We start from the raw sequence: 72,089 nt of genomic DNA on the forward strand, positions 1-72,089 counted from the left end.
GCATAAGTAATTAACCTAAGTGTGTTGATATATTATTCTAGGAGACTTGGACAGAATTACCGAGTTGTGCCATACGGTAAGCGCACAAATCTCCACACAAGGATGGGGTGCTATTATTAATAACTGCAGTCGTAATTGATATTTCTACATTATTAATTCAACTAGCATGCATTACTTATGGGATGTTCCTATTTCTGTTCTATGTCCTGTCGATGACAAGTTAGCTGTGGGTGGGGGTTGACACCAGAGCTGTTAAAATGCTACTCATAACGCCTTTTTCTGGTGTAAACTTGTGAAAGATGACACCAGTTGTCAAGGGCCAGGTAAGTATGGGGTAATTCATCCATTCATTGAAAAGTGCTAAAAATTTAAACATGTGAACAATGCTTATCAGATGTCTTGTTTTTTATTTTCTAGATGCACTTGATGATATGTGAAGTCTGAACAGATCACTGCCACACCCGTTCACACTGAGATTGACGTTTATGCCAAGCTAAATAAAATATTAGAATCTATTATTCCGATTAATGATGATGGATAGCTGAAATCCCTATGTTGCTATACCAACACATTATTTCCACATAAATACTAGAAACAATAGTAATAGTGATAGTGATATTTTAACCACAGCAGCGTGCAAACAGTTTACAAACTTAGCAGTTCTGGAAATGCTTTCACCCTTGCCCCAAAAGCCAATGATCATGCCACTTTGGACGTAAGATAAATTGCTCCATTTTCATGTTATGACAAAGACGGCACTGTTTTCTGCTTGCCCCTGACCTGATTTACATACATTCCACTACTGCAGCTGCCACCTGCCATCTGTTAAAGCAAGTAATTTCAGCATTATTGAGGTAAGTGCATTCTGCATAGAAGGAATCACAGAATTTGCTGCAATACAACTAAAATGGCGTAGAGAAAACATAGCAATTATCGGTGTGTACAGGCCACCTGGGGCATTTTTCAAAAATACATATAGACTGTACATTGTCTGGATTAAATGGCCATGTAAATACTATAACAACAGTGGATATAAATATAGACTTATTAACCAATGATGCCAACACCAAAAAGCTACACCTCCTACTCAATGAATTCAATCTCACCCCACTTATCCATGAGCCAACTAGAGGGATTGGCAACAGCAAAATATGTCTGGATAGTATAATAGCAAACATGACCCATCTTTCCTACAGTACATCTGTTCTAAAACTAGCCATCTCTGATCACCATGCAGTACAGCTTCAATTGGAGTCAAATAAGATCCCCTTCGTCACTAAAAAGAAACTATATGTAAGCAAAAAAATTATGTATTATGATAACATCAATACACCAAACTGCATGTTAGCACACATACCATGGTTTGAGAATGATAGCTTTTCCTGAGATAGCTTTACTACTGACTTCTGTTACTGTTTCAATGCCACATGCCCAGTTGTAGCCAAAAAATTTAAACAAACTAAAAATATAAACAAAATTATGTGGATAAATAATAAAAAATATGACCCAGCCAGGAAGGGAACCCAGGCCATTGGGATTGACATTCTGTCGTGCTGACCACTCAGCTACCGATGTCGGACTGGATAAATAATGATGCCATTGAAGCAAGGGAAAAATTAAAATTATTTCATAGTGCAATGTTGAATGATAGACAAAATCTCAAGCTAAAGGAGGCCTGCAAAACTTATCAAGAATACTATAAAGACTTATTAATACAGACCAGGAGCAACTACATTGCAAACAAGCTTTAGGCTTCGCACAATGTTACTACTGGTGTCTGGGGAGTAATAAAGTTTTAGAATAAATCCTGTATGGACTTTATTACTGACCATAATGGGATGGTAGTAAAATACCAACTTGAAATTGCTAATATATTCAATGAGTATTTTTCTTCAGTAGGGGAAGCTGCCAATGAGAAACATAATAACCTGCAGCATAATTTTAAAGGCAGTCCATCTGAGCATAGCATATATCCAGCCCCTGCAAAGAAATAATTATCATCATTAGCTCTCTAAAATCTTCGAGTTCCACAGGGCAGGATGGCCTCAGTATAGATGTATTGAAAGTGTGCAGACAAAATGTCTGTGTACATCTGTCTGTAGCAGTTAATTATATAACAGAATCAGGCACCTTCCCAGACAGACTAAAAATAGCTCAGATAACACTAATCTTTAAAAAAGGAGAAAGACTCAAAATTCAAAACTACAGACCAACCTCAATACTTCCTCTCTTTTCCAAAATAGTTGAAAAAGTCATATACAGCAGTACTATAAACTTTCTCCAGATGCACAACCTAATGTTTGAAAATCAAAATTAATTCTTCAACTGTAAATCAACTAGCACAGCAGCTGCTCAGTTAATTGAAGAGATAATAAGTGGCATCGAGCACAAGCAACATGTTGCAGGTATATATCTCGACCTTAAGAAACCTTTTGATTGTGTGAACACCACAGTCCTATTAGAAAAGCTATGGAACATTGGCATCAGAGGAATTGCTCATGACCTAATAAAATCTTACATGAGTAGCCATAAACAGTTTGTACTGCTTAAAACAAAGTGGTGATCACAAATCCACAATCACAGATATAAAATATGGAGTGCCCCATGGCTCAGTACTGGGTCCTCTTCGGTTTTTGATTTATGCAAATGACATAAGATACTGCACTCAAAGTTCCAAAATAGTTCTGTATGCGTATGATGCATCCATTGTGTGCAAAAAGAAATCGTTTAACAAACTATAGATCCACTGTAATAACTTGACAAAATTGTTCAATGCTTTAATTAAGTCACTTAAATGTAAGCAGTAGTAAAACATCTCATGAAGTTTAACAACAGTAGTTTTAATGATGAAATAAAACTATACATAGGCAATGAATTAGTAAAAAAAGAATTTAGAGTAACATTCCTCTTTTTAACAATTCAAAGCAGACTAAAATGGGATACAAATGTTGACACTCCAGCATGTAAGTTGTCTAAGAACATATTTGTAATTAGTATGATTAGCAAGATCAGCAAAGACACTGTTGTCCTAAAAACTGCATGCCATGCTCTATTTTCCTCTCACCTGAATTACAGAACAGAAATTTGAGGAGCAACAACCAAAGCAAATCTAAATAAGCTATTGCTACTTTAAAAAAAAGAGGTGATAAGAATAATCTGTGGAGCAAAATATAAGGAATCATGCCATGGCTTGTTTCCAAAAACTGGTGTACTAACCGTAGTAAACATGTGCATTCTAAAAGCCATATTACTTGGTAAAAGACTGCAGCCCAACATTTGTTTCGATTTGTATCAGTACAATACCAGAAATAAAGAAACATTTTACATCAGGAGCCATAGAAAGCACTCTATGAAAAAGATCCACAATACACACATTTAAAGTTAGCCAATGCACTGCTCTGTAAAGTTATGACCCTACCCACAATGAAGCTTAAATTTCAGCTAAAGAAATTCCTGTTACAAAATCCATTTTACACATTAGAAGAATACCATATTTACATGTAGAATAAGAAGTAAACCATTTTATTTGTTATTTAATCATTTTGTTAATTGATGATGTATTCACAAGCACATATTATTGTCCTATGTATCAAGAATTGTAACCTGTTTTCACACATATGCAATGAATAATTTGATATTGAATAAAGTATTATTATTGGCTATTGCACTTTGACATCGAACATAGGTTGTGATCACATTAACGTGACTGGATCATATGGTTGATGTCTGCGTATGTCTCTTATGCACACAGTATTTATCAATGTCATTTCTTCCTTTTTAGGAGTATCAGACATGACAAGAGGCAGGCTTACACCACCACCACCACCACCACCACCGCAACCACCACTACTACAGATAAAAAACAACCACAACAACAAGAACATGGCTAGATCCTTTTATGATGCAATTGTCACTGTTACTGCACAAGGGTCCATCAATGTCACATTTGCCTCATCCTTGTCCTCCATTATCCTGGTACAGACTATTAAAATTGGCATGTTTGCTATGGTCTGGGCCACCACAACCACACTTCCTGCACCGTGGATTATCTCACCATTTTCCTGGTCCATCACGACACTGCTTAGGACCATCTTGACATTGGCATCCTGGACCTAGCAGCAGACCCCCCAGCTTGTCCTGTTAATGATCACCAGGTAAATCACATGGCCACATCTGACTACTCTGTGGTTGCTGGTGCTTTTGAAGACCAAACCTCGCAAGCTTAGATAGAAAGCTCTAAAGCAGGTGACCGAGACCCTGTCACTTTCCTTAACTTGTTCCTTCCTGCCTTACTCACAGCATCCTGCCATTAAGTGTAACACATTTCTATGCTGTGGAATCTCCCCCCACCCCCACCCTAAAAAAAATGTAGCAGTGACATTCAGAGGAAAAATGGTGTAATATCACAGGGTGACTCAGATGCAGATTGGTTCAGAACGTTTACCATAAGTGTTATCATATTGGGCCATTTTCTGAAATGCAGGGTAAACTCCAGGACCTACCAAAAACTGAGAGGCAGAATCCAAACTATTCATTTCATGTTTACAGCCTGGTCAAAGCCCAAAGAGGAGGAGTAGTACACAGTGCAGAACAAAACAGAGAAAGAGTAAATCATAAAGTAGCTGAACTCCGCTGTTTTTCCATAGCAGTCATTCAACACCCTAAACATCTAGATTTGTTGCTGTCCTCTGAGGGTAAGATGCAGCACTATGTCTCGAGCAAAAGAATGTCCCACCTTCTGTACCCCCAGCATCATGGAGCATGAGATTTTTGTTGTTGTCTAAAATTGTTTACTTTTGGGTGAGAATTTGGCAAAGCATCTAATTGATTGCTTTAGCAGGAAACTGGTACATATGGAGATGCCTACTGAGCCAAACAAGTTCTTAAAGCTTAAGAATGCTCATCACGAGGAGCATTGCCCCCCCCCCCCTTGTCGTTTGTGCAGTTTTCAAGTGCCTCTTTGCTCCTGTAGCATGCCGTAAAGATGACAGCACTCCCTCCCATATCACTGTAACGAAGTTAGATTGAATCACAAGTTGCGCACACTTCAGTATATATTTTTTCATTTGGTTCACTACCAATAGTGTAACTGTTGAAGAAATGTTTACAATATGTTGATTTGAGGTATTGTAATTTGTCCAGCACTGTCTCAATATTTCCATGTGGTGAAACAAAAGCTTGTTAGTTAATGTTTGATTTGAAACACATCATCTCCTAAGTTAAATAATACTGATAGCAGAAAAAAGCAGTGTGCGTTATCAGACAAACTAAAAGCAAAGTATCAATGCTTTGTATTTGGATGAAACATAAGTCAAGGTAAATGTGCAGTGCGTAATAGACACATTAAAATGGGATATAAGGGTGCTATGGATTTGGAAAGACATCTAAGAGCAGAAAAAAATAAAAGGATGGTATGAACCAGCTCCAACCCCCAGCTCACTGCTCAGTTTTATGAGTGAAAAACATGCACCTATAGTTAGAAATGTTCAAGCCATAGAAGTCACTCTGTCATACCATATGATTTTCCATCATTCATACAAATTGATGAATTGTATAATCAAATTTAGAAAGGAACGGAAGAAAATTTGTATTAGTCTGTGCACAGGCAAGTCTCTTGACACAATTTGTATATCAACATTGTGTTACTATGGCTTGCTTTTATTTACTGTGGGTCAAGAGGTGCCAAGGTTTCCTCAAAACTTTGGCTGCACATACTGATGTGTGCCACATTAATACATACCAAATCAGACAGTTGCCAGCACCATCTCACACCTCAACACATTTCCCCCTTTTTTTCTCTGTACATCTACAGATGCTTGCACTTCTGTTCCAGATCAAGGCATTATCTAAACTCCCTTAGAGCAGTATGACAATTATATGGGCCACATTGTAGTAACAGTAATAAGACTTTTCTTTTTTTAAGCAGATGCATTAAAAAATTGACTTCAATGTCTTTTCTTCCATACAGTTTACAGCAATTTCTTAAATAATAAATATTAACACAATAATACTTTTTACCTTTATGACCTCTGGCCACAGCACATCATAAAGTGCTTTTCATGTGTCTGGAGTTATACTAGAAAACGGTAATGTGGAAACTCCTGTGGCAAATTTTAAACTTTTCAGGGAGCCAAAGACCTGCTGAAAAACCTGAGAGCAGCTGCAAGACATTTCTCAGTACAAACTCTCTTCCTCTCAAGTGTACCACTTCAGCTGATTTTGTTCTTGACAATGTCTACCAATGTTTACAGTATCCATTCTTAAATAGGTTCGACAGGCTTCTGGGTAATTGTCCCGCAGCTCTTAAAGTAGTACGATTGGAGCAGTATCTGTGCTGCTTCTTATTTATGTCCATGTCTATAACTGCAATACCTCCTGTTCCAGTGATAACAACAGGCATTCGATTCACTTTAGGACTAATCATGGCTGCAATTAAGGTACTCAACACACAGGATTTTAGAACCGACGAAACACCGCACGCCAAAACTGCCCATATATATCTGTACACAAATTTCACTATTTACACACAGACACTTGTGCACAGCACTCCTGAATGCTGGCTTGCTTGCCCAAGAACACGTCCCTTAATCTCTATCCACACACCTCAGCATCTTGATTTTGTGTGCATGCAGATCTGCCCCATTCTGTTGCACGGTTAAAACTGTACATTTTAGGGCACCTAACATGAAGCAAATGATCAATAAGGGTGCAATGCTTTATGGTTTCAGTATGTACTTAAGAAAAAGGGTAATATATTTGCATTTGGAGTCAATTATCAATTGTGTTCTGGTGAATAAAATATCTTTCTTGCTTTTCTTATGTGTGGTAATGGAAATACCTCTAACTATTGACCACAGTCTTCCGCTATTGAATGTCTCTTGCTGCACTGCAATGGTTTCTGATAAATTTTGCGATGATACCAATCCATGAAAAATGAACTCAAAGCAGTGAAATTTACCATTCATTGCTAAATTACTAAGATTCACTGACCTCATACCAAATTTGAAATGTTGTGATTGCAGTTGGGTTTAATGACTGGTTCATGCATATTGTTCCTTATACTATTTGTATTGTTTACCATACCACTGACAACACTAACTAAAATGCAACACACTACCTTCAACTTGTCAGCAACTTCATTAAGATCATCAAACCACAAATGAGCAAAGTTGATATTTTCCTCTAACTGCCATCCATCATTTTATAGAATCCTTCCCACTTTTAATCATTTTGAATTTGCAAGTAGAGTTTCTCAAAACCAAGTTTTCCTGTTGCTTGCTTGAACGCCACTGCCCAGATACTTTTATCACATAGTATATTTATTGTAGCTGTAATAACATTAATGAACTACAAACCTGTAATTAGAGGCTCCACCTAATGTCAATTATATAAAAAATGTATCTTGTACATAATGAAATTAGCCTTTCAAAAATTATCACTGGCATTTTAGACAACAGTTATATGAAGTAGAACTTGTTACAATTTTAGAAGGAATTACAGAAGTTTTACCAACACCACCATCACTGAAATAATTTCAACGAAACTTCGATTTCCATGAACAAATTTGCCCAAAGAAGTTAGTGAATTTATGGACACTTCAGAATTCCTTGCAGACAGACAGTGCCAGACAGGGACTTGAACCCTGGACCTTTGACTTTTGCAAGCAACTTACATCAGTTACAGAATAGGATTTACTGTTTAGTGTTTACTGATTACATTCTCAAGTAGTCTCAGAAAAAAATAGGACAAAACAGGAGGTTAGGATAAGGAAGTTCACAAACAAATTAAAGAAGAAAGTTTTGTTCAGGACACAATCACTTTAGTGTCATTTCACAATACAAACTTTACAAGTCTCAACCAGTATTATCCATCACATTGCTACCCAAAACCATCTTACATTTATAAGATTTATCACAAGAGTAATGTATAACATTCTCATCAATTCACACCAATTCTAACTTTTGCAATCAAAGTCTTTCTTATTAAATCAGTTTAAGTCAGTTCACCAGAACTGCATTGACTTATATGACAATAACTAAAAGTCTTTTACAATTATGATGTTCATTACAAATACGTCAAAGCAGTGTGGGTTATTTATTTGGAAGACTAACAGGGAAACACACAAACACACTGAATAAGGGAATTTGTTTATTGTATTCCTAAATGGCATGTAATGACTCAGTCGCACAGTCAATTTGATACTGGTAACACTGAAGTAATTAAACCAAAGACACACTCACTTAGGACTGGTGGTGGAGGTGGGGTGGCAATAAACAGTGTGACATAGTTCATCAACAATGTCTGCAAAGTAAGTGAACCAGATGATTTTTGCCACTCCTATCACTAAATTGTTGTTTTGGAAATAATTCAAACTCATATTTTATATACTTACACAGTATTCTAATAACATCAATTTCATGAACAGTTCCCACACACTGCAATCCTCTTTTCAGAGCTCTATCCTTGGCCTACCCAAATACTCACGCCCTCATCTATATTATGTCAAATTACAATGTTTTTTTCAGGTCACAGTTCCTGCATTTTGATGTAGCATGTGTTCTTTTTTTACAGTCATGTAATGGTGATCCACAACCTTTTGTTACAATTTAATTTGTTACTTAAATTCTTGTGCTACAGTCATTCAGGCAAGTATACACCGAAGGAAACAAAATATTTTCACTGACTTCTTTGTGGGGAATATTCTAATGTTTTAATATAATGAAATGTTACTGCTCTTCCTATTTTAAGAGTTCTCTTTAAATCCTAGGTGATGCGCACACACACACACACACACACACACACACACACACACACACACACACACACACACACACACACTCTTCAAAAAAACTAATTTTTTGAAAGAAATACCATCTATACCACACAAAATACAGGAAAGGATATACAAAGTAAGTGCAAATACACTATTTGATACAGAAAGTCTGATTCTGAAAATATAACAGAGCTACACAGTTTTCTCCTACTTACGTAATTACAATTACATTACATCTGCAAAATATAAAACAAGCACCCAGTGTGCAGGGAACTTTTTCGTTATTAGTCTGTATACTATAAATAATTAACAAAATAAACAGATAATTTGGTGAAATATTAATTTACATCCCCACCATTATCAATATGCTTGAACATGTCAAATACAAGAATTCAAGTGATTTTTCTTTTTTTAAAAAAAATAATTCCTTATAGTATGCCAAACAAACCTTACACTGTTTACAGTTTTAAGTGTGTGTGTCACCAAAGAGGAAAGGAAGTTACAAGAGATCACCAAGTTATATATCATTACATTAGGTTGTTTTGCTACATTCATCACTAAGTAATCAAATCTTGAAAGGTAATCAAATATATTAGACACTTATCCAATGAAATTATAATGGAATTTTACACATTGCACATGCAATACTGAAACATGTTTGTTTAAAAACGTTTCCTGGCAATCGATTATGAATGCTTGTGTCAACTTAAGAGCTAGACAGCAGCACAATATGAGCTGCAACATTTTTAACACCACAAAAAACCTACAACCAGAGACAAGAATGTATCCATCCAACCACCACAGTACTAACAGGTGGTGGTACACAATCAAGCTGCGTGTGCTATTAAATGTAGCATGGAAGAAGAATGCATTACCATTATTTTCACAAGCCACTGTGTTACTCTGAATAATATATCTCCAAGTGCAGTCATAACAGCTTTACTCTCAATATTTGTTGGTAAATTTTAGTATTTTCCACTACACATATTGTAATTAATGCCATTCACTATGGTGCTTGACTTAAGTGACCACACAACAATATTGGTTGTTTTTATTATGTCAACTTTTGCTTTCGTATTTTCATTCCCTAATAAGATTCTCAAAGAAGTAGCAGTACCAAAACCACACCAGAAAATTTAAATGGCAGTAACAAAACTCTGATAATGCTTTACTCTGGTGTGTGAGAATGTTTTGGGTGTACAAATGATTCTTCGTGCAAAATCATCTGCTGTCATTGACTTTGAATCAGTCCCATTTTCAAAAGAAATGATTTACTATGAATGCAATAGTAATTAAGAAACTATTTGTACACCTGTGAGTATTACACATGATCATTAAACGGTTTGTGACTACACCAATATATCGAGTCAGCAAAGTAACCAAATAACACACTGACAGTCACATATACATGGAAAGATTTCACGTTTTGTTTAAAAAAACAACTGTGTACCCTTGCAAAGACCAAGTTCACTCATTATTAAGGGACATACAATACAAGATTACCTCTCTCTCTCTCTCTCTCTCTCTCTCTCTCTCTCTGTCACTCACTCACACACACACACACACACACACACACACACACACACACACACACACTTTTTTTAATCTTTCTTTATTTTTTTAACAAAAACTTATAAATGCTATAACATCAACAAAGTTATGTAACCTGTCCAATGTAACTAAATTAATGCTATGTGATTTTATTATGAATGTGATTCAGAGGGGTTTATCTTTTGTGCAGTTCTTAAACCACTCTATTGCTATTCCACCCAGACTTTTTTCAGATAACTAAGAAGCATTATGCTGTGACAATTATGTCATTATTTTAACCTAAAACAATTCATTCACAAACAGTTTTTGTGAAAACTCTGATGACACATTAGGAAATCTGAGAACTTAACACACACTGATATGACCAGATTTTGAAGCAAATGTAACATTCAATCTTTTCTTTGTCACAATTATGTCATTGTCAAGTCCAACTTTTTCACAGCAAATTTGACACTAATTACTTTTATCAATTTCTGAGATGAATGAATATGTCAAACCTTTATTAATTTACTGCGCAGACAGATTTATAAAAGATGGTGTCACAGGAAAAAAAAACCTTGCAGGTATTCCTAATGCTATTACCAAGAGCCTTGGTAATGTGTGCCAAAAACATAAAAAACATTATAATCCTTAGGTAAATAACTTTCAAGAGATCTATCTTAAGTTTGGGTTACAGGGGAAGTAAAGGAGATACTGAAAGATAGGGATATCCCTTCCACAAGAAGGAAGTGCCCAATAATTACAATCAGAGATAGGACACAATTCTTCCTGCATTTCAATCACAGTTGAGAACATTTGAGTAATGTTAAAGTGGTGTGATAAATTCAAACTTTGATATTTGTGGCATCTTTATCATCTGCTTTTATTGATGGCGATCTTCATGTCACTATTGACATACAGAGCAGAGAAGTGTCAACAGGCTATTGTTTCAGGTTATACATGTGTACATTGTGTCACCAATTGTCTCTTGCAGTGCAGTTACAGCCCCAAAAACAATAAATAATCAGGAACACTGATGTCTATGACACTTAAAACAATAAGAAACCTCCAAATAGTTCTGCATTACGATGTGACATTGAATTCCATACAGAATATAGTGGGAAATAGTCTGGTACAGCTACAACAAAAGAAAACACTTATCATGCATTTAACTATGTTTCTGATGATGCACAACAGCTACTCAACTAACAGCAGACACTGCTGTGATGGAACAACTTCATCCTGTATGTATGGTGAAAATGGTCTTAGAATAATAGTGTACTCATGCTGCCCATGTCACTCTGTTCTTTCACAAATATTTCAAAATACTGGTATATGATTGTTACAGCAAGGAGGATACCAGTACCAGAACCAATAGCACCCAAGAAGTCAGCTAGAACAGAAAGTGCTCCTATGCACAGACCACCGAAGGCTGCAGCAGTTGGTATGTAACGGTTCAACTCTCTAATCATGGAGTTGTCACGATGTCCACGCATTACCATTTGTTGCTCTTTAAGTTGCTTTGCCACCTGCAAGATAGGAAATATTCTTAGTTCAAGTACATGTTTAAGTAGGTAAGAGAGAACATTTCAGGGGAAAGCGCGAAAAGGGACACAAATGAAACTGTGCAATGGTATATAGCCAGTGGGATTGCTATGGTACTATTTCCAATTTTTCTTGAACGATTATCTCTCAACACCACTGCAATATCTCTAAAAGCATGTAGCAAACACAGAGAAATTTTCAGGGGAAACACTTGGTTCAAGTATGTACGGCCTGAACACACAAATTATGGAAAGGCAATGAATTACTGACAAAATTATTATGCCAGCCACCATAGTTCTCGTTTTTTAGTTCATCTCTCTAAGGATACTGTATAGCGTGTCTGGAAAGTTGGTACAGGTGTCGTGAACCGTGAGGTAGTATAAACTCCACAGTGCTTTACATGGCATGGCTGTACTGGAGGAGGCAGGTCACTGCCTTCCTCCTATCTTTGAACTGACCGACTTAACCCTTTAACGCTCACAATACCCTATGTTCTGCGGTTGACGAATGGTGGCTAAATATTTGAACACTTCCACTACTGTCGAATATCTCAGCACATACCCATTAGATTTGAACTTTATCTACAATACTGCACCTGAACATTCTGTGGTCGAATATGTAGCCACTTTTGTTGGGGACAGTCGTCTAGTTAGTGCTGCCACCTATAGGAAATGTGGCCTTTCATTACAAATGATCTTCAGTATTATTAAATACACCACCGAAAATCTAACATAGAAAGGAATATAGTGACAAACAATAAACTACCCAAACATGGAGGAAAAAAAGGAAGAAGAAGGAGGAGGGAGAGGGGGGGAGAGGGGAGAGAGAGAGAGAGAGAGAGAGAGAGAGAGAGAGAGAGAGAGAGAGAGGAATGAATAAAATACATTCCATGACACACTTCTTGTACTACTTCACTATCTTGCCCGCAACTTACAAACAAAAAAACTATGAGGGCTGCCCACAAAGACTTATTAGCATATATGTATATATAACAATGAAAAGAAACACACACTGTACATTGCCAACAGTTACGGATTACAGACATTTCTGTACTGACTTTGGCACGAGTCAAACATACAGATTCGAATAGTTATTGTTAGGACAGGTTAGTCACCAATGGTGGCAGCGTATTTACTGTTGTCTGAAATTCGGTAATATCTAGCGATTTTATCATCGATTCTGAATATGAATTTATCTGGGTGCAGTTAAGCATCAAACATCAGTCAAAAATGGTAATCAGATGCTTTTATAGACTGCATGGGCTGAGGGCTGTAGTGGTAGAATATTTTACAGAGAACTGACTTCCCTGATCATGCCTTTGTAATACTTCAACTTGATAGGTATAGAGAGGGAGACTCATGACATCAGAACTGCTGCCAGAGACAGTCATTTGTGTGACATTATTCTGAATGTTTTTATTCTAAAATTACTTTGAGCAGATAATTAGAAAATAAACTTGAGGAACAAACTTCTTAGAACTCCTACCTACAGACAGACCTGAACCTATTGAATCAGTTAACACTGAAGAAGGTATCAGTGACCGTAAGGCTGTGATGCCCAATTGTGACTACACGTATTACAAGGAATGTTAAGAAAGGTGTGAAAGACACAGTGATTTAAAAACTATGTTACAATACTGGTACCTAAACAGAGCTCAAGAAGTCAAAACTTAGTATAGAAATGAAACCTGAAGAAAGCAGAAATGAGACTAAGGAGATCTATTACAGAAGCATTTTTACTTTGAAATTAAAGTATTGTCAACCAATCTAACTAGAAACCCTACGATGCTTGATCTTACATGAAATCAGTAAGCAAGTCAAAATCATCTATTCACACCCACAGACCATAGAGGCACTGAGACAGACTATAGCCAAGATAAGGCCAAAATATTTAAGTCGCAAGGAGAGGACACCTACTCGTCATTGCTGAATTTGTCCAAATTCATGGTACATGTAGGGCATGGTGAGACAAAGTGCCCCAAGTGGAAACTCCAGATGGCCAAGTGTTAAGGAAATATAAGGAATTTTGATACGGATCTATCGATTTGCATACACGATGTTCCCATGTACGCATTAACTACAATCTCTTTTTAAATGTTTGCAATCCTGCATTTCATCCTGTACCTATACTTCTCGTGCTTATATAGATTAATAAAATAACCTATATGATGTTGCAGTTATTTGTGATGTCAGTAGTGTACACATTGCCAAGGAGCACAAAAATATTTGCCACCTGGTAGAGTCGAACCTGCAACCCTTTCAATGTAAAATCCGATGTCTTACCACTGAGCCAAACACCGCTTCCTAAAAACACTTTCAGAGGGACAATTGATATGGTGAACATTGCGATAGATCTGTATCAAAATTCCTTTTATTTCCTAAATGTTTCGCCATCTGGAGTTTCCAGTTTGGGCCACGTTCTTGTCTCACCACACCCTACCATGTACAATGAATTTGGATGAATTCGGCGATGACAAGTTGGTATCCTCTCCTTGTCAGTCTTTCAAAATTGTTTCACCCTTCTCTGAATTATCGCATGAATAGCAAAATGGCAGATACTGAGATAACTGATCTTGGAATAGGAAAGCATCTGCAATTGCTTAATAGAGGAGAGGCATCAGATAAGATACCTGTAGGATCCTACAAAGATTATGTGAAAGAACTTGCTGCCCTTCTAGCAGCAGTTTATTGTAGTTTGCAGGAGTAAGGTACCTAACAACTGGAAAAATATCTAAGGTCATTCCCGATTTCAAGAAGGGTCATATAGCATATATGCACATAATTGCAAGTCTATATTGTTGACGTCGATCTGTTGTACAATTATGGACAGTGTTTTACGCTCAAGAACTATGACATTTTTGGAGACTTAAAATCTCCTCTACTAAAATCAACATGGATTCTGCAAACATAAATCTTGCTGAACTCAGCTCACTCTGTTCCTCGATGAGACCCATATTGCTGTAGATAATGACTCTTAAGTTCATGCAGTGTTCCTCGACTTCAGGAAGGGATTTGACAACGTCCCCAACTGCTTTCTAGTGAGGGGGAAAAGAAAAAGGAAAAAGAAAAAAGGAAAAAAGGAAAAACCATGAGCCCACTGAGTATCAGATCAGTTTTGTGACTGGATTCAGGACTTCCTTGCAAACAGAGCTCAATGTGTCACTCTTAACAGAATAAAATCTACAAATAAAGATAATTTCTGGAGTACCCCAGGGAAGAGTGATTGTACCATTACTGTTTACAATGTAGATAAGCAATCTAGTAGACAGTGTCAGAAACTCAGACTATTCACAGTTCATGTGGTTATCCATAAGAAAGAAGAAACACCAGAAGAGAGTATTTGCAAAATGACCTAAGGAAAATTGATGAATGGTGCCATCTCTGGCAGCTGACCCTGAATGAAAATGAATAATATATTGCACATCCATAGGGAAAGAAATCCACTGTTGTACAACTACACTATTGATGACAAACTGCTGCAAATCGTATATACCATAAAATATCTAGGAGCAACTATCCAGAGTGACCGTAAGTGGAATGATCTCACAAAACAAATAGTAAAAAATCTGACGCCAAACTGAGATTAACAGGAAGCATCTTGCGTAAATGTAACTTAACCACAGAAGAAGTGGCTTACAAGGCATTTTTTCAACTGATTCTCTAGCATTTTTCATTAACCTTTGACCCTCACTAGGCTGGAATGATGGAAGATAGAGAAGATCCACTGAAGAGTGGCACATTTCGTCATGTAATCATTTACTCAGTACAGGGATGTTGAACTAATTCCATTGACAGAAGCTGCAAGAGAGGCATTGGGCTTCATGGAGAGGTTTACTACTGTAATTTCAAAAGTGTACTTTTTGGGATGAGTCTGACTACACGATGTCCTACCACACACATTGTGTGAAATGGCAATGATGAACATTACAGTATTAGAGATAATACAGAGGTTTACTGACAACCATTCTTCCCACACACCATTTGCAAGTGGAACAGGAAAGGCGAGGGATCAGTCAGTGGTACCAGAAACACCCTTCATAACACACCAACAAGTGTCTTGCGGAGTACTGATACGGATGTAGTTGTACCGATTCCAAACAATACCAAGTACCATTTGCGAGCTACTGTGTCAGTTTATGATAACATCATGAGGCAATACATTTTGTTGAACGTGTTTGAAAATTACAGTGAAAGTCCACTTTTACACTTTTCAAGGGACTTAAAAAGTGTCATAAAATGTGAGAAACAATATTTTAAGCTGTAAAAGTTACGTGTATGATACCCCTTGCATTTTCGTACTTTGTGTACGATACATGTACATAATAAGCATCAAAATACTTGTCACAGACTGATCTTTATCTAATAAAGGTTTATTCCCTAATAAAAACTGCTGACTTAATGGGAACTGTTAACTATCTGGGAAGTAGAAATGTTTGCCTCTATTTCACACATCATAATTGACATTTCTGGAAGCCTGAAGCTGTCATTAATTATTTAAATAACGAAACACTGCATCAGTTATGTAGTTTTTCATGCCAGCACGAGTGTTTCGAAAAAATTTTCTTGTTGCCAAGAACTAATTTTTACGCATTGTTTGTCGTGTTTGCATATGTGCAGTGCTGCGGCTCTTGCATTGTAGTCATCTTTGAGCTTATCAGGTACTCTGCCTCCTGAGTTTTGTAGAAACCCCGCTCACACTGTGTGTGATCACAAAAAACACACACATAAATACTCCATTTGACAATTAGAATAAATTCTTGAAACACATTTTGCTGAGCATGAAAAAATACCGAATTGGCACTGTGTTTAAACCAAAAACATTTGAGTGACACGAAGTGAGAAGTTGTTAACTAGCACTACAACAAAAAACACTAAACATGGTTCGACAAAGGTGTCAAGACGATCACAACAATCACTGAACTGTGCATGTGCAGTACAGACAATTTGGAAATGTTTCTGATTGGTCACGATACCTTCAGTCACACAAATCAGTTACTCCTGTCAGCCACCACAGTGAGTAGAGCTTGGCTATAGCAAGAGATACAGTGTGAATTGTTCCAATTATTACCCGTTTACCAGTTCAAATCCGCTATTCGAAGAACCCTCTACCAGGCACTTAAATATGATTTGCAGAGTATCCATGTAGAGTGCTCTGGTGTCAAGAAACTTTGCCACATAATGTTTGTAAACACTACTTGATAGCCAACACCATGCGAGCGTCACTATGTCAGTTTTTCTCCACGAACATTTTTTACATAAAGCATAAATCACAAAAAATCATAAATTGCAAAATCGGGTGCAAATTAACATTGTGGACATAGGAAATTTTACGGGAGTAATAAAAAATGTCAAACACAGGGAAAACGTTAATTACGGAAACGTAAAAGCATGGTTATAATGTACATGATTTACAATGCACAATGATGGCCCAGTCTGTCATCTCACATGAACTACTGTGAAGATCCAAGGGTGGTAGATGTCAAAGTGACAAATGTGAATTGTATGCAATCCTTTTAGAGGTGCTCAACATGATATTTCACACAGCTGTGATGAAAATTAGGATCCAAGAAACCTTATGCCTTGGGCTCCCTAAACACTAACAGAGGAATATGAGAAATGCATACGCTGCACATGTTGTATTCTTGTCTGCTATGCACAAGAAAGATATTTTTCTTGGTCCTGTCATGATGAAACTCAAAACCACAAGCTTTAAACTATTACCAAACACATCTGGCACAAAATAAATTTTAAAAGTTTATTTTGATATCACGGCTTCAGGATCAAAACACTAATCTTTTTCATCTCACACCTTCTGGCGTCACCATCTTTTCTCCTGTAAATTCTGAAACATTACATTTGAAAATGTCCACTAACTGAAATCTCCTGCTTTAAAACAATCAACTTCACATGGTGAATGTCACCAATGTCTTTTCGCCAGCTTTCAATGGCTAGAATTGGAACGTATGCCACACAACCCAGGCTATGGACCCAGGGAGTTCATTTTTCTGTATGTACAGAAGATTCTTTAAAAAATAAGAAACACTATTGGGATGCTTATGGAATTAAAAATTAATCTGAAATATGACAGTGTCCTGGCTGAACAAGTGATTATCAACAACAACTATGGAGAAGAACTAAGTACACATTTAGCAATAATTTGCCATAAAAATTACATCAGATAATACTGCTAAAATTACAAAGGGTGAGGAAGACAGCAGAATTTAGATTCAGAAGGTGTAAATCTCAACCCACTTCAAATAAAAATAATATTCCTAACTTTCTGAATTATATGTTCCTTTTACAGGAAGGAAAGAGGGATTGGCTCAGAGGTTGGAGGAAGGGGAGGAAGAGCCAGGCACGCAGACCCTACATTAAGAGGGTCTCCCATTTTGAGGAGAGGTAGGGATGCCTCGAAACAACAATTCATTTTTATCTTCTTTCTCACCAAGTAATTAAAAATATATGGTCACTGTTGAGACAAAATTATGGTTACGAAATAATATTACTACATACATCATATTAAGCTTTAATAAACTTACATCTTTTGCTGATGAGCCAGACACATCAATCCACGTCTTCGAAAAGAATGCACATGATCCAAGCATGAAAATAATGTACAGCAGTGCATGTACAGGATCTTCCAGGATATGCATTATGTTTTCTGGTGGTGATAAGTAATAGCAGAGGCCACCAACTGGATATGCACGAGCTGGGCCACCACCGCCGACATCAGCCCAAACACCAAGAAGGTTCACAAAGAAGTTCCCAGTGAACTTTACAGCCAACATCTGTAAAATCAAATGCATTACACTGTGGCAAGCAATACAGCAGTTCATGGCTTTTACACAACTATCACAGAAAACCAAACTGGAACCCTTAAAAAATGTGTAAAGCCCAATCCTACAAGAAAAAAGCAAAATGCTTCCTAATTATCTCCCAAAAAGTAGTTGCAATAAATTTTTATATGTAACCATTAAGAGGTAATTTTTGTAACACTGAAAATAAAATAAACTACCACTACCAACCTTTCACAAATAATTAGTGTCAATATTTTGCACCAATGATTGTGCTGTATTTGCACTTTTCTCTGGAACCAGAATTTTTACATTTTTCTTGAAATCTGAGGGTATTTCAGCTGTTTCTCATTTGAGGTGGAATAGTTTTGTCATAGGTGGCTCTCCCAAGCACCTAAATAATTCCGAGAGAATGTTACGTACTCCAGGTGTCTTGCTTTGCCCTTCAATGCTCTGCCAAGTTATTCTCACAATATTGGATCTCGAATCCCTTCCTTGCCAACTACAGGGTGATTATAACTGAAGTTAAACTTCCAAAATGCTGTAGAAATAACACCACTGGTCAGAATGATGTCAAATTGAAACGGATTATCATCACAGGAGTAGGAAAACGTATGGCAGAAGAAAAAAGTATTATGAAAACTGATCAACTGTATGTGTCAGAATATGTAAATGATAACACCCACCACGCACACGACCCATTGAAGTTGGTATAAACACGCTGGGTACATGGCTTTTCCTCCTTTCGCGTATGCGACGTTCGCCATCACTGTCTCAATGCAGGATCGTGCTGTGCTTGTAAAGCTGTCTACAAGAATGGCGACTGTACACACATAATCTGCTGAAGTTCCGGACACTTAAGTGTTCGAAAAAAGGTGTTGGTCTGATGGCTGCCTTGAGTCTGAAGAAAATGATTCGGAAATTCGAAAAGACGAGTTCTTTTGGTGTGCAACCTGGTAGATGAAGTAAAGGAATTGTTTCAAAGTCAGTGGAAGCAGTGACCACAGCAATGCAGGAGACGAGTGGTTATGTACAAACGTGTAGTGCACAGAGAATTGCCCAAACATTGGACAGAACGAGCACAGTGCGTAAAATCCTATGAAACATCCTTCTTTGCTATTCATTCAAAATTACCCATGTGCACGAGTTGTTGCCTGTTGACCTGCCAGAAAGAGACGTTTTCTTTAGAATTTCTTGCTCGCATGGAAGTGGACAATGATTGGTTGTGGAAGACTTTGTTGACAAAGCCTACTTCCATTTCATCTCACAGGATATGTCAATACACAGAATTGTGAAATACGGGCAATGGAAAACTGACACACAAATCAACCAGTAGCACTTCATCCTGGAAAGGTCACTGTGTGGTGCGGGTTTACGGCATCAATTATCATACGGGCATATTTTTTCAAAGAGAGACGTGCTTCTGGTCCTGTTACCTGTACTGTCACTGGTAAGCACTATGAGTATCTTTTGCGCAACTACGTCATTCCAGCTCTCTAACAGCGTGGATGTGTGGATGGGATCATTTTTATGCAAGATGGCACACCTCCACATATTGCAAATCCAGTTAAGCTGCAGTTGAAGTGCTATTTCGGAAATGCTAAAATTATCGGCTGCCATTTTCCTACAGTCTGGCCATCCCTATCACCTGATCTTAATATGTGTGACTTCTGGCTGTGGGGCTATCTGAAAGGTGTTGTGTTCAGTGTTCCAATTGCAAACTTAGCTGCATTGAAGGCAAGCATTGCGCAACACATTCTGAACATGACACCGGAAACACTCCGATCATTTGTGGAACATGCTGTGTCTTGATTTCAATCTGTTGCAGAAAGCAGTGGACAGTATATTGAACATGTTTTGCGCCAGTCACACGGTAATTAATAATCCAATCTGATTTTGATTGATGCTTTTTATGCAGTTTGTGGCCTCAGGACAATTAAAAACTGATTTTACCATCCGATGTGATATGACCTTGCTGTGGTGGATGGGCTTGGATAACAAACAGCATCACACCTGTACACCCATGCAGTAGTACAGTTTGTTTAACGTCAAACATATGGCTTAGGCATTGTTGTATGATTCATTTGACATTTGTAGTCTAATACTATTAAATTGTGATGCTTACAGCACCATCTATTGCTACATTTTGTAACTATTTATTTTTCTCCTGCCATACGTTTTACCCCATCTCCGATAATATTCCATTGCAATTTGACGTCATTGCGACCAATGGTGTTATTTCTACAGTGGTTGGAAGATGAACTTTAATTATAATCACACTGTACTACTTCTAGCTCCATAATATTGTCTACAAGGTCATTTCTTTTATGGCCCTTCTATATATTTGTTCTACTATACAACTTTACCTTCTTTGCTTAGAACTGGCTTACCTTCTTAGCACATTATTTTCATACAGCTGCTTCTTTCTCCGAAGGGCTCTGAATCATATGGGCAATAATTATCTTTCACACAGTCCTGCATGTTTCTAAAGCACTTTGTCAATCTCAGCTTTATATTTTCTGCTTTTGTCAAATTCAGTATATGTCATATTATGATGGTTTTCTACTGGGCCTTGTCTTTTTCCATATTTTATGCTCTACTGCTTCCATTATTTCATCTCTCATAGCTGCCCATCGGTCTTCTCAGACTTCTTCCCCCTGTTTCAGTATGGTCATCGGATGTCTCAACAGTGTGGAGCCACTATTTTTCGTCTTTCAGGTTTCACGTTACCCTACGTCACTGGTGACTGAAAAAAATGTTTCTCAGCAACTAGTGGAGGAAAAACAAGACATAGCATTCTCTGACTTCAAGAACTGTTGTTCACACCATTCTACAAGATATTAAATTAAAAAATATTTCTTTAGATATAGCATACTTCTTGACAAAGCAGCACTTGGCACCCCCTCATACCCCATAGCCTTGTTTGCACATAAGCAAACACAAAAATATATCACTTTAATTGCCTGATAGAATCAAATTCTTACTAAGCATTACACTACACACATCCAATCAATATATGAACAGGTTTCTCTGCCTCTTTTGAAATTGCTACCTTCTCTGCATCACACAGCAAATCTAATTCAGCAGCCTAATGTAACACACTGTCAGTAAAAACTGGTGAATTCTGTTGATGATGCATGTGAATACTTTTAACACAGAAAACATGATTTCAAATCCCCTTGTTAAATTAGGAAAGTTACAGAAAAACACAGGTGAAACCAACTTCACACTGATCATCTCAGAAGGAGAAGCCCCCTTAACTAACTTCCCTTTTGTCTTGGATCAAGAAACATTCTTCTGAGGTAAGACACACAGTCTAGCACTTAAGCAGATCATTCTGCAACATGAGACGTGAATGTTGGGTGTTACGGGCTGTGGCATCTACATTGTCTTATCAAGATTGACTGGCACTGTTTTAATGGGTGTAATGAAGTTTGTTTACACACAATATGTTTTTTCACTGAAACATTTGCTGTTTGTCTTCCATTGTCCAAAGATCCAAAAGTCATCCTCAACTGGACTGACATACCACACAGTTCCATACGGTGTCAATAGAACCACTCTGCTGCATTAATCAGATCATCCTCTTGATGCATGACAGAGACCTCTGAAAAAGGATGAATCTACTCATTTCTCTACAGCCAAGAAAGGGACAGTGGATGTTATAGTGCAGATTTGTCCTTCCAGCTATCTAAATTTACCAAATTCAATGCGGAGAATTACAGGATTCAGTGCACTGGAGAAATTTTGTTCTCCAAAATGCTTACCTGCTGCACTTTACAAACTACGCTTTCAACAATAAATTCCTGGTATCAAATTCTGAAAGCTAGTAAAGGAGACATGTGTTTCATGGTGTAATCCATCGAAATAACCACTTGAAGTTTTTGCAATGCACTCAAAAAAAAAAAATTACTTTTATGACAATTCTGTGTAGGAGCACCTTGTGGAAGAGGAAAAATACAAAATACAAATCACTAGAACTGGACTGAATATAAATGTCATACCTCTCTACAAGATGACTGTGTTGTAGGAACAACTTCATATTTAAGACACAACAGCCAGTCTGATCAATATGGCAAAGATCAGTATGCAATACAACTGTACACACCAAGACAAAGCAAAGGGTGAAATACCATTTTAATGAGTAAATAGCTCACATGGATTTTCCAATCCTAAATTTTGTAAGTCAAATGCAGTAGTGATCAAATTCAAGCATAGTATGCAAGAGACTGCTGAAGGTCTTAATAAAGCCTTTCAGGTAAGCACTACTTTCCAAACATAAGCTACGAATAGATTCCTCATGCCTAGGGACCTGAAAATACAGCATCCATTTTTGGCAAAATTAGTGTATTTGTTTTTCTCCTTGTAAATATTAAACATACCAATGTTAAAGATTGTCACACCTAAGTGCTTGAAGACTAAGACTTAGTGCTTTGATACTGACTTAAACAGAATGGTGATTGGTGAGCTTCTTGGCTGAAATGTTTGATTTTGCTTTTTTCCAAAACGGTTCTTTGCTTTGTTTTCTTCTTGTGTGTAACATCGTCGAGTATGAATAGCACAGTTATGAGTGGCCATGAAAGGTCAAAATGAGTATTACACAGATTTTATAATTAATAAATTGGGTTGGAAAAGAAACTACCATAGGTTCAAAGTGACTGCCAATCCCTTCTGGTGGTGTGAGAATCACAAACTCCATGATGGACCAGGATTGATGTCTTCACATAGTTCCAAATGAGAAAAGAAAACTACAAGGAACGCACAACACATATCTACCAGCATTTGACAATACCACAGTTCAAAGGAGCAATCCCATCCTTACCAAGTATTTACCCAGCTGGAATAATCACCCCATCTTCCACCAGAAGTTTGACTACCTTTGATTTAGTTCTGAAATGAACATCCTTCCCACCTATCCCAATGCATTCCCCTCTATGAAGTATCTTTATCCATCCTTATGCCATACCTTATCCCAAACCTTTGTGACATGTCGATATCCATGTGGAAGACATGTGTGGGACTTATTCTTTGCACCCGACTAGCAAATCTTATTCCAGTCACAACACAGTCATATCCTACTCTGTGGCAGAACATGCCACTGAACATATGCTCAGCTTCAGTACATAATTAATGATCTACACTATCCTCCCCTCTACGAGTTTTTCTGAATTTTGTAGATGGGCATTGCCCTTAAACACCCCTCTGATCTCTAAATCCCCTTGTCCTCAATCTCTGCTAGCCCATTCCATACCCACTTCCATCTATCTCTACATGCCTCACTTCACTAACCTACATTCACTTACCTCTCCACTTTCCTCCTCTTCCTCTGTTCTATACCCCTTTCACTTTCCTTTCAAACTACACCTCCACTATGCCACGCGTAACCTCCCTCACCAGCAACAATGAGCTCACGAGTGCCACATCGCTATCACATTCCCTTGCTGTTTCTCCCCCCCCCCCTCCCCTCCCCCCCCCCCCCCCCCCCGCAGCCACCAACCTCCCATCCCCTCCACCACCACAGGTCATCTCAAACCCAGCTGGACTGCAGTACTGGGGGCAACGTAAGTGTGGAAGTATTTTGTTAGTCAGATCTGACGTAGGACATCTTGTTTACGAGAGTGTTGACCACTAACACATTCCCACATTCCATTATTGGTTTTTGAACTCAGGGTTTTGCAGCATCTTAGTAATGCTTTCAGTCATTCTTTTCACTTCTGGGATGAACATTTTGTAATTTGGTAGCCAAGCAGAACATCTTTTTAAGAAATGTTTTGTATAGCAGAAACCAAAATTGGACAATCCAAATCCAAGTTCCGGATTATCCACATCATCAACTACGGAGGACACTGTGACAAGGTATAATTTTTCCTAGTGTTCAGAATTTTGTATTGAGTACTGTGACACCTGTTTTTAAAAGGAATGAAACATTTAAATAATACTCCTGTGAAATAGTTATAAAAGTATATTAGAAAAAGCTTTACAAAAATGAAATGGTGCTGGTGACACTGGTTTTTTATGGAAAGTGTATTTTGTATGGGATTGTAGAAAGTAGTTGTGCCCTCTTGCTCTAAGAGATGGAGCTTGAGTTTGGCACATTGTATGTGTTTTAGCTTTGCACTCAGGATTTTTTTTCCATCTATATGCCGATTTCTGCTAATCAACGCATGGTAAATGATCCACAGAATCATATCCAATGTCCTCTATTGGTTTTAGTTCACTTCTATGCTTTGCAGGTACATATAAAGGTTCGTCTGAAAGTCTGCCTCTCTTCTTTACAGTCCAGTTTCATGTCAATCAATGATACTGCAATACATTGATGAAAATTGTGTACCTCCAGAGTTTTCTTTTCACTGAGGACCAATTACAACAAAAATGCAAGCCTGGGTGAAAGTTTAGATCAGTCCCAGAGCTGCTGATGGGAATGAAAGGGTGTGTGTGTGTGTGTGTGTGTGTGTGTGTGTGTGTGTGTGTGTGTGTGTGTGTGTGTGTGGGCGCGCGCGCGCGCGCGCGCGCATTTTGCTTGTTCACATCACCAACGCACAAATTATTACATTTCAACCCAACCTAGAGCAAAGGCTACACTACAGATCATTTTGTCAACACAACCTTCATTTGAAGCAACTGGCAGCCATAACACAGAAGAAAACCATGAAGCACCAAGTACAAAGCCACAAATCAAGAGCAAAAAGAATGGTTTCAATTTCAGCACTAGAAATGCATTGCATCTTTTCCCATCTCTCATTGGTTACATGAAACTATCCTCCCACTGGCTATGTGAAACCTATGAGCAGTAGAGAAACACCACCATGCTTGGCACTGCACCAATTTACACTTTAGCCCACACCTTAGTAACAAATTTTCACATTTTGTATTAAGAACAAATGAGAATAGTATGTACTAAATATTAAGTATAAACTAGTATGCAGAGAAAACTGATAGTTTTGTCACACTACACTATTTAATTGTGACAAAATATTCATTGTTTTCACTAGTACACACTTTAAGTCCACTAAGGCAATAGGTTAAAATAGTTTTACTTATTACATTTGATACAGTCAACAATATTAGTATGTGTAGCTACTGGCTGTTTCACTGACTTTGGTTACAACATTTTATAACACTACTATTTGCCTATGAATTCTTGTTTATTGCACACATGGCAAGCATTTGAAACATACCTGAGATATGACATAGAGATTCGAAACAAGAGCTGATTGCAAGATAATAGGAATGTTTGATGTATAAAACAGCTTTATTGGGTAGCTGCTGTACTGGCCTCTATAGCGAGCAGATTTTATTGGCAGATCCACCCTGAAGCCCTGTAAGTAAGTAAAAAGATATAAGGAAACCAGCTACAAACTACTATTCATACATATCATCAGTAATATTTCAGCTGAGAACACACACTACATAAGTAGTTGGCAAAACAATTATGACACTACGACTCATCTAAATTTTTTAAGCCAGTGAAATGTGAAATTTCATTATCACAGCAGGTCTTCACTGAAAGTAGCAAATGGTAATCATGATCAATACTTTTGCAAACATGCAAAACATCTGAAAGCATACAGTAATTGTTCGGCCATTTGTTTCTCTGATTACACTTTGCAGATATGAGGAAAATGTGTAGTATGCAGAAAGACCAATGTTACACAAGGTGCTGATGCAGTATCCGCCAATTCATCATGAATGTTAGATTGTACTACAACCACTAAAAATCACTGCAGAGTGCCAAAACCATCAACACTGATTAGGTGTTAACAAGTCATATTTGTTAAACATTATTACATATTAAAGTGAGATACATTACCAGTCTAAAGTTTTAAATCACCCATAAAGGAAGCTGTATGCTTCATTTAAATGTATGAACACATCACCAAACAAACTACACTGACCAATGAAATAAATATTTTCTCCTTCTATCATTAAGTACAACACAATATGTTATAGATTTAGTCTCTTTAAAGAATCCATCCTTTGTCCCTCAGAAAATCTGCACAAATTCTAGGAATTCTGGATTTAAGCTTTTGTAATGTTTCTGAAGATACTGCAATCCAAAATGTCAAAGTTATTCCACAGACCTTCAACATTAGGTGACCATTTTATGACCACCTTCATCACACAAGAGCTCAACAGGGTTATGTCAGGTGACTGACTTGGGCAAATCATGTGCCTCAGTTCCCCACATTTCTCTTTTCTACTGAAATATGCTTTTCACAATGAGAAGCATGTTGAGGATCACTGTCCTGCGGCAAAACAAACCCATGACCAACAAGGATCTTGCCAGATGGAACAGCATTGTTTATCAGTATCCTGTAATATCCTCCTTTCTTTAATGTTCCATTAAATTTCACTAGACCACTGACTATGATGTACAAAACATGCCCAGACCATGGCCGACCTCTCATCATGCTTTATCAGTGGCATCACACACTACTCGTCATATGTTCTCCAGTCAGTCAACGAACAAATATTTGACAATGGCCCACAAATACTTCAATTTAATTCATCTGTGAAAAAACATTTCTGCACACTCCAGATTTGATGTTGCTAAGCCCACTGCAATTGTTTCACGTTATTTAGTTTACATAGTAAAGACTTTTCTACTGCTATACCCTTTAAACCTTGCTCATGAAGACAGTGTTGCCCTCTTGAGACAGACTGCAGCAGCTTGCATACTATTCACTTCTTTGCGAATTTCAGGTGCAGTACAAGTTCTCTGATGTTTACTCTGTACACACATGAAATGATCTTCCCTGTATGATCTTTCTTGGTGTATTTCCTTCAGATCACAAAACACATGCATCGGCAACAGTTTTCTTCCATCACTGCAACGCGCACACCTCTTAGATTGGGCTACACTAACTTTTGTTGCTTGTGTCTCACTGGAATAGCCTTCTGAAGGGCTAGAATTACAGCACATTTCCAATCTCTTGCTTCCTTCCCGTTAGGAGGCATAATTGTATGAACCTGATCAGGTATCCAAACACACTGCTACGTGCACACAACATACTGTAAACTAATGCACAGTAATTGTTACAGCGACGACTGAAGGAATGAGGCACTTAGTCTTTACATGTTTATCCATATTTTGTTATCAGATGGGAATACAACTGAATAATCAAAATGAAATTCCCAATGTAACCACAAATCCATATTTGTGACAGGTGATCAAAAACTTTTGACTGCAGTCTTTGTAGACTTGTTGCATCATACAAAATGACAGAAAATAAACAGAAGAACTTGCTAAAAGAGTGGACAAGACCTCAGAATGTTATCACAGTAAAACCAACTGGACACAGCAAAAGAAGTGTACTCCTGAAGGTATCATCAACACACTTTCCATACACTCTTCACAGTCATTAGCAAGTCAGGAACAAAAATTTTGGTAAGTCAAATGTTGTGATTTTTGTATGCCATTTAGAATTTCTTCCTTTGAGTAAAATATACTTTAAAAATTAAATATGTTTCTGAACTATCAGGACCACCACATGCTGTTCCTGTGTAAGGTTAACCAATAATTTTAAAAGTATGAGAATATTCCTGTAGCTGCATTGCTTGTTTTAAGAACATTTCACTTTTTTCACTAGCCTTAATTCCATCACACATCCCCACAATGCTCAAATGATATAAAATACTGCAATTTAGGACTAATATTTGTGCATAATTTGCACTGAAGAATGTTTAGCTTCCAGCTCCCATTCAGCATTTAACATTCCAATCTTTGTGTACATTAATAGTGATACTTACAGAAAATTAATGTCATTTTATCAAAATGACAAAGAAACAGCTTTATTAACACTAATTACCTCATGTCACGTTTTAATGACAACTTAGTAACATTTTGGTCTCTCTTGCGAGAAATCCTTTAACCACAGAGATGTACTACAATATTTTACTACTAAAAAAATATATATTTGGCAGTTACTGGTTGCATCTCACATGGTATTCTTATTTGAAGTTGTCACCAACATTATATACTCCACAGTCCTCAACAGTTTCATTTTTATATGCTATCTTTTGTTAATGTGCACCATCCACACATTCTAAACTTTCATATAAATATTCCATATATATAATGTGAAATTCACTATTTGCACTTCCTAACCATGCAAGTAAAAGAATTACCAGAGAAACTTAACTTACTACTTATGGGTACAGTGGGGACAAAATAATTATCTCCCAAAATTACCCCACAGAAATCAACTTCCATCTAGACTTCTGAATTATACATACATAACACCTCCATGCTACTCCACAAAGTAATAACAATCAACCAAATTTAAGTATGAAGCACTGAACAAAAGTAGCAAAAGTTTATCAGTGATACTGTCAAATCCCTCTTAAATATGATTACTCAACACTAAGACCTCTTCAGTTATGGATGTGCAAAAGTTTTCTGCAGTTAGTTTGATTTCAAGAATGTTGCAAACATTACTTTTAACATCATTGACTGATAATGGTGTAAAGTTCAAGAAGTTGTGAAGATTTATGCAATGAATAATTTCATAATAGGTACAATTACGTGTCGTTAAATAACATGACTACCGATTTCAGACAGTGACATGAATATCATATTACCTTCCCAATATGTGACCACTTTGAAATTTCACAATATGTGGGAGATAATCATTACTGTCAATTCTACCACTGTCCTTTAACAATTTAGTTATTCACAAGTGTTTTGTACTTACGTTTGATAATGCAACCCCAACCCACAAAAAAGGAAACACACTTTGACATGACAATGCAACACACAAAAATGTCCTATTCTAGCAGCAAAGACTTATCAAAATGCTTATTTGAAACAATGCTGAGATATTTCATGGCATTATCTTCACTGAAAAATAAATAAATAAATTAGCTAGCAATAACATACACTGTACAGAACATTATTTCAGAACAGTTCATACCTGGAAGTAAATTACAATGGCAAAAACAAGAATAGTTGCAAGCAGATTCATCAAGTTTGGCAGATTCTGCCTATAGAATGCTTCCCTCAAGGCTCTCACTTTGTCCTGACGTGTTGCCAGTAAGTGAAACAGGGCAATCACTGCACCTTCAAATTCTGTACCACGTCCTGGAGTAAGAAGAGAGTAACTGTTAAACATACATTTGTCTAATACAGATAATACTAATAATATGGTACTTACATCTTTCAAGATGATATTTACCTTTTCCTTCCACCATTAGCAACATTAAAAGTTACTTACACAGTATGTGGAGGGGGGGGGGGGGGGGAGGAAGTGGGGGGGGGGGGGGGGGACACATACTAATATTTCATTAATACACACAAAAATAAATGGCTGTTACACTAACAAGTACTGTTGCAAGTATCCTCTGCTTTAGATGGCAGAACTGTTACCTCAATGAACTGAAGGATTCAAGAGTAAATGTTTCTTGCAGCACACTAACAGAGAATTAAAGTTAACACTTTTACAACACTGTTACATACCTGTATTCACAGTAGTTGGACTGAATGCCTTCCAAACAATTGTTTCACATATGTTTGTTGCAATGAACAGTGAAATTCCAGATCCAAGTCCATAGCCTTTCTGCAGAAGCTCATCAAGCAGAAGAACAATAAGACCAGCAACAAAAAGCTGAATTATGATCAAAAGGCAAACGCCAGCACCAATCTCTGAAGGATCACCATACATGCCAGTCATAACATACACTATTGCCTGTCCAACAGTTATGACCATGCCGAACACTGAAACAGAAAATAAAATTTTGTATACCTGGTTGAAAATACAATACAAAATCACTGAAAATGGAAAGTACTGCATTGTAAGCAGGAAACTGAATACTCTGGCAAAGTCTGCTGTTCAATGTACTGTACCACATGAATTTAGAACACACAAAACTGATGTTTCATTGTAATTTTGGAGGCATTTATTGTGACTATGAAATTTCATTCTGCAATAGCAACATTAGTACCATTTCCAAAACATCTGGCTCTGTCACAATTTCGGAGAGTCGTGAATATTTGTATCTTCACAAGTTAAGGGTTCTTCAAGATCTACAAAGAAAGACAGGGCATTGTGCAGTAAAATTTGCCCTGGTCACATTGTAGTAATAATACAAGGAACACCAGAAAATCATTCACGGGCAGAACTTGCATATGAGCGTCTTGGAGCCCAAGTGCTGTAACTCAGTCCTTTCTTGATATATTTCATGACCTATTAGAACTTTTACAAAAAATTCAATAGTCCTTTTTGTATCTTTTTGATCATGTATGTCATCAAGGTACTTTTCGTTGCTCAAATTATCAATGTCAATGAAAAAAGTGGACATATGGCATTTACTGGCCGGGATATCCCCTTCGGGGTTCGACCGCCGTATTGCACACCTGTTTAGCTGGTGCCACTTTGGCGACTTGCCAACAACACCCAGTCCCATGCCGGGAATCGAACCCAGGCCCCCTTGCGCGGTAGGCAGTAACGCTACTGCTGCGCTACTGAGGCAGATATCAATGTCGATAAATTTTATACATTTATAGACTTAATAAAAGCGCCCAAATTAAGTTACATCATCTGTGATATAAAACAGGTGAAATATTTTATTTACTATAAAAATACACATGACAATCAATAAAAATGTTTACATAATCTTTGTTACATATCAACAAAACTATCATTTCCATTCAGTGACGTCTTCAGAATTGTCGAAAGAAAGACATCTCAAAGTATTGGTAATAAATAGGTGGACTGAAGGGCTAAAGTTCTTCCATGTCCACCTCCTCTTCTGTTACTACCCACTGTCTTGCATACAGATATCCTTCAACTATGTTAGTGTGCATCCTTTCAGATATCTGCTTGAAGCCCAAGAAGTGAAATTCCATGTATATTGAAAGAATTTTCTCAAAAAGAAGAGTGAATGGATTCCTCTTTTGGTACCAAGTCCACAGCCTCTTCAGCCAGGACACTAGGTGCTTTTCAGTGCCAGTCCTTCTTTTGGTGACTGAATTCATGTTTTTGACAGACAAGACGTAATTGTTTGTCATTACAGTAACATGAAAGTGATTTTTTTCCTTGACTTGGCAATAATATTGAATCAATGATTGGGACAAAATACTTATTGTGTCTTGATGGAGTTTTCTACTAAGGCAAATTCATCTTCATTGAAGAGACTGAAATGGCCAGCTGTCATGAGCTTTCGATCTGTGATTTTTATGTTAATTTTTCACCTAAAACTAGTTTCCCTAACTTACCTATAGGTGCTACATCTAAGATGTTTTACTCAATATCCGTAAAAGCAACCAAACACAGGAGACTATTAATTTTCATGAAAAGTAATAAGGTAACAAGAAAATGGAACACACTGATCAGCACTGGATGACTCTGAATGTGATGGAAAATATTAGTCACTAGATCCATTATCAACCCATAAACTACATCTGTGATGCTGCCTTTATTACTGTAACCAATGGTGAATCACACTGAACATAATTTAAACGAACAAGTAAAATCCTGTAATAGGCAGAATGAGAAGATAGAACATCCACAGTGAATTGAGAAAACTCTGAACAACTGCAGGCACAGTGGTGAAAATACCAACAACACAACTTCAGGGTCAACAGACATATGTCTGCATACAGCAGAAACTTGTGCTGATACACATGCAACTGATATGCGAGTTATGAATTACAACATTTTCTCTGTTGAAAAGAACACCACTTGCTGAACAAAATCTCACCCATATTAAAAAAAATAAAGGAAAGTGGTGTTACATGTATGTTGCCTTCCTGTGTCATAGGATGAACAATGACTTCACATATTGCAGCCCAGGCTAGCCAGCATGGATTGGGAGGAATGTCAGAAATGCCCCACAGTGGTAACACAATGGTTGCAATCAATCAGCCCAGAACATTCGGTAAATTAGACTTAGATCTAGCAGGTGACCACACTTGACAAGCTGCCATATGGTTTGTGGTGGACAGTACATAGTTTATCTGTCCACCAGCACCCCCCGCCCCTTTCCCATTCACAGATGGAATGTGGAAAAGAGACTACTTGCACCCCTCCATATGCAGTCAAATTTCCAGTGCTGTCATTTTGCAAGAAGCATGTAGGAGAAAGTAGTGTGCGCCTTGACTCATTTTCTAATATGGGCTCTCTGCATTGTGTAAAACTGCCATTGCTGTGCTGTATCTATCTACTAATATGTACCACTGCATTTTGAGAATTTCCATCACAAAACCATGACAAGTTGTGCAGCTCTTCTTTGAATCTTGACCATCACCGCCGTTACTCCAGCTTGGTAAGTATCACAGATTGCAACATTATGTTCAAGAAATGTTACAATGGTAGTAAGATGACAGTTTTACACCAAGTGGACGAAGAGGTCATTAGAGATGAAAAACAGATTTTTTTAAGGATGGGAACTATAACTGACCATGCTCTTTCAGAGAAACTATCCTGGCAATTACCTGGAGTGATTCAGGGAAATCCTGGCAAACCTAAATCTGAATGGCTGGATGCAGATCTGAACCCTCATCATCCTGAATGCAAGTGCAGTGAACTAGCCACTGTCAAGAATTGGTCAAATAAGGGTTATTTAAACATGTGAATTACTACATTCTGGATTCTTCCAATAAATGAGGCTATGCCTTTCCCCAGGGCTAGATTTATTTGGTCATTCCCTTTTAAATCAATTTAGACAGGAAATCTTGGATATTTTATGATTGTAACCAATTCAAGTGACTGACTGCTTGGCTAAACAGTATCGTCTGTCCTCTCACATTACATTTATTTATGTTTACAGCTGGCTACCAATCTTTGCACCAGGCACTGATCTCCTAGCATGTCTGCATTTTATACAAAGTTTCTAAAGATATCAGCTTCCTGCACACAACTCAAAGAGCCTCACATAGCTGCTGGCATCAATTGCCACTTGTGTGATTGGGCATTACCATGCAGCATATGGGAACCAAGTTCACATACACCACATTCATGATGCACGCACAACAGCAGTAAATAACGTGCAAAGGTCAGTTGCAACACTGTTGTACAACATATACAGTGGAACGAATGCTTCCAACATAAAGCTTCCCCCCTCCCCCCCCCCCCCCCACACACACACACGCACGCACGCACACACACGCGCGTTTCAACAAGATTACAACACATCACAGTCGAATAAATGATAAGAATCACTCTCCTGGCTAAACAGTGGACAAAACGACGTTTCAATGTTCCTTGGGTCCACTCAGAGTAGTCATAACATCACATTCAGTGACGCATATGGTGCATTTGTGTATGTACAGAGGAACCTCTTTAGGCCAATGATACACAAACTGAATGAGGATGTGTGACACAAAGACTCATGGGAGATTTAGACTACAACATGTGGCACAGACTGCATGCCTAGTCACTTGGGCAAGGTAAAAATCCCTGCAACAGGCTGAAGGATACTGTCAATCACAGCCATATTGCCACACAACAATTTTTCTCCTGCAATGGCCAACATCCATGAAGAAACACTAGAGGCAACATTCAACTTCTTACCCAACTCTCACTGACTGTAGTAAGCCTCTAAGTCTCCCTATGACTTGGTCATTACTAAGGTCATTGTAATCTGCTTGCTGTATCTTCCTGTTACTTGACTCAAGTATGGTGTGTCCCAATGACTAAAATGCTGTTCAGCATTTCAATATCCAATACTTCCTCCCACATGGACTGTTGTAGGCACACTAACTGTAAGTGTGCCTTGCACTGATGTCTCAGTGTGAACAACAGTTTAGGGCTTTAGGCAGTACCGTTTCACAATGGTGCCATGTTTTCCCCTCATGGATATTTACAATTTCTTGACTTATGCGCATTTCAGTGGCTTAAGTGCACTTACTGTGTGTGTGTGTGTGTGTGTGTGTGTGTGTGTGTGTGTGTGTGTGTGTGTGTGTGTGTGTGTGTGTGTGTGTGTGTGTGGGTGTGGGTGTGGGTGTGGGTGTGGGTGTGGGTGTGGGTGTGGGTGTGGGTGTGGGTGTGGGTGTGTGTGTGGGTGTGGGTGTGGGTGTGGGTGTGGGTGTGGGGGGGGGCCTTTGATTGTGTACTGGTGACAACTTCTTGTTGCTTACAGCCAATGGGGTGACAGTGCACAGTGCTCAATGGGAATTGCTGGAGTTTATAATCTTTTATCATTTGACAGTACACAGTGCCCAATGGAAATTGCTCAAGTTTATTATCTTGATCATCACAAACATTTGGCTGTTTTTACACATGTCGTGATTTCCAAGGTTCTGGTTAGGTCAGGATGTGATAGCACAGCTTAAGCAAAATACCAGCCAACTTAATTTGCAGCTCAAAGGAAATTACAAAATACAAACGAGTAATGTCACCGACTACCCCACATGTGCAGTGTAAGTGCATTTTTATCCATCTCAGTTTATGCTGAACTATCATGATGTGCCCTTGTGCATTAAAAGAAGTGGCAGTATTACCAAAGCATTTTAGACAAATGCCTGAACTAAAAGCACAAAAATTATTGCATTAGGTGAGAACCAATTTAATGAATTACCTACTAATGATCTCATTAAAACTAATAAAGATTAAAAGTTATTAAAAATGTATGTGTGTCACTTGGCCTCTAGTACAATGTTGAAGATTTATTCCAAGACTAATGTTCACACATTAATTCCTGTAATATTTCAAGCTGACTCACCTATGTAACACACACAGTACTGCTGTGATAAATCTGTTATACAGTACTCTCCAAACAGGAGAACAAATTGAGGAAGAACAATATAATGGGAACAATTGGACAAAGCCTATAGAGAGGACCATTTCTGAAAGGCTGAAGTCTCAATCAGGGCCAGTGGCAGTCACGGCAATGTTTCTCTGCTGCTCATAGGTTAATAACATTTCAGTTTCGCTTATCCATTGGGATGGTACTTTCACGGGATCAATGATGGGTGTGAGAAAATGAATTTCTAGTGCTGAAATACAAATCACTCTTCTTCACTCTGTCATAGGTATCTGACACTTTTCTCTGAACATGTCACAAATCACGAGATTATGACTAGGTTGGTGTGTGACAGCTGGGTTGTGATTTGGCAAAGCAACAAATGCGAAAGCTAAAATATCAGGTTGCAGTGCTAGACTGATCTGCAACTTAGCCAGAGGCCTAGGTTACATTGGAAAATGATAGTTTGACTCATAAAAATTACATTCATAATCTTAATTGTCAAAATAATTGTTTCTTTTTAATGTGTTATGATTTCGAAGGCTGTGATATACTGACACAAAAATGTGCCTGTATTACTTTGAAACACATTGCCTGTCCACTGATCTCTCATTGGCTGCAAAAACCCAGCACCACACACATCCCTCACCTTCCCATCAACCCTCATGGCGAACACTGGCAACACTGTTGCAGAGAACACAAACGTACACAACTGGCCCCGATCTAGAATTTTGCTTTTCTAAAATACTCCGATATTAAAGCTTCTAATATCCATAAACATTCGTCATGGCCTACATAGAAATAAACAAAACTTAATGTAACTATAGGTGGAATGCCCTCTGTAAAAAACCTAGCCGACAATACTTTAAGATTCTTTATTTGGGACAGGTAGATAAGTGACTGATAATATGGCCAAATATTGTAATCTATTATTTATAAATAAAAATTTCATCTTTGATGGAACAAAGATTCAAAATGTTAACATGGTTTACACACTTAGACCCACATTGAAAGAAATGCATTTCATTCGAGAAGAGCTAACTGTTTCATCTTTGGTGAAAAAGAAACCTACTGTATCTTCTTATAAATACAGCATTGAAAGTGTTGTGCACACCTGAAGAAAAGCTTGTCTCAACAATGACAACTGGGAACAGCAGAAATACCAACTAAACAGGAACACCATAAACAATAGTTTGATGAAATAAACTGGTGCAGATAAATGTAGATCTGGCAACAAATTCTTCACTGGCTCACCTCCACAATTCAACGGAGGATTTATTTTTAATGAAAGCATTCAGCTGTGGAAATTACACTGACACGTAGCATAAAATACGAGCCGAAGTACCAAGAAACAATCGGCTGAAATTGTTAGTATATCTTAAGTACTGTCATATTTAAGCTACCTTTAAAGTAAAAAAGTATATTGTCATTATTGTATGATATTCTTAACACTTTGGAGACAAAGAATAGCTCGGGTTGCAACTTTGTGTTATTTAGACTGTACCCGAATATAGGTCGGGCTGTAATTTTCTCAATGCATGACTAATTTTTCATTCATAAACTGACATTCCTGCTCAGGAGAACCTATGGGGTTAGTTCTTATACATAAACACAGAATTACCATTTACAGAAAATAATGTTAATGGTAGTGCAACACTTCTATACTGACAATACTGTTACAATTTTTAATGTATTGCTAAGTATGCTTACTTTAGGAAAATATTACCTGGCAGTTAATTTTCAAGTATAAATAGTTCACGGAGAGAAAAATAGTTCACGGAGAGAAAAATAGTTCACGGAGAGAAAAATAGTTCACGGAGAGAAAAATAGTTCACGGAGAGAAAAATAGTTCACGGAGAGAAAAATAGTTCACGGAGAGAAAAATAGTTCACGGAGAGAAAAATAGTTCACGGAGAGAAAAATAGTTCACGGAGAGAAAAATAGTTCACGGAGAGAAAAATAGTTCACGGAGAGAAAAATAGTTCACGGAGAGAAAAATAGTTCACGGAGAGAAAAATAGTTCACGGAGAGAAAAATAGTTCACGGAGAGAAAAATAGTTCACGGAGAGAAAAATAGTTCACGGAGAGAAAAATAGTTCACGGAGAGAAAAATAGTTCACGGAGAGAAAAATAGTTCACGGAGAGAAAAATAGTTCACGGAGAGAAAAATAGTTCACGGAGAGAAAAATAGTTCACGGAGAGAAAAATAGTTCACGGAGAGAAAAATAGTTCACGGAGAGAAAAATAGTTCACGGAGAGAAAAATAGTTCACGGAGAGAAAAATAGTTCACGGAGAGAAAAATAGTTCACGGAGAGAAAAATAGTTCACGGAGAGAAAAATAGTTCACGGAGAGAAAAATAGTTCACGGAGAGAAAAATAGTTCACGGAGAGAAAAATAGTTCACGGAGAGAAAAATAGTTCACGGAGAGAAAAATAGTTCACGGAGAGAAAAATAGTTCACGGAGAGAAAAATAGTTCACGGAGAGAAAAATAGTTCACGGAGAGAAAAATAGTTCACGGAGAGAAAAATAGTTCACGGAGAGAAAAATAGTTCACGGAGAGAAAAATAGTTCACGGAGAGAAAAATAGTTCACGGAGAGAAAAATAGTTCACGGAGAGAAAAATAGTTCACGGAGAGAAAAATAGTTCACGGAGAGAAAAATAGTTCACGGAGAGAAAAATAGTTCACGGAGAGAAAAATAGTTCACGGAGAGAAAAATAGTTCACGGAGAGAAAAATAGTTCACGGAGAGAAAAATAGTTCACGGAGAGAAAAATAGTTCACGGAGAGAAAAATAGTTCACGGAGAGAAAAATAGTTCACGGAGAGAAAAATAGTTCACGGAGAGAAAAATAGTTCACGGAGAGAAAAATAGTTCACGGAGAGAAAAATAGTTCACGGAGAGAAAAATAGTTCACGGAGAGAAAAATAGTTCACGGAGAGAAAAATAGTTCACGGAGAGAAAAATAGTTCACGGAGAGAAAAATAGTTCACGGAGAGAAAAATAGTTCACGGAGAGAAAAATAGTTCACGGAGAGAAAAATAGTTCACGGAGAGAAAAATAGTTCACGGAGAGAAAAATAGTTCACGGAGAGAAAAATAGTTCACGGAGAGAAAAATAGTTCACGGAGAGAAAAATAGTTCACGGAGAGAAAAATAGTTCACGGAGAGAAAAATAGTTCACGGAGAGAAAAATAGTTCACGGAGAGAAAAATAGTTCACGGAGAGAAAAATAGTTCACGGAGAGAAAAATAGTTCACGGAGAGAAAAATAGTTCACGGAGAGAAAAATGCTAATCTCATCTATTTTGTTATTAAATGTTCCAAAAACATGGCATACAAGTTAGCATACAACACTAAGTAATGGAAAGATACTTACATTTCTGTGCTCCATTGAATAAAGCTCTGTCCTTTGGTGTGTCGCCGACTTCAATTATCTTGGCTCCAGCCAATAGCTGCATAATTAAACCTGAAGTTACAATGGGGGAAATACCAAGTTCCATAAGAGTACCTCGATTGGAAGCTAGGATAACACGTATCCAGTAGAATGGGTCTGCAGAGTCTGAACTCATTATGCCAAACAGGGGTATCTGAAATATCAAAGCAAACAATATATTAGGTTTCCTTCAAATGAGGGTGCCGAATTCAAGAGTTCATGAAGTCTGCATCAAACAACAGGCTATTTTCCTATGTCGAAAATATGGTTTACACACTCGTCATTCTGAATGATTTTAACATTTAATAGCATTTTCAGTCAATATTCTCAATTTTTCTGTAATTTAAGCTTAAAAGTCATTAAATATAAAGATTTGGCCACATGATCAAAACTGTTTTGTTATTGGCTGAAGCTCTAGTGATGTCACAGGAATAAGAGTAAGATGAAGCTGTATGTATTGTAAGAGTGTTAGCCAAAGCTACTTCCAAAAAAATGTGTGTGAAAAGGGACCAAACTCTGAGGTCAAGGGTTCCTAGTCTTAAACAGTAATTAAACTAACTTATGCTAAGAACAACACATACACCCATGTCCAATAGAGAACTCAACTCTCCAGCAGGAGGGGTATGTCCCACTATACTAGTTATTAGGGTTCCTTCATGTTCCATTCATGTACAGAGCATGGGAAGAATGAATGACTCAATGCCTCTGTGTGTGCAGTAATTATTCTTATCTTATCCTCATGATCCCTATGTCATGAAATGTAGGGGATTTTAATATATTTCTAGATTCATCACCATTTAAAGCTGGTTCTTCAAACTTTGTTAATAGGCTTTCTCGGATAGTTTACGTGTATCTTCAAGAATCTTCCAGTTCAGTTCCAGTTGTATATCTGTGACACTCTCCCATGGATTAAACAAACCTGTGACCATCCGAGTCACCCTTCTCTGTACACATTCAATATACCGTTAATACTATCTGGTACGGATCGCACACACTTGAGCAGTATTCTAGAATCAGCCGAACGAGTGATTTTTAAGCAATCTCCTTTGTAGACTGACTGCACTTCCCCAGTATTCTACCAATAAACTGATGTCTACCACCTGCTTTACCCATGACTAAGCCTACGTGATCGTTCAATTCAAAATCCCTACAAAGTGTTACCCCTAGGTATTTGGCTGAGTTGGCTGATTCCAACAGTGACTCACTGGTATTATAGTCATACGTTACTATTTTTTTTATTTTCATTTTGTTAAGTGCACAATTTTATATTTCTGAACATTTAAAGGAAGATGTCAATCTTTGCAGCACTTTGATATCTTGTCAAGACCTGACTGAATATTTATGCAGCTTCTTTCAGACATTACTTCATTGTACGTAACTCGTCTGCAAAAAGTTTCCAGTTACTGTTAATAACTGCAAGGTCATTAACATACAACATTAACAGCAAGAGTCCCAATATGCTTCCCTGAGGTGTATCTGAAGTTACTCCTACATCTGACAATGACACAATATCCAAGATAGTATGCTGCATTCTCCCTACCAAAAAGTCCTCAATGCAGTCACAAATTTAAATTGATACCCAATATGATTGTACTTCTGACAATAAGTGTATTTGTGGTTCCGAGTCAAATGCTTTTCAGAAATCAAGAAATACTGCACCTGACTGCCTTGATCCAAAGTTTTCAGTATGCCACATGAGAAAAGTGGAAGTTTGGTTTCACATGATTAATGTTTTTGGAATCCATGCTGGTTGGCATTGAGGAGACCATTCTGCTGAAGATACCACATTATGTTTAAGTTCAGAATATGTTCTAAGATTCTACAACAAATCCATGTCGTGGATATTGGACAGTAGTTTTGTGGATCATTGACTACCGTTTTTGTAGACAGGTGCGACCTGCACTTTTTTCCACGAGCTGGACATGGATTTTTGTTCGAGGGATCTACGACAGAGTCAGTTGCAAATTCTGTATAGAATCTGACAGGGGTTCCATTGGGCCCTGGGGCTTTGTTCAATTTTAAAGATTTTAGCTGTTTCTCAATAACACTGACACCAACACTTATTTCATTCATCTTTGCAGTGGTATAAGGATTAAATTCAGGCAATTCTCCTGGGTTTTTCTTCATAACAGAAAATTTTAGAAAAGGGTTAAGCACTTCAGCTTTTGCTTCGCTACCCTCAGTTTCAGTTCCTGTCTAATTTGCTATGGACTGGACACTAACTTTGGTCCCACTAATAGCCTTTACATACAACCATTATTTCTTTGGCTTTCGTGAATAATCATTTGACAATATTCCGCTACAGTAGCCATTGAAGGCATCATGTATTGCTTTAACAGCCAAATGAGTTTCATTCAGCGTCTATCTACAACCCTACACTTTTGTAATCTCTGTTTCTTTAGAAGTTTCTTTACAGTGGATGTGTACCATGGATGTTCCCTCCCTTTATGAACTATTCTACTGAACCATGGACCTTGCCATCAGTGAGCTGGCTTGCGCGCCTCAGCGATACAGATAGCAACACCATAGGTGTAATCACAACATAAGGCTATCTGTTGAGAGGCCAAACAAACATGTGGTTCCTGAAGAGGGGCAGCAGCCTTTAAGGGCAATTATCTGGATGATTGACTGATCTGTCCTTTTACCATCAACCAAAACGGCCTTGATGTGGTAATACCACAAAAAGCTGAAAGCAAGGGGGAACTACAGCCGTAATTCTTCCTCGGGGCATGCAGCATTCTGTACAGTTAAATGAGGATGGCATCCTCTTGCTTAAAACAAAACAGTCCCCTATTCTAATCTCCGGGCAGGAACTACTCAGGAAGATGTCATCAGGAGAAACAAAACTAGCATTCTAAGGATCAGAGCACGGGATGTTAAATCCCTTAAATGAGCAGGTAGGATAGAAAATTTAAAAACAATTGGCTGAAGTTAGATATTGTGGGATTTAGTGAAGTTTGGTGGCAGGAGGAACAGGACTTCTGGTCACGTGAAGACAATGTTATAAATATAAAATCAAATAGGGGATAACGCAGGAGTAGGTTTAATAATAAATAAGAAAAAAGGAATGTGGGTAAGCTATTATGAACAGCAATGTGAATGCATTATTGTAGCCAAGATAGACACAAAGCTCATACCCACCACAGTAATACAAGTTTATATGCAAACTACTTCCACACATGGAGAGAGAGAAAAACTGCATGATGAGATAAAAGAAATTATTTACTCAGATAGTTACGGGAAACAAATATTTAATGGTGATGACTGGAATTCAATACTTGGAAAAGAAAAAATAGTAGATAAGTATGAACTTGGGGGAAAGGAAAGAAAAATGAAGCACCCTGGTTGAGTTTTCCACAGAGCATAACTCACTCACTGCTAACACTTGGTTTAAAAATCATAAAAGAAGGTTGTATACGTGGAGGAGACCTGGAGACACTGGGAGGTCTGCGACTGATTATGTAATGGTAAGAGACAGATTTAGGAACCAGGTTTTAGGTTGCAAAACAACTATAGATTAAAATTGAAGAAATTGGAAACATGTAAAAGATTAAATAGATGAGACCTGGATAAGTTGAAAGAACCAGAAGTTGCTGAGATTTTCAGGGGCAGCAAAGGAATACAGTAGCAAAAAAATGAGCAGCTTTAAGAGATGAAATAGTGATGGCAGCAAAGAATCAAATAGGTAAAAACACAAGGCCTAGTATAAATTCTTGGATAACACGAGATATTGAATTTAACTGATGAAAGGTAAAAATATAAAAATGCGGCAAATGAAGCAGGTGAACAGGGGCACAAACGTTAAAAAAATATCAAACGGCAGGAAGTGCAAAATGGCTAAGCAGGAATGGCTAGAGAACAAATGTACGGATTCAGAAGCATATTTCAGTAAGATACAGATAAATACCACCTACACAAAAATTGAAGAGGGCTTTGCAGAAAAGAGAAGCAGCCGTATGAATATCAAAAGCTCAGATGGGAAGCCAGTCCCAAGCAAAGAAGGGAAAGCTAAAAAGGTGGAAGAAGTATACACAGGGTCTACACAAAGGTGACAAGTGGACGTAGGTGAAGATGAGATGGGAGATATGATAGTGTGTGAAGAAGCTGACACAGAGCTCTGAAAGACCTAAGTCAAAACAAGGCCCAAGGAGTAGAAGATATTCCATCAGAATTGCGGATAGCCTTGGGAGACGACACTCTTCCATTGGTGTGCAAGATGTATTAGACAGGCAAAATACCCTCAGACTTCGAGAAGAATGTAATAATTCCAATTCCAAAGAAAGTAGTAGCTGACAGATGTAAAAATTACTGAACTATCAGTTTAGTAAGTCATAGTTGCAAATACAAATATGAATTCTTTACAGAAGATTGGAAAAACTGGTAGAAACTGACCACAGGGAATAGCAATTTGGATTCCACAGAAATGCAGGAAGATGCGAGGCAATAGTGAACCTGTAAGTTGTGTTAGAAGACAGATTAAAGAAAGGCAAACCTACGTTTCTAGCATTTGTAGACTTAGAGAAAGCTTTTGACAATGTTGACTGGAATATTCTTTGAAATTCTGATGGTATTAGGATAAAATTCAGGAAGCAAAAGGCTATTTACAACTTCTACAGAAACCAGATGGCAGTTAAAAAAGCTGAGGGGTGTAAATGGGAAGACGTGGTTGAGAAGGGAGCGAGACATGGTCGTAGCCTAGAAAAATCTGGAGTAGAAATTAAAGTTCAGGGAAAAGAAATAAAAACTCTGAGGTTTGTTGACGGCATTTTAATTCATTCAGAAACAGCAAATGACTTAACAGTAATTGAACAGAATGGGCAGGGTCTTGAAAGGAGCATACAAGATGAACATCAGCAAAAGCAAAACAATGATAATGGAATACATTGGAATTAAACTGAGTGATGCTAAGGGAATTAGATAAGAAAATGAAAAAGTAGTAGATGAGTTTTGCTATTTGGACAACAAAATAACTGATTATGGTCAAAGTACAGACGATATAAAATGTAAACTGCCAACGGCAAGAAAAGCATTTCTTAAGAAGAGAAATTTATTAACATCGAATATAGATTTAAGTGTTGGGAAGTCTTTTCGATGAGTATTTGTCCAGTGTTTAGCCATGTATGAAAGTGAAACATTGACAATAAACAGCTTAGACAGGAAGAGAATATAAGCTTCTGAAATTTTGTGCTACAGAAGAATGCTGAAGTTTAGATGGGTGGTTCATTAACTAATAAGGAGGTACTTAACAGAATCACAGAGAAAAGAAGTTAGTGGAACTACTTGACCAAAAGAAGGGATCGGTTGATACAACATGTTCTGAAACATCAATGGATTACCAATTTAGTACTGGAAGAAAGTGCTTGGGGGGGGGGGGGGGGGGTAAAAATTGTAGAGAGAGGCCAGGAGATGAACACAGTAAGCAGATTCAGAAGGAGTTTCGAGTTCCACCTCAAGATATGACACTACTGATTTTTTTATGTGGTTTACTGAAATATATATATAATGGAGGGAAACATTCCACGTGGAAAAAATATACCTAAAAACACAGATGATGTGACTTACCGAACGAAAGTGCTGGCAGGTCGATAGACACACAAACAAACACAAACATACACACAAAATTCAAGCTTTCGCAACGAACTGTTGCCTCATCAGGAAAGAGGGAAGGAGAGGGAAAGACGAAAGGATGTAGGTTTTAAGGGAGAGGGTAAGGAGTCATTCCAATCCCAGGAGCGGAAAGACTTACCTTAGGGGGGAAAAAGGACAGGTATACACTCGCGCGTGCGCGCCCACACACACACACACACACACACACACACACACACACACACACACACATCCATCCGCACATACACAGACACAAGCAGATGAAAAAAATGTCTGCTTGTGTGTGTGTGTGTGTGTGTGTGTGTGTGTGTGTGTGTGTGTGTGCACGCGCGCACGCGCGAGTGTATAACTGTCCTTTTTTCCCCCTAAGGTAAGTCTTTCCACTCCTGGGATTGGAATGACTCCTTACCCTCTCCCTTAAAACCTACATCCTTTCGTCTTTCCCTCTCCTTCCCTCTTTCCTGATGAGGCAACAGTTTGTTGCGAAAGCTTTATTCTTTGCGCTTTAGTAACCATTGTTGCCACAACTGCATCATGGTCACTGATACCAGTTTCAATGTGGGCAGCCTCAAAGAAGTCAGATCTATTTGTTGCCATTAGATGCAATACATTTCCATCATGAGTAGGGTTCCTAACTACCTGTTCTAGGTAGTTTTCAGAGAAGGAATTCAGTAGAGTTTCACAGTATGTCTTATGCCCACTACTAACAAAACAAATTTTCCCAAGTAATAGTTGGATGATCAAAGTCTCCATCAATGATTACTTGGGTTCTTTTGTACTTCCTGCAAACAGTTATTCAGTAGTGGAAACTGCATTTACCACTTTTAAGTAAGAACGGAAACGAATTTTGTGAAGGTTGATAGGGGAAACCTTCCAAAAGTTGGTGTCTGAGGCCTCTTCATGCTTAGAAAACCAACCAGACTTAAGTTCCAAAAGTAAGAAATACGAAAACTGCACTGTGTGGTGACTGGAACGAACGTACTGTGATGTGGCAGTAAGTTTTAGACCTGTCTTAAAACTGAGGAAATCTGCAGCTTTATTATTTGGTTGGACCACGCTGGAAAGATTTTCCAGGGCAACTTGTGAAAGCCTTCAGTCTTGCCCACAAAAGCTTCTACCTGAAGACACCAACCGCTTTCACTTCTGGGAATCTGCACCCCTTACTTGCTGAATGTTCCACTATGCATTGTCCCCCACTCTCACTGGCCCAGAGTCACTAATGTCCAGTAGTGGCATCCTCATGAGCTTTGCACCTGAATGCACTTAGCTGCATATTCCACACACAAAAGTCTATCTCTGGCAGCTCATCCTGATGAGTTTTGTCATATTTTGAGACACAGATATCCATATAAGACCTGTATCAGAGATATGGCTCAAACCAAGTACTGCCACAAGTTCAGTAGATCTAGAGGGCTACATCTTTGTAAGACACGACAGATGTAATCAACGACAGGCTGGAGTACGAGTGCACATATTGCTCTGATTTATCATCTACTGTGCTACAAATATCCAACAATATGGATGATAAACCAGTGGAATACATTCATTCACAGAGATCAAATCCCTGAACAGAAAGAGCCTGATGTGTCCTTCACAAACCTTGTAAAACAGGCAGGTTTGCCTGCTTCAAAACTACTCAAAGTCTCAAATCGACATACAAGCAGGTAACTATAGGTGGTGACACTAACAAATTTTCTATACACTAGTTCTTACAGTGTGAAATTTAAGCAGACACTTTCTTCTTCAAACTTGTTGCTACTACAGTTTGATCCTATCCATAACATGAACAATGATCACAATCTCATATATATATTTGCAATGAAATCCCCTAACAGAATAATTCATACCCCTCAAATATCTGCACCTCACATGTCTGCCCATAAATTTCATGACGGTCTTGAAAGAATGCCTCAGAAGGAAACCAACTGACTACATACCAAACCCCAAACACATTACTTTATCTGGACTTGCAACTGAGGTGTAAGAAATACAGCAATGTCTTCTATTTCTTTCTTGGATATAAACAAAAATCTTCATGGGTTTATTGACAAACTGACCTAACTATATGACAAATATGCTTCCCCGAAGCCTGGAAAAGTAAGAAGAAAACATGTGCCTTGGCTATCTGAACTAAAACAGCTCATGAATCTCAGAGATGTTGCACATCATGCATACAAACTATATCCATGCCTGAAAGCCCTACTGCTTACAAGCAGAAGTGGAACAGAGCCAGTCAAGCTGTGTAAAACTGAAAACTCTTGCACGTCCATACAATAACAGACAACAGAAAGAACAGCTGTGCTACACAAAAACCTACATGGTCTTAGTATAGGCAAAGTAAAAGCTGCAGCTGACCTGATTGGCACCGCCACAGAACTGAACTGGTACTCTACATTACTTACAACCACAGCTGAACCACAAATGAAACAGACTCATCGCTTATTCATGGGGATAAATGACAAGCTGTGAAAAATTCTATCTAAAGGGCATTACATTGAATACCATCACAAAAGCAACCTTTCATATCAGATCAGCATCTACCAGACAAAATGGCATCACAGTCCATATGATGAATTTTATTACTGACCCACTACTGCCCACTGTGACAGATATTAATCACTCCTTAACAACATGTGTATTCCCCGAGGCCTGGAAATGTGACAGATTAAGCCACTACCTGAAAAGGGTGTTGCATTCTTCCTGCAGTGTCCAAGACCTAAGAGCATATACGCCACTACCAGCTAAAACACTAAACACAAACAACCTACTAGAAAAATACTGATCAGGTTTCTGTAAATATCACAGCACATCTGACTTAATAAAGGTAACAGATGACCTGAAGCTTGCCATAGATGCACAAGAGGCAAGCATCAAGTGCTTCTTTGACTTCCACAAAGCCTTCGACACTGTCAACTTTGACATTTTACTTGCCAAACTTAGCAGCCTTAACTTTTTGCCAAGTGCAGTGCAATGGTTTTGCTCATACCTGATGTCTCGCCATCCATGCATCATATTCAGCCCCATAAAAGTTAGAATGGGGGCAGGTACTACCAGATATCCTCGAGGTTTAGTATTAAGTCCTACATACTTTTCATTGTATGTAAATGATGTGCCATCAGTTTTGTCCTACTGCAAATACCGCATGTACGCTGATGACCTGTAGTTGTATCTGAGTGCAAAACCAATTATCCTGACAACACCTATTGAGAATCTCAATACCGACCTGTGCGCACTACATAAATGGGTGCAGGATATAGGATTAAACCACAACCCATAAAAGAACAAAGTGATACTGACTGGTCATTCCAGATCATTAACCTGAAGTATCTGGAATCCCTACCATCTTTAACCCCAAATGGGAGACAACTTTTCTCCTTCAGCAAACAGTCTAGGAGTAAAAATAAATGAAAATCTAAACTGGACTGAGCACATGACCCCAATATGCAAGAAGCCATCAGCATCTCTCCATGCCCTACAAAAATATAAAAAGCTATTCCCTCTTGACCTGAAAAAGAAACTTATACAAAGACTTATACTTCTAGTTACTGATTAGAGCAATGTTATCCTGCCAGGGCTTCTTCAGGAAAGCATGCAGCACCAATAACTGGTCATGATGCCTGTGTTCATTATATTGATGATGTTAAACTTTATCATATTCACAACTATCCTGTGTATCATATTCACAACTATTCTGTGCATGCAGACAAGTGCAGAGATTTTCATACCCTCTGTCTTGTCAACAGTCTTATCAATAAACACTGTCCCTCCTAACCTGTCTTTCCTCAACTTTAATAATCCTGTCCGAATGAGATGGCAGAAACCTCCATCCCCATCAGAGCAAAATCCTTTGTCACCCTCCAACGTTCAGCCATTTTCTCAGAGTCCTTAGTATCAGGAACCTGACTCTGGAATAACCTCCCACATTATATTAGAGAATTGAACAACATCTCCAGCTTCGGAAGACAGTTAATGACTTACTAATATATCAACAATAAGGATTACCCTTCTACATCCTCCTTTCCAGCCAGATATTCATAATTTCCCAGTAAGCTTAGCTGGTGCAGTCTCTCTAAATTTCCTATCCCCAGAGCTCACCATATCAGGAAACACCTATCTTGTACACCCATAAATTCTTTTTATATCTGTCACCACCACCACCACCACCACCACCACCACCACCACTACTACTACTACTACTACTAGTAGTACTATAAGCACTGTTAGTGACACCAAAATGACTGTCACAGAGAGAAACACAGTGACCATTCTCTCTTTTCAATCTCTAAAAGAGCTGCAACGATTCTCCTCATTATTTGGAACACTCAATTTCAGTAGTTTTTGTACATGCATTTGTACATATGTGGTACGAAACACCATCTGTAACCCATTTTTCAAAGCAAGGTCTCTCTGAATGATATTTAAGACAGTTAAGAGCAGAAATCTAGCCAGTGATATCACAGGAACCATACCTCAAATGGAGCATTTTAGTGGGGTTATGTATTTGTTTGTTTTTTTTCCTTTCTGAAACTCATGAGGTTGGAGGGGAAGCATGTTATTAGCAAAAAATGACAATCATTTACAAGGATTTCCAGAAAACAGTCAAATACCCTATTCCAAAACTGATTAGAATTCACTAAGCTTGTACATGATACAAATTTCCTACATGACAGTTATATGTGATATTTTCTGAGTATTTCTATACTAAACACAAAGAGGGCCAATTCACATTTTCCAATATAACGTGGAAGTACCAATTAGGCTTCCCAACTGGTCAATTTGCTTTGCCAACTCAGAACCAAATTGTCTAGTCTATCGCCACACTGAAGATTTCAAACAAAGGGGAGGGGGGGGGGGTGTTCAGTACCACATTGTAACCCATGTTCCATACACTCTTAGCACAATATTAATACCCAACACCCAGTTTATTCTTTGCCTTTAAGTTCGCATTCAGCACTGCTTGTTTGTCTCTGGATTGTTTTTCCAGTGGCGTTAGCTGTTTGTTAACAGTGACACAGTATTACGGATTTGCTCACTGATTAAGAGTTGGCCAATACACATTTCACATACGAGTTCACTGACTGCAACCACAGGACTGACACAATCATGCTACGCTTAGCTGTTGCTGCAAGGAGGCAAGTACATGATAAAATCATTCTGTGTTATGTATTTAACACTTTGGTGACAATATTACAGGTTTTCTCACTGTTGTATGTGTATTTCCACAGGAACAAAGGTAACTGAGGAAACAAACCAAATAAATCACAACTGCATTATTACTCTGTAATGAGCCACCAGAGACTGGACCCATTGTAGCAAAAATATCCCTAAATAACTTCAGAAATTCTGTCAGAGTTTGGTTTCACCCTTTATATCAAATAACTCTATTATTTACAAATCTAGCAAAAGAATCTGCATAAACTATTCTTGCACTGTTGATGTGGTCTTTAGTCCAAAGACCAGTTTAATGCAGTTCTCCGCAATTTTCTATCCTGTGCATACTGCTTCATCTAATAAAAACTGCAACATACATGCTGTTTACTGTATTCATGCATATGTCCCCTCTACAGTTTTCACTTACCACACTTCTCTAAATTACCTCCTTGATACCTCACAATGGGCTCTATGAACTGATGCCTTCTTTCATTTTAGATGTGCTGTAACTTTCTCTTTTCCTCAAACTGTTTGAGTAGTTCCTTATTAGTTAATCAACCAATGTAATAGCATCATAGCCTACTTCAAAGAGTCTTTTCCTTTTCTGAACTGCTTGAAGCTCACATTTCACCTCCATACGAGGTCACACTCAAAAGATTTCCTGACAAATTTATATTAGATGTTGACAAGTTTCTCTTTTTAAGGAATGCCTTTCTTGTTAATACCAGTCTGCCTTTTACACACTCACTACTCCAGACAGCCAGTTACTTTGTTAGCCACACAACAAAACTATTTTTAGCGTAATTTCCTAATCTAAATTCTTGTACTATGGCCCTGAATGTATTTAACTTTGGTACAAACACTTTGATTCCATAAACCACAGTAACAAAATAAGATAGTCACAAAATACCAAAAGTGTCGCACGGAGACTTGCATAGGAACATGCTGTCACAGTATCAGGTGTTACTCCCTGCCAAAACTATCACATACCCACACTAACTCATCCTTTGTTTTTCTCCTCCCCATCCACACCATCTGCTTTTCTACTAATGTCACCAGCCAGTCTATGGAATCAGTCTCCCCACCTGTCTATTATCCCTTCTCGAACATAGTCTTGTTCATAGCAGTTCCTCGCCTCCATTTGTGTTCTATTTCCTTTGAAAGCCAGTCTAATACTGAATTATTGCTGAAGCAAACTAAATAGCTTACTTCCATTACTTGTTGCATCATTCTTGTAGCTCCCACACTCATCATGTTACCTTACATTACTGCGTGTTCTCTTAATGTATAAAAACTGTGATACCACAGGTTCTTAAAATTATGCAGTGTATTAGATAAACAATAAGTTTACCTTTTGCTTCAGAAAGTGCAGAACAAGGAAGTCTCATGGTACTTGTATCTTGCCTTGAATACAGTATCAACAGCATAGCTAAAATGCTTGGGTTACAAATCTTACAGCTGTCAACTGTATCTCTACTATTTCCTAAATGATTCTGCACTCAAAGCCATAATACTAATTGAGATAGTGGGCTCAAATTTTACAGTGCTACTGACTACTCCCCCCCCCCCCCTATAAACTGCGTTGTTTACGTTTCTTCGCGGAGAGGGGGGGGGGGGGGGAATCTGGAGAGTAATCTGAGGTTTAGGTTAGTCACCAACATTTGTCATTATGACATGTGAAGTACGGTACATAAACTATAAAAATAATTAATAACTGGGGCCGGCGTGCGCATTAGTGGACGACGATAAAAGCATAGCTTTCAGCACGTTATGTATTGACATTTGTAGACTTTTCGAGTCCACCAAGCAATGAAATCGGCCTTTCGGCTGCCAATTTGCATGTTATATGGCAAACATGAACAATCAGTGATGGATACACTGCTGCATAGAAACACTGTTTGAAACTGACGTTCGTCAAAAATATACGCACGTGTGACGCAGAAGCTGAAAACATGTCGACGCACTTACAAATGTTTAAAAACAACAATTCCACACACAAAACACGTGAAAACAAATTTAAAGCAAGTACTTATGGTAAATTCAAGTAACGGAACACTGTGAGAAACATGGTTGTCTAACCTACAATGAGGGAGTGGCAAAAAGTTACAAGGCGAAACTACAATTTTAAAGACAAGAATAAATTTATGTATGTATTAACGAACAGTCACATTTTAATACTGACCTGGCAGCAGACTAAAAATATGAATAACGTTATCGCTGTCCATAGCACCTTCTCACGAAACTGAATCTGGAACAAACATATGGTTCGTTAGAAGCTTCATAATAAATTCGCCATGGGAGGTAAACACAAAATATATGAACAAAACGTATTAAAGCACTTAAACGACATACCTTTCGTTCAGGTTTCGCGATTTCTGGAAGTATACTGCAAAACGGCTTGATTACCTCTAGGAACTTGACTGTAACACACGATCAACCATCGAAGTAATTACTTAAAATATGTCACCAAGCAATACATAAAAAGCAATAACGCAGTAATCACAGATCGAAATGTGAGATAATTAAACACTCAAAAACAAACTGTGATTAGTACCAAATGAAGTTCAGCAAAACTTTAGAAACTGGAAACAAATCTGTCACATTTAGAACAATCAATACTTACTCCCCATATTTACGGAGTTTTACACTATTTATATATAGCAATTCTTGTTTTACACGTTCTACTACAACATGTGAAAATTAAGACACCGTCCGCAAGCCACCCTCTCACCGCTTCGAAAGACAACTATGCTTTACACGTCCACAGTCAACCAGTCACGTGACTCGTCGACGCAGGCGCAGTTTCGTTCTAAGGACCGCTAGAGAGCTCTGTGGTGGGGATCATCCGGTTCCAACGCGGCTACTGTTGGAGCATGGAAGTACAGTTACACGACGGCAGTATTCGATCAACGTGGCACCATTGGGTAGGGCGGTGGACACGGACGCTTAGTATATCTACGTAGTGCAGTTCAGCCATAGTAATGAATAAATGTTACAGATACAGCGCATCGCCTGCATTTGGGTCGTTTGCTAGTCTGTTTGTATATTTCAGCAAACTATTATCGGACTACCTCTATAACCCACCTCCCGCTAAAGGTCATTCATAAATGGATGTTTCGGGTTCGATAAAATCCATAGCACGACGTTATGAATCCTTCATGTCTCCACGTATATATATATATATATATATATATATATATATATATATATATATATATATATATATATATATATATATACAGGGTGTTACAAAAAGGTACGGCCAAACTTTCTGGAAACATTCCTCATACACAAATAAAGAAAAAATGTTATGTGGACATGTGTCCGGAAACGCTTAATTTCCATGTTAGAGCTCATTTAATTTTCGTCAGTATGTACTGTACTTCCTAGATTCACCGCCATGATTTCATACGGGATACTCTATCTGTGCTGCTAGAACATGTGCCTTTACAAGTACGACACAACATGTGGTTCATGCACGATGGAGCTCCTGCACATTTCAGTCGAAGTGTTCGTACGCTTCTCAACAACAGATTCGGTGACCGATGGATTGGTAGAGGCGGACCAATTCCATGACCTCCACGCTCTCCTGACCTCAACCCTCTTGACTTTCATTTGTGGGGCATTTGAAAGCTCTTGTCTACGCAACCCCGGTACGAAATGTAGAGACTCTTCGTGCTCGTATTGTGGACGGCTGTGATACAATACGCCATTCTCCAGGCCTACATCAGCGCATCAGGTATTCCATGCGACGTAGGGTGGATGCATGTATCCTCGCCAACGGAGGACATTTTGAACATTTCCTGTAACAAAGTGTTTGAAGTCACGCTGCTACGTTCTGTTGCTGTGTGTTTCCATTCCATGATTAATGTGATTTGAAGAGAAGTAGTAAAATGAGCTCTAACATGGAAAGTAAGCGTTTCCGGACACATGTCCACATAACATATTTTCTTTCTTTATGTGTGAGGAATGTTTCCTGAAAGTTTGGCCGTACCTTTTTGTAACACCCTGTATATCTGCTCCTTGTGAAATAGAGATATGCAATTTGTTTTTAGGTATACTACTAATTTCAAAATTATATGCAAAACACTGTGAAGTGCGTGGCGGAAGGTACTTTCTATCATACAACATTTTTATGGTTTCTTCCCGTTCCATTCTGATAGGGAGCACGGGAAGAATGGCTAAGTTGGGAGCTGTAATGTACGCCTACATTGTTGATGTAATACTGGATCTTGCAACTTTGTAAACAGATTTTCGCAGAGTAATGGACTTACGTCTTCAAGCGTCTGCTAATTCAGACTTTTCAGCATTTCCGTGGCACTCTCCCATAGGCCATACGAACCTATGATTTTTCGTTCTGCTCTTCTTTGTATGCGTTCAATATCTCCTGTTAGTTCTGTTTTATATGGATCTCACACACTTAATACAGTATTGGAAAATAGGACGTACGTGTGTTTGTAAAAGTCTCCTTTGTAGACTGAATGCATTTTGAAAATAATTTATTGTCTAGCACAATCACACTGTAAATGTATGGCATTATTGGATGGGAAGCCCCACGGGTCACAATCGGGCACCTGTCGGAAAGGATGTTCCTCCTGCCGCACATTGGCCCCTTTCCTTGCTGATATGTAGGATGTTTGGTTGGTTAATTCGGGGGAGGGGAAGTAACAGCGAGGTCATCGGTCCCATCGGACTAGGGAAGGATGTGGAAGGAAGTCGGCAGTGCCCTTTCAAAGGAACCATCCCGGCATTTGCCTGTAGCGAATCACGGAAAACCTAAATCAGGATGACCGGACGCGGGTTTGAATCGTCTTCCTCTCGAATGCGGGTCCAGTGTGCTAACCAACGCGCCACCTGGCTCGGTGGATATGTAAGAATTCTGCCGTGTGTGTTTTTGTAGAGCGTAGGTTAGCGAAATGGATGCGCTCAACGTCGACATCCGACGGACGGATCGCCATCAACAGTGTCACATGCCCTCAGTTCTTAAGACATTGCGAAGAGGTTTGGAATTTAATCCATCTCTCTCTCTCTCTCTCTCTCTCTCTCTCTCTCTCTCTCTCTCTCTCTCTCTCTCTCTCTCCCCCTTCCTCTCCCCCCCCCCCCCCCCACCTTACCGGCCAAATACTGGTGGAGAAAAATTCATCCACCACCAAGATTCGAACCGGCTTACCTCAGAATCGAGCACCACACTACAGGCGGTAACTGTACAATCACATTTACTTCTAACAAAATCGCCTGTTTCAGCTACAGCATTCACTCAGACCATAATATATATCCCACCACCGCGGAAACCAAGTTGTCAAGCAGTATGTCCTTGTTACATCTCTGGACTTGTAGAGACGACTATGAAAAAAAAAAAAAGTCTGCCGGCCGGAGTGGCCGAGCTGTTCTAGGCGCTACAGTCTGGAACTACGCGACCGCTGCGGTCGCAGGTTCGAATCCTGCCTCGGGCATGGATGTTTGTGATGTCCTTAGGTTAGTTAGGTTTAAGTAGTTCTAAGTTCTAGGGGACTGATGACCACAACAGTTAAGTCCCATAGTGCTCAGAGCCATTTGAACCATTTGAAAAAAGTCTACTGGAAATCAATGTTTATAGCTGCTGTTTAAAATACAGATGGTTACTTTTTTGTTTTGTTTTCAGCTGGAAGACATAAGTGTCGTCGTGAAAGACGTTGAATAAAAAGTTACTGATTTAGTACGTACAGTACTGAGCAGCATCATTATAGTGACCAAATAATTAGTAAAGTCGAACGTTTTAAATTCTTGGTAATGCGGACAAGTATGAAGACGAAACTTCCTGGCAGATTAAAATTGTGCATCGGGCCGGGACTCAAACCTGAGACTTTTGCCTTTCGCAGGAAGGTATCTGCTTGCTAGACTAGCACTCCTGGAAGAAAGGATACTGTGGAGAGAAGCTTCATAATCACTGGCGTTAAAACGCGATAACTTGTTTGGTTGGTTGGTTGGTTTGGGGAAGGAGACCAGACAGCGTGGTCATCGGTCTCATCGGATTAGGGAAGGATGGGGAAGGAAGTCGGCCGTTCCGTTTCAGAGGAACCATCCCGGCATTTGCCTGGAGGATAACTTGTTTGCCTGGATAGCTTTTATTCCAGTACAGGGTATCTCCGATGGTGTCATATTTTTGGGCAGTCCCGCCTATAAACAAAGAATATTATTGGCGAGAAACTGCCTGTCAGAACTATCTACAATGTCAATTTGCGAGCTTCGTGAAGGCCGTTGTTTAAGCATCTTCCAATAGCGACTCTACCATCTCTGAACATACGCGTTGCCGTGTGATTATCAGTTGACGATATGGAATCATCCAAAAGGAACTACAGCACTGTCTAAGCGAACAATCAGCAGAAAAATTATTTGGACGTCATAAACACTTCATCTAGATCTGCATAATTATATACTCCGCAAGGCACCGTAAAAGCTGCGGGGAGGATGCCCTGTACCCAAGGGCGCCCATACGATAGTTTGTAGAGGTTGGGGGTGGGGGAGACAGACCTGGGGATATAGTGTATTTTTAGTATTTTGGGAGAAGAATGGCGACTTGTAAGTAGGCATAAAAATTTGAAAGTCATCTTGTATCCCACTACAATCACTCAACGACGACTCCTTCCTGTCCACAACAGTATCATCAGCAAACAATGGCAGATTGCTGCCGCCCCCCCCCCCCCCCCCTGTCCGCCATAGCATTTATGTATATAGAAGATAATAGCGATCCTATCACACTTCCCCAGGGGCCGTCCTGACGATACCCTCATCTCTGATGATTACCTGAGCCACTGTGCAGAATGGTGTGCACTATGCTGCAGGTTTTCAATAAGTTTCCAGAAGAACTGAAAAATCTGAGTGATGATAAACCCTAGACTCTGAAACATAAATTGAAAGGCTTCCTTGAAGCACACTGATTTTATTTTGCACAGGAGTTTCTTTGCAGTCGTATAGAGATTTCCGCTGTAATGTGTTACATGTTTGCATATACTACTGCAATTGTTTTTTTTTGTGTTATACATACTTCATCATTTCATCAATTAAGTAGTGAATCATTCCAAGTTTTCTCATATAGTCCCACAGAAATTAAGAAAGAATAAAATAATAAAACATGATGGGCCACATTCCTAATGAAAATAACACAAAATTTGTTGTATTCACATCGGGTCTCCACCCGGGACATCTCGTCATCTGGACGCAATATTTCGGCGGTCCACCTGGCCGCTATCTGCAGGTGAGTAGGCCGTCGCCTATCTCGCCGGCGACTCGTTTATACACCGACCGTGGGTCCACCGCGCGTGCGCGAAAAAACTGCCCTCTGGCTACAGACACAACACCGCACCCGGGGTGAAAGCTCGCGGAAATGATAAATCGATATCAAACACTACTGACAATTTTTGAAGACCGAGACGGGGACGGTTGTTTCTTAATGCCAAACAGAACAGGGTTCCGACACTTACTTAAAGGATACCCCTTATCTCTTTATAATTTTGTTAGATAGCCGGATTTCAATAGCTTCTTTCACCACACAGTCCCAATACCGCGACGCGGGGGCAACCACTTGTGTCCCATCGTACAACATTTTATGTCCTTCCGTAACACAATGTTCCGCCACCGCAGATTTTTTTGGCTGAAATAAACGCATGTGTCGATGATGCTCCTCGCAACGATCCTGGACTGTACGAATTGTTTGTCCAATATAGACTTTCCCTCAATGGCAGGGAATCTTGTAGACTCCTGGGTTTCTCAAACCTAAATCATCCTTCACTGACCCCAACAGGGCTCTGGTCTTAGCTGGTGGATGGAATACACTTTTAATATTAAATTTGTTTGAAATTCTACCTATTTTTTAAGATATGCTCCCCGCAAAAGGTAGGAATGCCTCCGATTTGCTTGTATCTTCCGTTGGTTCCCCCGAAGGTCCAATCTGTAGAGCACGACGGATCTGATTGTCAGTATAACCATTCTGCTTGAAAGCAGCTTATAGATGGTCCAGTTCCTGTGTCAAATTATCTGCATCTGAGATGGCGTAAGCTCTTTTTACCTCAGGGAAGAACGGTTAACTGATCCTCGTGCTCTTCGAACCTCGCAGCGTGCTGAGTGACATGTTGCATTGTCCTGCTTGTAGATGCCATCTACATCTACATACATACTCCGCAATCCACCATACGGTGCTTGGCAGAGGGTACCTCGTACCACAACTAGTGACTGCCTATATGCCTCGTGAAGAACGGTTAACTGATCCTCGTGCTCTTCGAACCTCGCAGCGTGCTGAGTGACATGTTGCATTGCCCTGCTTGTAGATGCCATCTACATCTACATACATACTCCGCAATCCACCATACGGTGCTTGGCAGAGGGTACCTCGTACCACAACTAGTGACTGCCTATATGCCTCTGTACGAGCCCTAATCTCTCTTATCTTATCTTTGTGGTCTTTCCGCGAAATGTAAGTTGGCGGCAGTAAAATTGTACTGCAGTCAGCCTCAAATGCTGGTTCTCTAAATTTCCTCAGTAGCCATTCACGAAAAGAACGCCTCCTTTCCTCTAGAGATTCCCACCCGAGTTCCTGAAGCACTTACGTAACACTCGCGTGATGATCAAACCTATGTCCTCCCTCAATCCAACCTGATAGGGATCCCAAACGCTCGAGCAGTACTCAAGAATATGTCGTATTAGTGTTTTATAAGCGGTCTCCTTTACAGATGAACCACATCTTCCCAGAATTCTACCAGTGAAACGAAGACGACTATCCGCCCTCCCCACAACTGCCATTACATGCTTGTCCCACCTCATATCGCTCTGCAATGTTACGCCCAAATATTTAATCGACGTGACAGTGTCAAGCGCTACACTACTAATGGAGTATTCAAACATTACAGGATTCTTTTTCCTATTCATCTGCATTAATTTACATTTACATTTTTGCTGCCATTCTTTACACCAATCACAAATCCTGTCCAAGTCATCTTGTATCCTCCTACAGTCACTCAACGACGACACCTTGGTTCAAATGGCTCTGAGCACTATGGGACTTAACATCTATGGTCATTAGTCCCCTAGACCTTAGAACTACTTAAACCTAACTAACCTAAGGACAGCACACAACACCCAGTCATCGCGAGGCAGAGAAAATCCCTGACCCCGCCGGGAATCGAACTGGGGAACCCGGGCGTGGGAAGCGAGAACGCTACCGCACGACCAGGAGCTGCGGACGACGACACCTTCCCGTGCACCACAGTATCATCAGCAAACAGCCTCACATTGCTATCCACCCTATCCAAAAGATCATTTATGTGCTGAGGAAGAACGAAATTGCATGCAGGAGTGGACATGGTCCACAAGGATAGATGCATACTTGTATTGATCCACTGTGCCTTCCAGTATGACGAGATCACGCAGAGAATGCCACGAAAACGTTCCCTAGACCATAACGTTGTTGCAGGATGTTTGCTTGTAGACGTTACACGACGCCTGTTGCCACTCAGTCGACGTTCGGTTGTGATATTGGTGTGCAAATTCCAGTCATCGAGGCTGATGAACAGTAGTCAGCATGGCTGCGTGAAATAGGCCCCTGCTGCGGAGGTTCATACGCAGCAACGTTCGCTGAACGGTCGTTGAGGAGTCACTGAAGGTAGCCCCTTGGTTCATCTGGGCGGTCAGCTGCTCAACGCTCCACGTGTGTTCGCCCGTACACATCTCCGCAGCCTTCATTTAACACTGTCATCTATGGCCCGTGGTACACCACAGTTGTCTCGGCGCCCGTTTTTCGATAGCGCCATTTTGCTATCCACGGTATACTTTAACAACGGCGGCAAGCGAACAGTTTATAAACATAGCTGTTTCGGAAATATTTCCACCGTTGACCCCGAAAGCCAATGATCAAGCCGCTTTGTACGTTAGATAAGTTGCTTCGTTTACGTATTACGACAACGCCTGCACCATTTTCCGTGTCCTGCGACACAGTTTGTATTCCCTCCACTTCTAGTGCTGACACCTGACGTCTGTGAGTGTTATTGGACGTTGACGTCGGACATATGTGATGGTCACACTGATGTGACAGTACCGTGTTCTAGTGCTACGTTCACTTTCTTAACAAAAAATCCCGTGTGACTAGGGCCTCCCGTTGGGTAGACCGTTCGCCGGGTGCAAGTCTTTCGATTTGACGCCACTTCGGCGACTTGCGCGTCGATGGGGATGAAATGATGATTAGGTCAACACAACACCTAGTCCCTGAGCGGAGAAAATCTCCGATCCAGCCGGGAATCGAACCCGAGCCCTTAGGATTGGCATTCTGTCGCGCTGACCACTCAGCTGCCGGGGCGGATACTTTCTTAACAAGTCGTTGTATTACAGTACTTTATTCTTGCAATAACTAAATTCAAATTTTGATAAGGAGATGTTAAAAATGTGTGTGAAAAATTATGACTGCTAAGGTCATCAGTCCCTAAGCTTACACACTACTTAACCTAAATTATCCTAAGGACAAACACACACACCCATGCCCGAGGGAGGACTCGAACCTCCGCCGGGACCAGCCATACAGTCCAAGACTGCAGCGCCTCAGATCGCTCGGCTAATCCCGCGCGGCGATAAGGAGATATGTATAAAGAAACTGACTAGGATGAGTGGTCATGTGTCTGTCAGAGCGACTGATATTTTTTCAGCTAAGAGGTTCAGGAGAAGTATCTTCGCTACTGTGAGCTGTACCTCCTTAATTACTGTTTTGATGTTCATTTTTTTGCTTCTGCACCTAAGGCGAAGGGAGGAAGGAAGATAGGATTTAACTTCCCGGTGACATCGAGATTGTTAGAGACGGAACACAAGCTCGAATTGTTTCAAGGATGATGAAAGAAATCGACTGCGCCCTTTCAAATGAACCATACCGGCACTTTCCTGGAGGAATTCAGGGCAATCACGAAAAACCTAAATCTGGGAACGGGAATGAACCATCGTCTCTCCGAATGCGAGCCCAGTGTACGAAAGACCGCGCCACCTCGTTCGGTAACTACGGCAAGGATCACCTTACTTTGCATCTGACAATCGCAACATGCGGTTATATCACGTTAATTTTTTAGTTTCATCAGATATTGGATGATGCATATGCCAGTCTGGTGTATACGATTACACCAAGGCTATGCAACTAGATTGACAATGGCCACCTTCAGATTCCTATTTTCCTTAAGGTATCACTACTAAAATGAGAAAAAGAAAATATGTGCAGGGATTGCATTTGGAAAAGTGTCTCTCGCTTATACTGTCTTAAAAAGATCGAGGATTTTATTGCAAAGATTGCACCCTTTTCACCGTAGGCTCCGTTTGTGATGTTCGCGGAAATACTCCTCTCAAACAACTGGTCGCAGAACCTCTGAAGACTTACAACGATCTGCTTGGAGAAAGGGGGACTATCGTTACCCACCAGCAGAACAAGAATCTTCAGTGAGTTTTTATAACAAGGAATATCTTCACCCCTAAGCTGTCATCAGCCTTTACAAAACTTACTACAGAGACGCCTGAGATGAGTATTATCGTAGCCATAATCATACACAAGGCGTAAAGAAAACAAGTACACGAAATTTTAGTGTTTATAAGAGATAAAAGAAACACACTTTAATGTGACAAAAATGTCACAAATTCACCGTCTCCCAGATAGGGGCAACCAACTCTTCTAGAGTGTTTATCGTTGTCTCGTACACCAAACGCTTCATCTCCTCCCACAAAAAGAAATCAGTGGAAGTGATGTTGAGATACTGTTGTGGCCACCGCAATGGTCCACCCCTTCCAATCCAACAATTGGGGAAAACACTGTTCAAATGCTTTCTGAAATCAACGGCAATGTGTGGTGGGGCCCCATCAGGCTGGAACCATAATTGTTACCTGACTGTTAGCAGTACATTCTCGGACATTTCCTGTAGTACTTCACGGAGGAAGATACAGTAATTTACGTGTTGTGCAGAAGATACGGCCCAGTCAAATGATCGTGAAAAATAACAGCCTACGCATTTGTGGTCAGTCTTTGCTAATGGTTGAACACACGAATTGCCTTATGATTTTCATTCACAGAGATTGATCGTACAGACATAACATCGTTTGACCGTTGCACAGATTCCTATGTGGAGGACATAAAAAGAGGCATCCCTGGCATTGAGAAACAACTTAAAGAGTTGAAAACTAATCGATCGTCAGGTTCGGGTGCAAGCCCAGTTCGGTTTTACGTAGAGCCGCTTTGGCATTGGCTCCTTACTTAGCTTGCGTTTATCGCAAATCGCGGAAGTCCAAAGTGACTGGTAAAAAGCACTGGTAACTCCCTGTTTATAGGGAGGGTAAAGACCGGAGCCGCAGGCAACAGACCAATAACCTTATCGTCGACTTGCTGCAGAATTTTTGAGCGTATTCTAAGTTCGAATGTAGTAAATTTCCCTGAGACAGAAGGGCTTCTGTACACAAATCAGCACGGATATAGAAAGCATCGCTGGTGCTAAACTCAGCTTCCCCTTTTCTCGCATGACATCCTGGGAACAATGGATGAGGGGCAACAAACAGGTTCCACATTCCTAGATTTCTGGGCAATGTAAGATACAGTGCCGCGCGGCAGACTTGTTAACGGATGACCCTGGCATACGGAATACGTTCTCAGATATGTGAGCAACTTCCCTGAATTTCGAAAAACTGCCATACAGAATACATTCAGCTATCCACCATCTTGTTTTCGAATCTTGTCAACAGTGACACAGTGAAAATTTAAAAGTGCAATTTTTCCCAGTGCAGTTAATGGGGAAACCAGAAAAAGTAAGTGGAAATATATTGCACACACACACATAGTCTTCCGCAGAGAATAAAATGATGCTAATCACAATTTCCCCAATGAAAGAAAAACAACTGTAACGCAAAATAAAGGAAACCACAACATGTGGTAACAAGATAGATATAAAAAAAAAATTGTCTGGTATCAAATTTGTCAACATGTTTCCTTAAAAATCGAATTTTCTGTATGCACAGATCATAAAAAGCAATATTCCTTTTATTTAATACAGAGAAAATAAAAGAAACCATTGGTGATACTGTAACATCAGCGAAACGTGTCTGAATAAAAAGAAGAAAAAATTGTGTTTGCTCAAGAGGAAACATATTCAAAATCAAATTTATTTTTAAGCAAACACGTACACAAAAGTGAGCCTTAACCTCAAAATGAATACTCTTATACTCATAGCAGTCATAATTATTAAACACTAATAAGTCTTTTTAGGCCTGGCCAGTCATTCGAGTTATGAGGTTAACAACAATGGCTGTAAAGGTCAAGACTTTTCTTAATCTTCGGTTGACTAAACCAGATATTCATTCCAGTTACTCTGTTATCTATTACTGTCTGATAAGGATGTTCTCATATCAAAAATCATCCGCTGTAGGCCCCCAGGTGAAACCATGATGTCGTTCTGGAGACGGAGAAAAAATATGGGCATCATAAGCACCACACAATAAATGAGACGCTAAATTACAGCTTAAGCCCCCTACATAACACTACGTTACGTTAGACATATTCCATGGATGCTATGGAGAGGGGTGCCCAGGATGTGGAAATAAATTAAGGATGTGTATTTCAGAGCAATACAATGAAATGATTGAACGTTATGAAATATTACTGTATTGTAGTGCTAAAATGAGTTATAATGTAATTGAGCCACGACAAGCCAATCCCGATCTTACACTTCCCATTTTAATAAGCATTAAAGTCGTATTCAGACAGATCAATTTACTTTTAATGCCGGCCAGGGTGACCGCACGGTTCTAGGCGCTACAGTCTGGAACCGCGCGACCGCTACGGTCGCAGTTTCGAATCCTGCCTCGGGCATGGACGTGTGTGATGTCCTTAGGTTAGTTAGGTTTACGTAGTTCTAGGGATCTGATGACCTTAGAAGTTAAGTCCTATAGTGCTCAGAGCCATTTGAACCATGTTTTACTTTTAATTCGAGTTATGAGATTAACAACAATGATTGTAAAGGCCAAGACATTTTTTCAATCTTCTTCTCTATACTCTAATTGGGTTTCTGTGCATGTAATGGTAGATATTTCGCTTGTGTGAGCCGATGTTATGCAAAAGCCAGGGGTTAGACAGACCACGGGACACTAGCCGAGATGACCCACTGTGGTACTCACTAGGGGCCAGGGGTAACTTGTGAACACTTCCACTGCTCTGTGTTTGTGAAGAACTCGCCAACCGGAGGTACGTCCAGGGGTGACTTGTGAACACTTCCACTGCTCTGTGTTTGTAAAGAACTCGCCGACCGGAGGTACGTCATGTTGACCCCAGCCGAACAGGGCAGCTATGCTGCCAGCAATATTGTTTTGACTCGGCGTCGCTCTAGTGCCAGTAGCAAATTTTTCCCTTGTGCTTTAGAAAACAGTGCACAGTGCGAGAGCCCAGCAGAAAGCTAACAACAGTGACCTGTGGAAACTCGCCCCAGCAAATAAATGGCCCTTTTAAAGCTAGGCCCTACCATCAGAGCACATTCTGTATAAGACACTGCACTTGCCTAGTGAGTTCTCAGAAAGCAGGTGGAAGGGGGACCCTTTCTCTCCCGAAAGCAGCCAAACTACACTCCTGGAAATTGAAATAAGAACACCGTGAATTCATTGTCCCAGGAAGGGGAAACTTTATTGACACATTCCTGGGGTCAGATACATCACATGATCACACTGACAGAACCACAGGCACATAGACACAGGCAACAGAGCATGCACAATGTCGGCAATAGTACAGTGTATATCCACCTTTCGCGGCAATGCAGGCTGCTATTCTCCCATGGAGACAATCGTAGAGATGCTGGATGTAGTCCTGTGGAACGGCTTGCCATGCCATTTCCACCTGGCGCCTCAGTTGGACCAGCGTTCGTGCTGGATGTGCAGACCGCGTGAGACGACGCTTCATCCAGTCCCAAACATGCTCAATGGGGGACAGATCCGGAGATCTTGCTGCCCAGGGTAGTTGACTTTACACCTTCTAGAGCACGTTGGGTGGCACGGGATACATGCGGACGTGCATTGTCCTGTTGGAGCAGCAAGTTCCCTTGCCGGTCTAGGAATGGTAGAACGATGGGTTCGATGACGGTTTGGATGTACCGTGCACTATTCAGTGTCCCCTCGACGATCACCAGTGGTGTACGGCCAGTGTAGGAGATCGCTCCCCACACCATGATGCCGGGTGTTGGCCCTGTGTGCCTCGGTCGTATGCAGTCCTGATTGTGGCGCTCACCTGCACGGCGCCAAACACGCATACGACCATCATTGGCACCAAGGCAGAAGCGACTCTCATCGCTGAAGACGACACGTCTCCATTCGTCCCTCCATTCACGCCTGTCGCGACAGCACTGGAGGCGGGCTGCACGATGTTGGGGCGTGAGCGGAAGACGGCCTAACGGTGTGCGGGACCGTAGCCCAGCTTCATGGAGACGGTTGCGAATGGTCCTCGCCGATACCCCAGGAGCAACAGTGTCCCTAATTTGCTGGGAAGTGGCGGTGCGGTCCCCTACGGCACTGCGTAGGATCCTACGGTCTTGGCGTGCATCCGTGCGTCGCTGCGGTCCGGTCCCAGGTCGACGGGCACGTGCACCTTCCGCCGACCACTGGCGACAACATCGATGTACTGTGGAGACCTCACGCCCCACGTGTTGAGCAATTCGGCGGTACGTCCACCCGGCCTCCCGCGTGCCCACTATACGCCCTCGCTCAAAGTCCGTCAACTGCACATACGGTTCACGTCCACGCTGCCGCGGCATGCTACCAGTGTTAAAGACTGCGATGGAGCTCCGTATGACACGGCAAACTGGCTGACACTGACGGCGGCGGTGCACAAATGCTGCGCAGCTAGCGCCATTCGACGGCCAACACCGCGGTTCCTGGTGTGTCCGCTGTGCCGTGCGTGTGATCATTGCTTGTACAGCCCTCTCGCAGTGTCCGGAGCAAGTATGGTGGGTCTGACACACCGGTGTCAATGTGTTCTTTTTTCCATTTCCAGGAGTGTATTTAGTCTCATTCCCTGTGTTTTTCACCGCTTGGTTGAAAGTACGTTGTGACAAACAGACGCCAACACCTGGAGGGGGGGGGGGCGATATTTTTTCCACCAATGGTCAATAAAAAAACACGTTGGACCTTCTTAAAACAGCTAGAGGGGGAGGAAGGGGGTGGTGGGAGCCGTTTTCTGAGTTTTTGTATGAGGGAAGGTCGTGCATTGGTAGAATGAAGAGACGAGACGATGACGTAGGCTTGCGAGTCCGAAAGTCTCGGAACAGCGCAAGCGAAAAGCCAGCTATTTGGAGAATCAAATTCAAATGGCTCTGAGCACTATGGGACTTAACTACTAAGGTCATCAGTCCCCTAGAACTTAGAACTACTTAAACCTAACTAACCTAAGGACATCACACACATCCATGCCCGAGGCAGGATTCGGACCTGCGACCGTAGCGGCCGCGCGGTTCCAGACTGTAGCGCCTTTAATTTGGAGAATCATTTTACACAACTTTTGGTAGGAGAAAAACAGTAACATAACAATTACGCCACTGGTTAAAGCTGGGCGAACGTTTTCTCATTGGTGAACTATTTTTAGACACAAATTCTGAGAAGAGCAAATGCATTCTAACTCACTCAGTGGCAGAGAAACGAAGATGGCAGACTTACGGGCAGAGGTCCAAAGACTCCTTGCTGCTAGTGAGGCAGCCTGAATTGGCAGACGAATTCTGTTTGCATCCATCTGCACCATTCCCAGTCTAGTCGCCACCACACAACAATTACGGTGAGAATATCTAGCGGCAACAGTTGGTTAGGACGGAACGAAGTTAATGATTTCCCATACTTCAGTAATTTCACATAGTCCCATCCTCGACCGGGTGGACAGATATGGCTACATATTTAATTTCATTTCTCTTTTCGGTACAATAGCACAATCACTGTTATCGCCTTGCGCTATTTTGTGCTGAATTAATATCTTGGGAAGTTGATTATCACTGATCCCGTTTCCTTGTCAGATAAATTTGCCGAACTTATCAACGTTTATTATAGTTTAATTTTCTTTTTTATGTGCTCAACTAAATTCTGTGTAATGTTCTTATTAGTTTCAAGAGATTCTGCGAAGATACTCTTCAGTAGAATGGAAGGGATTATCCATCAGATAATTAAGGCTTAAATTCCACCTCATTACTCACCAGACATAGAATATGTTCTACCGCGTTGTTGAATACATGTGTACCCATGTATCTGCCTCCTTCCTGTGCGAATGTTAAGCCCTTGATGTATTTGTAGAGGTTGCGTTTGGTCCTAATACTATATCCAAGCTTTAAAATAATTTTTGTGAAAAGGGAAACGTTGGTAATGATAGAGGAGGTCTTAGAGATGGAATATTTATTCTGCTGGCAAACGACGGTGAAGGGGAAGGAAAAAGGCGAAAGGTATCCAAAGAAACTATCGCAGCATTCAGCTGTGATTCGGGGAAGCAATCTGAAGCTTAGAGTTGCATGGCTGGAGGGGGATGTGAACGACGCTACTGAAAAAGACAGGTTCAATAGCTTAACCTCTGCGCCACTTCTTTCTGGTTTCACGATGGAATTAGACAGGTCATCAGGTGGTATCCTTGCAGCTTGACCATTTATAAGATGTAAGACCCTCACTGCTTGTCTTCCTGAAGAATTAATGTACAGAGGAAAAGTAGAGCCGTTCCTATCAGTGTAATGTTTATTTTACGTAAAATATAAACTTTCACGCTCGGAAAAGTCGCAGTTAATAAAATGTTACGGGTTATTATGCCGTGGTCGAATGGATTTCACATTAAAACCCAACGTTTCGTTCTCATCGGCGGAGGACATTTTCAAGGGGTTTCGTAGCTTGTTTGAAGCGAACTAGGGTGCGAATCGGACATTCAAAGAAGCTACGACCCTCCTTGAAAATGTCCTCCGCAGGTGGGGACGAAACGTTGGGTTTTAGTGTGAAATACTTTCGACCACGGTATAATAACCCGGAACATTTTATTAATTATGTAATTTATGTATTTATTCATTCATGAAGTTCCGTGATATCATGTGATCCAAAGCTACTTAGTCATGGAACGAGTCTGTACATAGTTTACAGAACGCTGAATGGAAAATTTATAAACATGAATTTTATTGGTCCTCCTCCTTTACGAATGAAGCTAATACAAGTACATAGATTAATAGGACGAATTGATTCTTTTAATTAGCCTTGGGGAAATGCTATTAATAAGAGTGTCTGTTCTTTACATAAAGCTTTCTGTGGTGGAGATTAGATGATTCTCCGCACCTGAAATAAGTTTTTAGATCCTCAGAATGTTTCTAAAATAACCGAATGCACTGATTCGATAATCATGGATCCGCGAAAATCGTACAGAGTAAGATATACTTTGTTGTTGGCTGATGGTCGGCAACTAGTGTATTGTACGCAAAATCGAACTTCGGTGTAGGATTCCTAGTCGCTCGAACACTTTCCAGCAATTTGTCCTTCCATGAGTTACCTATCTTCTTTGACAGCATGAAATGATCTAAGAAAATCAAAACCTTTTTGCACCTTATGTAGTTTTATTTATCTTGCAAGCATCTGTCCATCAAATGTTGTTGATGATCATATCACCTGTTTCAGCCTCTATGTATTGGGAGTTAAAAGCCGTCAAACTAATTTCTTCGATCGCTAATTCAAGAAAACGGGAACTTGTTTACTCTTTTCTGTGGCACCTCCTCACCATAATAATTCCTTCTTTATCCCCCCAGCCCCCAAAAAATAAAAAAGAAGCCACGGAGTAAGGAATGAAATCCAAGCAATGCTGAGCACAATGCACTCTCCGGAATAATTCATTATGCATATTGTCTTTGGCGCACAGGGCGCACGGTATTTCCCTAACGGTAAAGGACAAAATACGAAAAAGATTGTGAGAGAGTACACAAAATAAATAACATTTTGGAGAGGAAACCACTGCGAAGAGCTCCTATACAGAGTAGGAGCAGTATAGCAGAAGAAAACAGTTCGACCCTCATGGTTAACCATGCGCGTTAGCACATCGCTTCCGGGATTGGCGGAGGCTTGTCGGTCTCTGCTCACCAAATCCAGCATATCATGCTGATTCCGTGAACATACGGGATAAGGCCAGGAGACGAATAAAAGGAGGCTACAAGGAAAACTAAGGGGCTAGACAGAGGTGAAGCTGGATTTTGGAAGCGATATTCACGATTTTTTCAATAAATAACATACGAATTACAAAACTGACTTTAGACTTATGTTGTACACCCTTAAGATTGTATTACGTATTTTTAAGTAAAAAACTTGCACCCGGAAAATACTACACAACATCGACATAAGGCCTTCGCGGAATGCAAGGGCGGTTGGTGGGAGCTACGTACGCCGCAATTTTCCACTTAGAACAAAATTTCGAAAACTGATTTGGAACGGATTATATTGTCTAACGTAGTAAGTAGTGATATATTTTTTTTAAAAACTGGTTTTTGACGAAATGGCGGCACTCTGAAATAAAAGTCTGTTTTCGACACAAAAATCGCTACAGAAACGTGCACCAAAAATCGAAATTAAAGTATATCGTAAAAATGCTTTGTACTGCAGCAGCAAAACGCCGACTCACAAGTCATAAAAAGATATAATGTAATTGCATGTATATTTCATGAGCTATAGCTCCCGAAAACTGTAAAAATGTTGTTTTGAGAAAACAGTCGTTTAAAGTTTCAACTTGCGTTTGTTAATATTGAAACTGAACAAATCTTTAATCGGTAATGCCTACACCGAACAATTGGCCTTTTTTCACCGATGTCGAAACACTCTCATTTTGACGAAATTATATCGATTAACTGGCTTCCGCTTACAAATCGAAGCATTGTTTTGCACGACTAGGATTGGTTTTTGAACTTATCCATCCGTATATATACTCTTGTTTGTCATTTTCAAGCACTCGCATTTACTTCGCATAGTAAACAAGCAAAATGACAAGTTAAGCAGACGCAAGACAAGCACGTGCTTCCAAACCGTTTACCGTAAACGAATCACGTTACGGAAGAAAATCTTGTTGAGAATATCATTTTAGTTGGTACTAATGCCCTCTGTGATACTATGCGAAACTAACAGGACCCCTATTCCGTCGGTAACTATTATAGTTTTACATCGGTTGCCATCGACCGCTCGGATGCGCCAGACCCCTATGTAGTAAATCGCTGTTTTAACATAATTTAATATTTATGGCACATTTTCTGTGAACGAATCTCAAAAATAGACTCAACATTTTAACCAATAAAAATGAGGCTAAAAATACACTCCTGGAAATGGAAAAAAGAACACATTGACACCGGTGTGTCAGACCCACCATACTTGCTCCGGACACTGCGAGAGGGCTGTACAAGCAATGATCACACGCACGGCACAGCGGACACACCAGGAACCGTGGTGTTGGCCGTCGAATGGCGCTAGCTGCGCAGCATTTGTGCACCGCCGCCGTCAGTGTCAGCCAGTTTGCCGTGGCATACGGAGCTCCATTGCAGTCTTTAACACTGGTAGCATGCCGCGACAGCGTGGACGTGAACCGTATGTGCAGTTGACGGACTTTGAGCGAGGGCGTATAGTGGGCATGCGGGAGGCCGGGTGGACGTACAGCCGAATTGCTCAACACGTGGGGCGTGAGGTCTCCACAGTACATCGATGTTGTCGCCAGTGGTCGGCGGAAGGTGCACGTGCCCGTCGACCTGGGACCGGACCGCAGCGACGCACGGATGCACGCCAAGACCGTAGGATCCTACGCAGTGCCGTAGGGCACCGCACCGCCACTTCCCAGCAAATTAGGGACACTGTTGCTCCTGGGGTATCGGCGAGGACCATTCGCAACCGTCTCCATGAAGCTGGGCTACGGTCCCGCACACCGTTAGGCCGTCTTCCGCTCACGCCCCAACATCGTGCAGCCCGCCTCCAGTGGTGTCGCGACAGGCGTGAATGGAGGGACGAATGGAGACGTGTCGTCTCAGCGATGAGAGTCGCTTCTGCCTTGGTGCCAATGATGGTCGTATGCGTGTTTGGCGCCGTGCAGGTGAGCGCCACAATCAGGACTGCATACGACCGAGGCACACAGGGCCAACACCCGGCATCATGGTGTGGGGAGCGATCTCCTACACTGGCCGTACACCACTGGTGATCGTCGAGGGGACACTGAATAGTGCACGGTACATCCAAACCGTCATCGAACCCATCGTTCTACCATTCCTAGACCGGCAAGGGAACTTGCTGTTCCAATAGGACAATGCACGTCCGCATGTATCCCGTGCCACCCAACGTGCTCTAGAAGGTGTAAGTCAACTACCCTGGCCAGCAAGATCTCCGGATCTGTCCCCCATTGAGCATGTTTGGGACTGGATGAAGCGTCGTCTCACGCGGTCTGCACGTCCAGCACGAACGCTGGTCCAACTGAGGCGCCAGGTGGAAATGGCATGGCAAGCCGTTCCACAGGACGACATCCAGCATCTCTACGATCGTCTCCATGGGAGAATAGCAGCCTGCATTGCTGCGAAAGGTGGATATACACTGTACTAGTGCCGACATTGTGCATGCTCTGTTGCCTGTGTCTATGTGCCTGTGGTTCTGTCAGTGTGATCATGTGATGTATCTGACCCCAGGAATGTGTCAATAAAGTTTCCCCTTCCTGGGACAATGAATTCACGGTGTTCTTATTTCAATTTCCAGGAGTGTATTTCTGCCCTGGTCCACCCTCTTAAGCTAGGATTTGAAGACTCGGGGTTTACTATTCAGTTCTTTCAGTTCTGGTGGAAGCCTACTGAAAATGAATCCGGTGGACTGGTGCACACCTTTCTGTACATTGCTGAAGAAAGTGTTAACCACGAACACATTGTTTTTCTGTGTAGTGTTCAGTGAATGAACGTCGCAGTTTCTCCTGAATGAGCCAGTACTGTCAACGACGAACTCCTAGAGGCAGGATATGTGCAGGAATGGCAGAGGTGTTCAGAGACACCTGAACAACGACTTACAAGAAGTTTGCGAACTGAAACGGCAGATTTGCCTGATCGCACTTTTCTGGGCTGAGCGTAATCTTGCTGAGTGCACAGAGTTATCCCGAAATATGATACCATAGCAGGTAATAGAATGACAGTGATCGAAGTAATCGAGCCTTCGCGTTTCAGTGCCAAAGACGGTGGAAATTATTCTTGTAATGGAGGTAGTAGCATACATTTACTGCACAAGAGCTTGAACGAGATACTTCCAAGAAAGCTTTTCTTCTGCTTTCAGCCCTAATAATTTAAAATGGTTCATCTTCACTGACTGTTTGACCACCAAGTGACAATAAAATTTCCATTTTACAGGAGTTCAGTGTCTGAAACTATATGCATAGCATTTCGACGTATATGTTTATAAGAAATGTTTATGGGTCATGAACTTTGGAACAACACTGAAAACCATCTAAATCCGATCACAAGCTCGCTCCCGAGAAGGAGCAGTGGTGGTACCGTTGCGCGAATGCCGCGGAATGCTGACGTCGCGTTGCCGGTTACCGGCTGGCCTACATTGGTGGTCGGC

The 72,089-nt window shown here is 40.0% G+C and overlaps 1 protein-coding gene across 1 annotated transcript; it reads right to left on the reverse strand.

The window, feature by feature from the left end:
• Positions 1-8,775: 8,775 nt before the first annotated feature.
• LOC126470358 (protein transport protein Sec61 subunit alpha) lies at positions 8,776-52,294 on the reverse strand. The gene is made up of 9 exons (XM_050098154.1): positions 52,138-52,294; positions 51,867-51,934; positions 51,697-51,762; positions 38,700-38,910; positions 30,097-30,354; positions 29,555-29,721; positions 25,820-25,960; positions 18,387-18,635; positions 8,776-11,832 (listed from the first exon to the last, which is right to left on the reverse strand). The coding sequence occupies exons 1-9, from the start codon at positions 52,142-52,144 to the stop codon at positions 11,569-11,571; spliced, it is 1,431 nt and encodes a 476-aa protein (XP_049954111.1). The 5' UTR covers positions 52,145-52,294; the 3' UTR covers positions 8,776-11,568.
• Between the last annotated feature and the right edge of the window lie 19,795 nt (positions 52,295-72,089).

Source organism: Schistocerca serialis, chromosome 3 (assembly GCF_023864345.2).
Source record: "Schistocerca serialis cubense isolate TAMUIC-IGC-003099 chromosome 3, iqSchSeri2.2, whole genome shotgun sequence".
Classification (NCBI taxonomy): Eukaryota; Metazoa; Arthropoda; class Insecta; order Orthoptera; family Acrididae; genus Schistocerca; species Schistocerca serialis.

Excerpts from the sequence above, each read along its gene's own strand:
- LOC126470358 (XM_050098154.1), bottom strand. Across the intron at positions 30,355-38,699 it reads ATTCAATGGAGCACAGAAAT|TGTTCGGCATGGTCATAACT; the intron begins GTAAGTATCTTT and ends TTTCTGTTTCAG. Across the intron at positions 18,636-25,819 it reads ATCTCTATGTCATATCTCAG|ATGTTGGCTGTAAAGTTCAC; the intron begins GTATGTTTCAAA and ends TTGATTTTACAG.